The sequence below is a fragment of the Rhinolophus sinicus genome, chromosome 1 (assembly GCF_057876585.1).
Source record: "Rhinolophus sinicus isolate RSI-liver-muscle chromosome 1, RSI-T2T, whole genome shotgun sequence".
Lineage (NCBI taxonomy): Eukaryota > Metazoa > Chordata > Mammalia > Chiroptera > Rhinolophidae > Rhinolophus > Rhinolophus sinicus.
Genome location: NC_142501.1, coordinates 10,160,600 through 10,229,846, shown reverse-complemented (window position 1 = coordinate 10,229,846; position 69,247 = coordinate 10,160,600). Strand labels below are relative to the sequence as shown.

The 69,247-nt window shown below is 51.1% G+C and overlaps 3 protein-coding genes across 5 annotated transcripts; 1 reads left to right on the top strand and 2 right to left on the bottom strand.

The window, feature by feature from the left end:
• Nucleotides 1-5,804: 5,804 nt before the first annotated feature.
• CBX6 (chromobox 6) lies at nucleotides 5,805-14,251 on the bottom strand. The gene is made up of 5 exons (XM_074326408.2): nucleotides 14,071-14,251; nucleotides 13,848-13,891; nucleotides 13,640-13,705; nucleotides 13,432-13,498; nucleotides 5,805-8,906 (listed from the first exon to the last, which is right to left on the bottom strand). The coding sequence occupies exons 1-5, from the start codon at nucleotides 14,137-14,139 to the stop codon at nucleotides 7,905-7,907; spliced, it is 1,248 nt and encodes a 415-aa protein (XP_074182509.2). The 5' UTR covers nucleotides 14,140-14,251; the 3' UTR covers nucleotides 5,805-7,904.
• Nucleotides 14,252-46,272: 32,021 nt separating this feature from the next.
• On the bottom strand, nucleotides 46,273-50,347 carry LOC109448788 (DNA dC->dU-editing enzyme APOBEC-3G-like). Of its 2 annotated transcripts, none has more exons than XM_088796401.1 (5): nucleotides 50,038-50,347; nucleotides 49,053-49,197; nucleotides 47,415-47,694; nucleotides 46,895-47,010; nucleotides 46,273-46,670 (listed from the first exon to the last, which is right to left on the bottom strand). In XM_088796401.1, exons 1-5 carry the CDS (start codon nucleotides 50,055-50,057, stop codon nucleotides 46,602-46,604), a joined length of 630 nt encoding a protein of 209 aa, XP_088652527.1. In that variant the 5' UTR covers nucleotides 50,058-50,347; the 3' UTR covers nucleotides 46,273-46,601. The 2 variants fall into 2 exon arrangements, with proteins under 2 accessions (XP_088652527.1, XP_074182510.2); XM_074326409.2 differs by having other exon boundaries at nucleotides 46,273-46,601; nucleotides 50,038-50,311.
• An 8,876-nt stretch (nucleotides 50,348-59,223) lies between these two features.
• LOC141570177 (DNA dC->dU-editing enzyme APOBEC-3G-like) lies at nucleotides 59,224-63,258 on the top strand. 2 transcript variants are annotated; one of them, XM_074326410.2, is made up of 5 exons: nucleotides 59,224-59,493; nucleotides 60,334-60,478; nucleotides 61,836-62,115; nucleotides 62,520-62,635; nucleotides 62,860-63,258. In XM_074326410.2, the coding sequence occupies exons 1-5, from the start codon at nucleotides 59,474-59,476 to the stop codon at nucleotides 62,926-62,928; spliced, it is 630 nt and encodes a 209-aa protein (XP_074182511.2). In that variant the 5' UTR covers nucleotides 59,224-59,473; the 3' UTR covers nucleotides 62,929-63,258. The 2 variants fall into 2 exon arrangements, with proteins under 2 accessions (XP_074182511.2, XP_074182513.2); XM_074326412.2 differs by having other exon boundaries at nucleotides 59,289-59,493; nucleotides 62,929-63,258.
• The last annotated feature ends 5,989 nt before the right edge of the window (nucleotides 63,259-69,247 follow it).

The following is a 69,247-nucleotide window of genomic DNA, read 5'->3' as shown; positions in this document are numbered from 1 at the left end:
GTCCAGCTTTATTCAGGTGTCTTGGTTCCAAATCTCCTTTGGCAAGAGCCCAAGGCCTGTCTCCCATTCCTACATACATGTAAAATCTAAGCTCCTTGGTTCTCAAGATCAGCAAAGACCAACACCCCCCCCACCTCTGTCCCCACACCACCCACAGACCTCCAGCCCCCCAGCCAAAAGGTCAGCACTCCCATTTTTGGTTTCCTCTTTGTTTGTGGTCCCTGGGGATTTCTTTACTGTTTTGGAAGCTCAGTTGGGTATTTAAAAGAATGTCTGTTATATTTTACCCAGTGTCTCTAAGTATTGTATAGCCACAGGCTCTTCAGAAGGTTCTACCCACCATGCTCGAAACTTGGGTTGTACTCCTTCTGCCTCTGAGTGACCATGGGAAGCCCCCTGCCTCCACCCTGCCCTGGCTTCTCAGCTGTCTGATGGGGTACATTGTCCCCCAGACACCTGTGTCACAACCTCACCCAGAAAATGATATGAGATTGGAAATGTGGGGGTGGTGGGCAGGGGCTGGATATCCCCGTGGCCCCTGGAGCTGAGCACCTGTCACTAGTGGTCCTTCCAGGATGTCTGGTGACCAGTCATCTCAGAGATGAGGTATATCTGGGGACAAAGACTCTTCAACAAAGGGACAGATTTCTCTAGCAGTTCCTGGGTAGGCAGGAACTCGCTCCAAGCCTCAAATCTATGGGTGAAAATCCCTCCTGTACCCTCTGTCCAATTCACGCCCAAGGTGTCCCAAACTGCACTCATCCTCCTCCCAAGCTGACTCCTCCGCCAGGTGCCCCCACCCATGGGTATTGTCAATACCTATTCCTTTGCCTCCACCAGACCCCCAAGGGGGTTTTAGAGGACCCCTCTCACAAGCACTCAGAGCCAACCAACAAATCCTCAATATTCTAAACATCTCTTGGCTCTGGACACTTCCTGCCATCCCATGCCTCAGCCTAGGCGTCACTGCTCACCACGGTTATTTCAAGTCAGTGCCCTTTGTACCTCCTGACTCTCAGATGCTCAGAAAGTGTGGATGCCTGGAGGCCAGGGTGGGTCACCTGCCACTTCCTTTCAATCCCCACTGCTGTGATCAGGTGTCCTTTCCAGGCCAGATGTCTTTTGAAAGTGTGAACTCATCCTGAACAAAGAGGGTATGGAATGAGCTTGTCAGCTTGTGATCTGGCTTGAGGGGGGTTTGGCATTTGGATGCAACCACTGTGGCCCCCCTCTTCACTCTAAGCACAGCTTGACAAGGAAAGAATTTTCAGCTTCTGAAAAGTGACTGAGTAGTTTTGCAAAATTGTCATTCTCGTCTCATCCCAACCCCCGTTTCTTACCTGCTCCCATTCTGAGCTTCACCCCAGAGCTGACACGTGGGATGTCACCCTGGTGAGGCCCAGGAATGGGGTGAGGTAAGGAGTGGGGGCCAGCTCAGGTTCTGCATGGCAGACGACCCCGAGACAACAGCAGCAGCCGCTTGTACCCCCGCCCAGATGGGTGTTGGGCTCTCTGAGCCCGGCTGTGTGATCTTGGCCATCTCTCATCACAAACCCTCCGACCCTCCTTAAGAAGCTGCCATGGTCACACTCGTTCACCCGCAACTAATAAACAGATGTAGCTGCTTAGTAAGTAATGGCCTGATTTGTGAGAAGGTAGTGACCCTAATCTCAGAACGCACTCACCTCATAAGGGCAGTCCCTGTGTTCCAATCCCAGAGAGCATGTGACTTGCAGGGGCCGAGAGGGCAGACAGACGTGCCTGGAGGGCAGCCCCACCTGACTGCCAGAGCTGTGCCACCTCAGGCAGATGAACTGCCTACTCCGACTCTGACCCTCCCCCGTGACACTGGCTCATCACGCCAGGCCTGGGATGAGCGGGTAGAGGGGGTGGAGGGTTGAGGGGGCTGAGGGGAGATGACTCAAGTGCTCCCCAGTGCTTGGCATGTAGTAGGTGCGCTCACAACTCCTGTTGTTGTTGTTGATTTAATAAGTACTAAACAAGGATTTGTGGAGCACAGAGCTGGGCGAGATGACCAGGTGGAGGCAAGGTAGGGGTGACAAGGAGCAAAAGCCATGGAGGAGGGCCTGTCTCCACCCGCTTTGCCCACCTTCCCACTTACCTGCCCAGCTTCTGTGGTCCCTGTACCTAGGACCAGTCTCAGACAGGGACATGCTCCCATTTGTCCTGCTGGCAACTCAGGGATGGGGAGGGACCAAACCACGGTCAGTGTCACCAGGGAGGGCACTGCAGGCAGTGGGAGAGCACCTGGAGAGAATGTGTGTGTGTGTGTGTGTGGGGGGGCATGAGGGGCACCCCAGGCAGGCTGCCAGGCTGAGGACTTGGGACATGATCCTGAGGGCATGATTCTCGGGCTTAAGGCAGGGCTGCCAGACCCCTGTGGCACTGGTGTGGAAGAGGCGGGATGGTGCAGGCAAGATGGAGGCTGGCAGACCAGGGAGGCTTTGCCAAAGGAGAACGGGTCAAACTGGCAGGGGTGGGGGTGGGAGAGACATCTGAGAGGGATGTCAGGATACCTGGGCGGGGAGGATTGCAGGGCAATACCCAGTTGAGGCCTGGCAAAGGGGCCGTGGATAAACGGAGGTGCAGCTCTCGGAGGGGAGCGCAGGTCCTGGGGGAAGGGATGGGAGTTTGCCGGGAAGCCCCGAGACCATCTCGCCGGGGAGAGGGCTCCTTAAGGTTGCATGACTAACCAGAGAAGAGGCACAAGCACCCAGAAAGCATTTCTCCAAACGTGAAGCAGCTCCTTGTTACCAGCGAAAACATTGTGCCAAATTGTGGAAACCCCGGCAAGGGCAGCCCATGTCTCCCGCCCTGGGCTGCTCTCTCCCAAGCTCTGGGGCAACAAGCTTGTTGGAATCCAGCCTTATAGACCCTCCCTTTCTGTGGGTGCTGTGATTCCAACTGGGGAGCAGACAGTGGCGGAACCTTACCCCGCCATGTGCCCGGCCTAGTATTCTCCAGATTTCAGGAAGTGGCAGGCACCTGTTTCACCTGTGCTGGGCCACCAGCTCAGCTCACTTCCAGGTTGAGGTGGAGAGATTAGGGCCCCAGCTAAGGAGCAGGGGTCCTCCCCTCACCTGCTTTCTACAGACCAGTCACAGCCAGAAGAAATGAGACAGACACACCCCCACCATAGGGGCTAGACCTGAGCTTCGGAATGTGACAATTTATTTGGGGGTGCAAAAGAAGCTTTTCACTCCCCCTTCCTGGCATTGATACAATATTGAAGAGCAGCAGAACAAAACATACAAGACAAGAGTAATCGGCACAAACCCCCCTCCCCCGGCCCAGAAACCAAATCCAGAACAACAGAACCGAAACCCACACCCAAAACAAGCCGTTTTCTCTACCCGCAGCCTCTGGGACAGGGGCAGGTGGACGGGGACGCCCCTCACACTGGGGCAACATGTCCACTTCCGGTCTCCTGCCCACCCCACTATTTTTCTCTCTTTAACCACTGGAGGCAAAGTTTAGCCAGCTGGGAGCTGGATGGTTGAACCACAGACAAAGGCAACAACACTTCATTTTTAAAATGAGAAAGAGAAAAAAGAGACAGTGCCCTCCCCAAATATAGAGCTATATATGTATATTTTATATATATAGAATTCATTCGTGCACAATTCATTAAATGAGCTTTTCAAAAATTAAAAAAATTATAAGATACATTTCTTTAGGCCTTTGTGTTTTTAAATTAAAACCAACAAAAAGAAATCTCCATCCCCACTCCTGCCAAGAGCAGGGGCGGGCGCCAGAACCTGTTCTTTCCACCATGGCCTCTAGCGCAGGGGCCCCAGTTAGACCATAATCAGCCCCCTTTGCTTAGTGGAAGCACTGCACACAGTAGGTGCTCACTCACTGTTGGAGTGGGGTGCTGACTCCTTCAAGGTGGGGTTGGGGGGGACCCTGCAGGCCTGGGGGGTGGGGTCCTCAGTCCCAACCCAGCCTGTTCCATTTTGGCGTCTTGGTGACTATCAGTAAGATGGGGTCAGGCTGAGGAGACCTTCTCCTGGAGTTTTAGCCCCTAATTCTGGGCTTTCTGAATCTGAGAGGAGATGCAGAGAAAAAACAAAAACCTTTAAACACTTTCCTTTTTTTTTTTTCCTTTTTAAAAGTGATTCCTTAAACCATACAAGCCCCCAAGAGGCTGCCTTGGGCTAGTGCATGGGAGCCCGAAAGTGGAACCAACGAGGCAGGGCTCCACTGTCCGGCGTGGGCCAAGTGAAAAAAAAAAAAAAAAACAGATACAAAAATTAAAAAATAAACCCACAACCTTCCCCCCCGCCCCCCAACCCCAAAAGGTGGGAAAGGCAGTGCGTCCACTTGGGTCCCCACAGAGGCTAGAAAGGCTGATGGTAACCTCCCTCATCCACGCCCCCCCCCCCCAGCTAAGTTTCCTACTCTGGTTGACCCCTCACCCTCGACTGCCTGGCTCAGGGGTAGCCTGCCAGCTTTGTGGTGGCCCCAGGCCAGAGCAGCTGGGCTCTTCACCCCAGTGAAGCAGCTTTGCCTCTTGGGGCCCGTTTCCTTGTCTTTAAAATGGGGTGATCCCTCCCACTCTGCCCACCTCACACTGAGGCTGGAGATTTTCCAGAGCAGCAAAGATGGAGCTCGTTTGACCTTTTGCAGGGTGAGAACAAATGGGGGCTGTGGGAGGCTGGGGGCCCAGTGCCAGCCTCAACCACCACCTACCTAATCCTTGGCAGCTGCCCGGACACCAGCAGTGCTTTACGAAGAGGCCTTGCTGCCCAATACACCCATTTCTGAGGGGAAAACTGAGGGTGAGAGAGGGGAACAAGACAGGGATGGGTCCCAACTTCCCATCTCAAACCAGAGACACCAGACGTCACCTGCTTCCTATGACATGTGGGTGGCGGCGTGGCACTAAGGGGAAATGAACAATGCCCCAACCAATAGTGAACATGGGAGATTGGGCTGTGGGGGTATTTCACATATAAAAATAAAGCAAACCAGACTGCAACTTCTGCTTGGTAATTAGGCAAACGGAAAAGCAGCAAGGGAAGGGCCCACGGGAGGCTGATCCGTGCAAGAGTGTGTGTGGGGGGCTTCTGGGCCCCACTCCAAGCCACCCTGGGAGAGAGGTAAGGAGGGCTGTTTGCTCTTGACCCTATGCCCACTCAAGCCCCAGGGGAGCTGCCTGACTCAAGCACTGTGCATGCGTGCCTCTGCATGCGCGAGGCAGGGAGGGGTTGCATGTCTGGGGTCTCCCCACGGTTACCCCCAATCCCTTAGGGTCACCACCTAAGGTTCTCCCAGAGTCCACAGCTCCTGTCTTCCTGAAGCCTGCATCCCCTACCTGGCCAGAGAAGCTCAGGGGTGTCACGGTCTTTGGGGTGGTGGGGAGGGAGAAGCCCCCCCCACACGGGGTAGTGGTGGTAGGAACCAGATGGCCCAACAAGCTGGCAAAGGAACAGAGGAGAGCAAGAAACCCAACTGCACTTGTTCACCAGCTTTCCTGGAATCACCAACAGTAGGTCCCAGGGATGATGGGACCCCCACTGACCCCCACCACCCCAAATCCCAGCTCCATTTGCTTGGCCCCTGCAGCTTCTGGCTAGGTCCCTTAGGAACAGCTGTCATCCTTTCCTTTGAGCAAGGATAGGTGTGGAGAGTAGGCCCAGGACAGGAGGGAGGGCTCACTCTGCCTCATACCAAGGCAGGCAGGCAGTTGGCCATGACCCCAGGGACCCGCCAGCCGTGCCTGGGCCTCCATTCCTGTTCCTAACATTGCCACCTCACCTGTGCAATCACTGCGTTACTAGTTTTTCTTTAAATATCTCTTTCTCCCCCCTCCCAACCCCATAGGAATCCCACAATATTTTTTTCTATTTCTTTTTTTTTCCTCTTTTTTTGCTTTTTTTGTTTTCTGCAAAACTAATTCTTTCACTTTCCTGTCATAAAATCACCTCTGAAAACACAACTTCTTTACAAAAAAAGTCACGAATGACACGGACTCTCAGGAAAACACATTTCTATGGTCTCTGGAAACACCTGTAACTGGTACCCAGGTGGTCGTCCACCTTGGGTAAGGGGGGTCAGGGGGGAAATCACCTCTAAGGACAGAGGAGAAACACCAGCCCTTATTTGGGGGGAAGCCAATTGGCACTTGGACGGCCATGGAGCCAACACAAAGGGCAGGTGGGGAGGGGTCTGGGAGTGCCAGCCCCCCAAACCCTGTGAGGGCCCTTGTACATCCTGGGGTGGGGAGGACCAGGGACCAAGCTACAGCCCCTGGTGGGGAGGTTTGGAAGAGAGCCCTCCCACACTTAGGACAAAGGCGTTTTCTCCCTAACTGGATCCCCTTCTGCCTCCTCCTACCTTCTGCCATCATGCTTCTGAGCTTAGACACCTGTTGCTGCATATACCAGGGAGCTAAGACGGGCCTTGCACAGGGACAAGCCACTCATGACAAATTGAGCTTGACAGTGGCCTAGGGCTGCCTCACGAGGCTGCCTCCCGGTGCACCAGACCCCTGGCCCTGCACACCCGCACCCTCCTCCCCTCTCCATTCCCTCTACTTTGGCCTGCTTACGCTCCCAGTGCCCGGCCGACAACGGGGGCTTTGGGCTCCGCCACTGGCATGGATGCCTCAGCTCCCTGGAAGCAGAGGGAAGGAGAAGCTGCCCAGGGCACCAGAGGCCTCCCGCTGCTTCGAGCAGGCTGGGCTGTGAGAAAGCCTCAGGGGTCAGAAGCAAAAGAGAGGGATCGAGAGAAGCTGGACAACCCCGGGAACAGTTTCCAGCCTTCCTCCTTCCCCCAAAACACCCAGGAGGAAAGGGAAGCTGGGGGTAAGCATCTCCCTTCCCTATCTCAGTCTCCACCTTGCCATGTGTGCAGCTACTGAAGGCCCAGCTGGTTGGGCTGACTACCCCAAAGGAGAAGGGTGTGGGGGCGCATGCCCCCATACCTGGGCTGGGAGCATAGACGTGGTGGCCTCCACAGTGTAACCCTTAGATCCTCAGGTGGGGCACTGGCCTGGTGTCCTCCACAGGCCCAGCTGACCGCAAGGGACGGTCCAGGCCTCTGACGACCCTATTCTGAGGAACCCTAAATGGTGCCGCCTGGAAAGCCTGGACCAAGTGCCCAATGCACATATGGATTCACATACAAACATGCCAAGGGGCGGCAGACGCACACGCACAGCTGGAAGTTTCCACAGCAGGTTCTTCTAGCACCTTTGGTCGAGAACTGAAGGGGTCTTTAGATGCTGGGAGGCTGTGGCAGGTTGAGGTCCCTGCTAGTTCCTTCCACCTTCCAGACAGGGATTAGTAAAGAGATGGGATGGGGTGGGGCCAAAGGGGGCCCAATTGGGTCTCTTCCAAAAGTGGGCAGTAAGACCCATGCCTCTGGGCCCTGCCGCCCCTCAGCCTGTCTGGGTTCTGCCATCCCTGCCCCTTCTGCCCAGGCAACTGGAGGAAAGAGACGGTGCCCACACTGGGAGGGGGGTCTCCTAAGGGGCCCTGCAGCTGCCGGGTTAGCACCGAGAAATCAGATGCTGTGCACGAGAGTTGGAAGCAAGCTGGGGAGAGACACGGTGGGATGTGGAGGGGGCAGCTGAACCCCAGGTTCTGGGGCTCCCCAGAAGCCACCCAGTGGGCCCCACCATGCATGGGCAGGGAGGGTGCCAAGAGACAAGAGGGAGGATTTCCCAGTGCCCTTGCCCCCCCTCGGCCCTAAACTGGTCCAGGACTGACCCCCACTGGGCTTCAGGGGACTCCAACTGCCCAAGCCCATCCCAGAGTCAACACCGAGCCATTTGAAACAAGCAAAGCACAGGCAGAAGTGTCGCAAGGAGGGGGAGGGAACAAGAGTATGACTTTCAGGAGGGCTCCCCCCAAAGCCCCCTCCTTGGTGGAGCCCCCTCACTTGCTCACCCCACCGATGCCACCCCCCCCTGCAGCACCTACTACACCCGCAGCCACCTTCTCGAAATCCTCAGGGTTGCAGAATTCCTTGATAGTGACTGTCAGCAGGTTGCTGGTGACATCAGTGACAACCACATTGGAGCAGGGTGACATCTCAGGGCGCCAGTCCCCAGCCTCGGGCTCTAAGGGGGTGCTGGCAGGCTCAGGGGCCGTGGGAAGTGCCTGGCTGGCAGCAGCAGTGACGTCGGTGGGTGCCCACTTGCTGGTGGCTGCTGTCTCAGGAGAGATGGACAGGTCGAGCACCTCGGGCTCCCGCCAGTCGGGAGCCGATGGACTCATGGTCTCCGGGAGCAGCTTGGGGGGTGCATCGTCCGGGTCGGAGGAGGACTGCGGCGCCGGCGAGGGGCAGCCAGACGAGCTGGAGCTTCGGGCGTCGTAGGGCGGAGTGGGGGCCGCCAGGAGCAGCCCCGGGGCCGTGGAGGCAGCAATGTCGGCCTTGCCAGCGGGTGGGGGGGACGCAGGGCCCGGCGGCGGCTTATTGTACAGCGCGAATGCGCCGAACTTCATGTGGCGGATCTGCGTGCGCAGGACGCTCTCGCTGAACTTCTTGCTCTTGCCGATGACACGGTTCCTCGAAGGGACTTTGGGGCGGGCGAGGTTCCCAGTCCCCTGCCCAGTGCCACCTCCACCCGTGCCCTTGTCGATGACCTTCAGGTTTAGGATAATGCGGTTCCGCTTGGGCTCCCGAGGCTTCACCTTGCGGTTGATGATGCGCACGGTCTCCGAAAAAGGCGAGATGGGCGGGCGCAGGCCGGGGCTGCCCCCCTGCGGGTCTGGGCGGGGCAGCGGGCGGCGGGACATGCGGTGGCAGCGGCGGATATCCTTCTTGAGCCGGTGCACGGCTGCGCTGGAGTGCAGCTTGGGTGAGGAGGCGCTGGCACTCGGCTTGACAGAGAAATGTACATCACTGATGCGGAGGGCCTCGGCCTGGGCCCGCGCCTGCGGGGCAGAAGAGGGCGGGTGGGGGCTCGAGTTCCTGCTGCCCTTCTCTGGACACCCGTGTGATAGCCACCCACAAGGATGGTCTCATTATACCATCCTGAGAGCACTGAGGAGAATCACTGCCACTCACGACCCATCTTAGAGATAAAAGGCAGCAGACAGAGACGGGCAAAGCAAGTGCATATGGTGACAGGGCAAGTCAGACCCTCCTCCAAGCCTGACTCCAAGACCCACACTACTTGTGCAAGGCTGGCTGTGGGCCCTGGGGACAGACGCGTCAGTGGCTGCCCTTGCTGACATAGGCGAGCCAGCATTGGGACAATGAATGTAGAGAACAACCCTTTGTTTAGAAGCCTGAGCAGCCCTGCTCTGTGAGGGAGCCCAGCCCAGCCTGGCATCCTCCACAGACCGATTCTCGGGGCAGAATGGAGAGGGCGGCCCCTGCCTGCTCTACCCTAAACCCCAGCCCGACCTACTGGCAGGGTCCCAAATTCCCTGTGCTCTCTCTGCCTTTGAACAGGCTGCACCTCCAGCTTGGACTTGCCTCCCAGTTAAGCACTGCCTTTGGGGTAGGACAGCTGAGCAGAGTTCTGTGCGCAGCCAGAGACTGTCCCCGGCGCCTCCGTCCAGCTGTACCCCCACATGTGAAATCTATCAAGCTTGAGGGCTCTGTAGCTGCTCATCTGCTACATCGTGGAACACTCTGGGTTTGGTAGGGCCCTCAAGGACCCCAGGTTCAGGACAAGGGACTCGCAAGGCCAGATAAGCCATCCTCCATGGCCTACCTATCCTTCCTTCACTAGGAAAGTGCTAATAGGGATGTGTCAGCTGCCTAGGGCTACAGCTCTGAATATGCAGCCTCGGAGGGGGGTGGGGGCTGCGCTCCTCAGGGAAGACCAGTACCAGGTAGTTAGGACGCAGGGTGAAGGGCCCAAAGGAGCACAGATAGGGGCCCAGGCCTGGGACCTGGAGGATGAAGCCTGAGTAGGAGAGAGCCCTGGTCCTTCCTGAGCCCGACCAGGCCCCAGGTAGCCTGCTGAAGGGGCATTGCCAAGATAAACGGTGGAGGCAGGGAGAGACCGACAGAGAGGGGATGCAGAGTGGCCAAGGGACCGAAGGCAATGGCTGGACAGAGGGCAGCGGTGGATGACTGATTTGTGTTCTATAGACGCCCCGGCTCCTGGAGGGCAGGGGACTCATTAGGGGTGACTGCATCCATCCAGGTGGGAGGTGGTGGCCAAGGAAGGGACACATTCCCGGAGTCTGAGAGTGGGATCTGTGGTTTGGGGCCTTTTCTCCTCCCTGCCCCAAATAGAACTGTATGCTTACCTAGTACCTGGGAGGTACCGTTTCCCTGAAAATAAGACCTAGCTGGACCATCAGCTCTAATGCGTCTTTTGGAGCAAAAAATGAATATAAGACCCGGTCTTATTTTAATGACCGGGTCTTATATAATAATATAACATAATGTAACATTAATATAATATAATACCGGGTCTTATATTCATTTTTGCTCCAAAAGACTCATTAGAGCTGATGGCCTGGCTAGGTCTTATTTTCGGGGGAACACGGTAGTCTCTATGCCCCTCAGACAAAACTAGATTATATCTGACCACAACCCCCAGAAGTGTTTGCTGACTTACTTGCTAAATAAGCAAGGATAGCTTCCTTCAGAATGTGGGAGAAGTACCCTTTAATGCCACATGGCCCTTCCACACACTTAAGGCCTTCAGAGGCTGCTTGGTCAACAACCTGGCACTAGGTGGCAGCATACAGTCAGCCCCCCCAACCCTCGCCCCTGGGTTGGGGGTGCGGGGGTGCTGCCAGCTCCTCCAGCTCCTAGCCAGCAGAGCCAGGGACTGCTTCCCTTCTTATAGCCCTTCCCAAACAAAGGCAGGGGAAAGCCGCCAGCCTTTCCTTGGCATGGCAAGCAGGGCCTTTTGCAGGTTCATCCCTATGGGAGCTTAGGGGATCCCCTCTTTTTGATCCCCATAGGGGGTTAGCGTTCACTCCCTCTGCATATTGCCTGAGGCCCTGGCCCTCTGTAATTATGGTTCTGCCAGAGTTCAGTGGTGATGGACAGTCCTTGGAGAGTGGCTAAGAGTGTGGGCAAACATCAGATCCAGGATGAGACCCTGGCTCAGTGGGTCTCCTGTGCATCTTTCCCTTCTGTGCAATCATAGCAGGACCCACCACAGGGGCTCCTATGACCATGTGTACATGTCACCTGCTTAGCATAGCGCCCTGCACGCAGCAAGTACTCAATAAATACTAGATTTATCCTTGGGGGGGGGCGTGGGGGGGGGTTTATGAGCAATAAGTTTATTCTAATGTATGGTTTCCAAACTTTCTATGGGAACTATTTCTTACTTTATAATTTTTCAATATAATTTTATAAAAAAGGGACTGGCTTAAACTTCCTCCTTCTTTCCCCTCTCCAGATTGAGTTTTTTGAAGGTGAGACCTAGGTCGGCCTGTGAATTAAAAACGGTCAACCACTGCTAATCACTGCTGCGGTCTACTGAACTGACTGGGTGACAGGCATGCCTCTGAGAGGTTGGCATGGAAGGTGACATGTGGACTCTACCACTGGCGCTCTGTGACCGTGGGCAAGTTATTTAACCTATCTGGCCTCAGTTTTCCTATGTGTAAAATGGGGGTAATGCGACCTTCCTCATGGGCTCCTGTTCCCTTTAGACTCGTTCCTGGCAGAAGTGCGATCTGAATGTAATTGGTTTACTAAACACACTGCCTCTCACTGACTAACAGAGCAATAGGTTCAGACCACACTGATCTCCATTACCCCTTGCAAAGATCCATACCATTTTCATGCTACCTGTTTTTAAGGTCCAGAGCAAGGTTCTTTCATCTGCTTCTCCATCCCCTACCCCTTCGTGGTTTCCTGTGTGTGCTTGTACACCTTGCACACTTAACCTGATGTGTACTCTGAGGGACGGGGTGTAGAGGAGACAGGATGAAGTCATGAAGTTGGGTGGTGGGACCTTGGGTAAGTCACTTCCCCTTTCTAGGCCTTGATTTTATCATATGCAAAATGGATAATACTCCCTACTTCATAGGGTTGTTGAGAGGATTAAAGGAGATAATCCGTGTCGGGGCTCACGGGGCTCAGTACTCTGTTAGGCACACAGCCAGCTCAGGAACTAGAGCTCTCCAAAAAAAAAAGGCACTTTGTGAATCAGTGCTCATGGTCATTACTCGCTTCACCGCTAGAGGGTGCTACAGCGGCGCTGAGAAGCTGTCACAGCCCACAAGCCCTCCAGCTGCTCTACCCCATCCCTCGTGTAAGAAGCATCAGGGTTAAGGCTGCTTCATGGATCCCCTAAGATGCGTGTGGGTCAGGGCCAGGGGGTCACAGAAGTATGCAATTCTGGAAACATTTCTTTCACTTCTGCTTTAAGTCCAAAGCAAACCCTTACACATGCACAGTCCTTTGGAGAGGGGAGGCGGGGCTGGAGACATCTACCACACTCTCACTGGGCTTTGAGCCTTTTGGACAAATTGGTGGTGGTGAATCTGAGCTTTTGCATTCTGCACAGTCTCTTCTCTGCAGAGTCCTCGCTGCCCTTCCTGTGCCACTTGCCACAAAGTCACAGACTGTTGGGTGGGAAGGGGCCCTGAGACAATCTTAGCACTAACAGGGAGACTGTGGTTGCCCAGGGAGGCCCACGAGCCACCTCGTCATCTTGCCCTCCCTTTCCTACACTGTTCTTTCTCACTAAAAAATAAAATAAAATGAAACCCAAAAAACTCTATAAAATGGCTTTCTCTGGAGCTAGGTCTCCCTCCCTTGCCAAGACTAATTTGCTATGCTTTCACTCTCCCACTTTCCATCCTCATGAGAACCTCTAGAAACAGCCAGGGATGGGGGGAAATTGAGGCTCAGAGTCCTGAAGCTAGTGGCCCAGCCTGGATGATAAATTCATAGTGAAGTGATTTAAGGTCAAATTCAAGTTGGATCCCCCAGTGAGGAGGGGAGGCAGGCAGAACAAATTCTAAGAAAGAGAAGGAAGCTGGGGGCGGGGAGGCAAGTGGCCCCCAAATGCTTCTCCCTGTTCCCTGCCATGAGGGAGACCACATTCACTTTCCCGTCGGGTTCTAATTCCAGGCAGAGCCCACGGGTAGATTGCTTAAAGCTGGAGGAGATGAGGCCTCTCACGTGCAGAAGGGACCTCCCTGCCACCCACTCAGGTGGGCAGCCCCCACCTGCTTCATCCACCCCATTCCTGGAGCCCTGCTGACCTCCGTAGATCCTCGTTTGGCTAGCAAGGATTATCCCGCTCCTCACCCCCGACTCCCAAGGACCCTCATGCTGAAGCTGGAGCCGGGCGGGGCCTGCTGCCAGGGGCTCGTTGGGGGCTCATAACCACCCCCTGCCCAGCTGGGGCCCCTCTGTAAAGGCCCGCCCAAGCGGGCGGCCGCCGATCTGTCCCTCCCTTGCAGGCCCCGCGCTGTGCTGGGGCTAGGGGCCCGAGAGGGGGCTGCTGGGGCTGGGCCAGATTACCTTCAGGAGGAAAGTTTTGGGTTTGGGTCCCCTCTTCTTGGGCCCATACAGCTCACGCTCCCTCTCCCTGCGGCCGAGAAACGCCAAAGGTTAAAAAGAAACCCTTCCCGGGCCCCGCTCCGCGCTGCCCTCCCCAGCTCCCCGGTTTCCCAGCGAGGCGCCCCAGCCGAGCCTTGGCCCCGCCGCCCTGCCAGCTTCCGAAACTCACTTCTGCTCGAAGGCTGCAATGAGCCGCGAGTCCAGGATGTTCTCCTCGGGCTCCCAAGTGCTGTACCTGGCGAGTCACACATGCACAAAATAACCAGAGAGACAGAGGCACATGCGAGGGCGCAAACGTGCGCACCCCTCAAGGAAAAAAAAGGCCCAGTGTCCGCTGCCTCCCCTCCCCCCTCGTCCCTGGACCCCGCGACACTCACTTAATGGCCCACCCCTTCCATTTCACCAGGTACTCGATACGTCCCTGAAAAACAGGAAAAAAAAGGGGGGGATGTGGGGGTGGGGAGGATGTAGGGACGCGAGGAGACGGCGGCGCGGGGGTGGGCAAGAGAGCCCGGGTTAGCGGGACCGCTTCGCCCCGAAGGCCCGCGGACCCGGCCACCGGCTGCGGGGCGAGGCGTCCCGCCCCGGGAGGCGGCTCACCTTTCGGATCCGCCGTTTGATGATGGATTCGGCCGCAAAGACCCGCTCGCCCACTGCAGACAGCTCCATCTTGCTCAGCGGCACCCACAGCCCATAATACTCCCTGCTCCCGCGGCCGGTGCTGCACCGCTCGCGCACGCGCCGCAGCGCACAGGCCCCGGCCGGCGGGCGCGCGGCGGGGCGCGCGCTCGCGCTCCAGCTGCGGGACGTCACGTGACCCTCCGGGCCGGCACGCCGTTGCCAGGACCTCCCCCTCCCCCGGGGCCGTTGCTAGGGAAAGTGAGCGCACGCGGGGCGGGGGCGCGCGTTGGCTCTTAAAGCGGCCTCGCCTGGCGGCGGGAGCCGGGGCCTAGAGCGGGGTGGATGCTTGGCTTGTGCGGAACTGGTCCGGCATAGTGCAGTCCTACGTTTTCCACTCCCCTCTCCATCTTTGCGGCCCTTGCTAGCTGACAACCTTTCACCCCACCCCTCATGCAAGTCCCGCCAGGCCTCAAGCGGGGAAGGGCGATGGAGTCTGCAGCCGCTGCGCATCTTCCCAGCAGAAGTTTGCAAACAGTTAAATATGATACAGCAGAAATGCATTTGCTGTTGCCTTGCCAGGCCCTGCGGGAATTTCTTTAAAACATTGTCCACCCCCACCCCCCCACATCCATTATTTATGTATTCGTGCGAGTATGGTTTTGTAACCAGTTCAGATGAATTAAAACAAAAACGCCACCGCAGGAAAGGATGCGGTGAAGGGGCCGAGGAAGGCCGGGGTGATCCTGTGCATCTATTCCTCGGCCAAGGTCTTGGGCGGCACCTGCCTTCACTCAGGAGGCCGGCTGAAGACGGCAGGGAGGATTTGTGGAGATGGGGGGGCGGGAAGAGGGTGCCACGTTGGGCCGGAAACAGATCATCCTTGGGTCGTTAGGCAGAAACCCCCCTCAGGGTCATGTCTATAAGTTTTCTGATTCCCAGGCTCCCAGGCGGCATCACTCTCCTGCCACCTGCAGTTCCTCCAATGGTTCCGCCATTGCTAACGTGGAGACTGGGAGACCGGACCACAGCTTTCTATTTGGGGAGGGGCTGAGAGACCTGGGCTGTCCCGGAATGGGCACAAAGTAGCCCTGCCACCCAAAACGCTCTATTTCTTTTATTTTGGATTATTTAAACTTTATTTTTATTACATCAACATTTTGTGTTTTGTAAACTAAAAAAGTAAGAAAAAAGCAACTGTCTATATTCTCTATCAAACCATTGTTTAACACCTTCACGAATCTTCCAGCCTCTGTTCTATGCCTATATAAACACACGTAAATATGCATATATATACGTATATACATTTAACTTCTTTTTAACAGAATGGGATCATGTGATTCACACTGGAATCTGCTTTTCTCCTTTAATGATATAAAGTCGACCTCTTTTGGTGTCATTACGTACAGATTTCATCTTGTTTCAGTGGCTGTGGTGGGGCTGAGATGGAGGTGGAGAGGAACGGGGAAGTGGTAAGGATCAGGGCTGTCTCCTGCTCTCAGTACTTGTTTATTAGAAAGGATGATTACTACATTTCTGTGATGCAACACCAGTATCTTGCGGTTTCAAACCAACCATATCAAAATTTCCGCTTCTCATTCCTGCACCTCTGCAGATTTATCCAATTGTTACCTTCGGAGAAATTCCCCTCCCTGCTTGAAAATCAACATACTCTTGAGAAATAGCTGTCTGCTGGCCCGCCCCCAAGTGGGCTTGGTGTGAGAACAGAGCTGCCCTCCTGGGGATGGTGGGGGTGAATGGGCAGGTGAGCTGTGTGGATGAGAGAGAGAGACAGAGACAGAGACAGAGACAGAGACAGAGACAGAGACAGAGACAGAGACAGAGACAGAGACAGAGACAGAGAGAGAGATTTCAGGCTGAGGGAGACAGGCAAGCAGCCGGAGGAAGCTGATAAGCATTAATCCAGTTGTTAGTTCGTTTAGCAGCTTTTGTGGGCCCTTTTTAAAAGGTGTTTGTTAAACAAGTCAGGTGAGAAAGGCACCTGCCATATAGTGACTAGTGCTAGAATAAGAATGTATTAATTTCCTACGACTGCTGTAACAAACTCAGTGGCTTAAAACAATACAAATTTGTTATCTTAGAGTTCTGGAGGCCAAAAGTCCCAAATTAGTGTCACTGGGCTAAAGTCCAGATATCCTCAGGACTGGTTCCTTCTGGAGGTTCTAGAAGAAAGTACATTTCTTGCCTCATCCATCTTCTAGAAGCTGCTGGCATTCCTTGGCTCATGGCTCTATCACTCCAATCTTTACTTTTGCCTTCTCCTGACTGACCTCCTGTTATGTGTGTCACATGCTGTTTAGTGGGCTCCAACTCCTGGCGACCCAATGAATGAGTGATGTCCATGATGACCTGTCCTCAGCAGCCCTGCTCAGCTCCTATGGACTCACACCTATGGCTTCTTTTATGGAGTCAATCCATCTCATATTTGGTCTTCCTCTTTTCCCGCTGCCTTCTCTCTTCCCCAGCATTACTGTCTTTCCCAAAGAACCCCCCCTTCTCATGATGTGCTCAAAGTAGGACAGCTTCAGTTTTGTAATTTTTGCCTCCAGCGATGTTTCAGGCTTAATTTGTTTAGGACCCACTTGTTCATCTTTCTGGTGGTCCAGGGTATTCATAGAGCTCTCCTCCAACATCACATTTCAAATGAATAACTTTGTTTTTCTATCAGCCTTCTTCACTGTCCAACTTTCACATCTGTACATAGTAATTGGGAATATGAGGGTGTGGATAATTTTAGCCTTGGTCTCTAATGACACATCTTTGCTTTTGGTGATCTTTTCTTTTCTTTTTTTTTTAAATTAAATTTATTGAGGTGACAATTGTTAATAAAATTACATAGATTTCAGGTGTACAATTTGGTGATCTTTTCTAATTCTTCCAGTACAGTCCTTCCAAGTCTCAGCCTTCTCTTGATTTCTTAACTGCAGTCTCCATTTGAATTGATGCCTGAATCAAGGACTGACTTCTGCCTCCTTCTAATAAGGACCCTGGTGATTACCCTGGGCTCACCCAAATAATCAAGGGTTATCTCCCCATCCCCACATTCTTACCTTAATCATATCTGCCAAATCCCTTTTACCATGGAGTATCACTTATACAGGGTATATAAGGTATCATATTCATAGGTTCCGGGGACTGGAATGTGGACATCTTGGGAGTGGGGGCATTATTCAGCCTACCACAAAAGGTATGCACAGGGTGCCTTGGGAGTCTACATGTATTAGTCAGAGTTCTCCAGAAAAACAGAGCCAAAAGCATGTATATAGGGACATAGAAGAGGAGATTTATTATAGGAACTGGTTCGTGTGGTTATGGAGGCCGAGAAGTCAGCCATCTGTAAACTGGAGACCAAGAAAGTTGTTCTGGACTTTTGAACTACAGAAACAGAAATGGTACATGAGTGTTGTTTTAAGCCACTACATTTGTGGTAATTTGTTACAGAACAATAGAAAACTAATATATAAGGCTATTCCAGATTGAGGGATGGGGAAATAGACTCCACCCCTGGATAGAAGGAGTGACAAGGTCCCATTGAAAAGGGACCTCAGGGCCATTATTATAATAATTTGCCACAAGTGGGGCCCCAGGTGGGACAGAGCTCATACTCACAGCTGATGGGGTCCTTGGGGCCAGATGCTTGTTCTATCTGGGCATCTGTAGGCGTCTAGGCACCTGCCTCCGTGCCTTCCACTAGCTGGCTCATGTGGGTGCTTAATAAATATTTGCTGGACAAAGGAAGGAATAAATGCACTGAAACCCGGGCTATGCAGAGGCTGAGAAGTAAGGCCTTGGCTAAAAAGGATTTGTCTGTGCTTGGGGCAGGGAAGGGCTAAGGGATGTAGGGGAAATAATTTGTCATAGTCTTAGATGTCAGGCCAGTGTAGTTGACACACTCAGACTGTCTCTTGAGGCTTTGAGCAATGCTAGAATTATAAAAGAACATCTTTGCTTCCTTCCCCCCTGAAGATCTGTCCAAGTTCACTTTCCAGACTGGACCATCCCCTGCCTGATGACAAAAGGCAGTACCTTGAGCTTGGAACCAGAGGCCACAGGCCTTCATTCTGTCCCCAGTCTGGGGTCCTGAAGGCCTGGAGTGTGGATTATAATCCAGTGGGGGTAGCCTCCTACGAGTGTTTAACCCAACAGTCAAGTCTGTGCATTTGTTGCCATCATTTAAACAATGTAAAATGATATTCTGCAGATGTATTCACTACTATGTACTGTGACATTACCCATTATGTTTGTCTTAGGTTGTCAAGTGACTTAGTAAGGACCTGCTCCCACTAGAATGCTAAGGGAGTGAGTGAGCAGGATGGGAAAGGCGAGAAGCCAAACGGAGATCAGGGTCATCTCTGGTGCAGTCCTGAGGTAGCGGTGGGGGTTGGGCAGCCTGATCCTGCCGGTATTTCTGGAGTGTAAGTTACTCCTCTGTATTTGTTCCCACCCATAAGCACTGGTTAAAAGCTACAGGGGGAGGGTGTTAGGTGGGCCGATGTCAACTCCCAGCCACTGCCTGCTTTCTGCCTCAGTGTGCAAAGTGGCTTCAATGCCCAGAGCCACAGGTACTGGCTATTGGAGGGAAAAGCACATGGTGGGATGGGGGTGGGGACATGACAAAGTTACCCCAAGGCATCTGGGCAGAGAGCAGATATTACTGTATAGGGTTGAGCCATAACACCATGTATATGGCACTTTATGGGTCTGCAAACTCCAAGCTCGTTCCCACCCCAGGTCCTTGGCACTGGCTGTCCCCTCTGCCTGGAACACTCACGTTTTCTCCAGATGGTCACATGACTTGTTTCCACATTTCTTTCGATCTGCTCAAATCTTGCTTCTTCAGAAAGGTGTGCTCTGACCTCCTTAACTAAAATGGTGCCCCACTTCTACCCATCATCCTATTCTCTAACTATCTTGTTTCTTCCTAGCTCTTTACACTACCTGCCATTACAATAACCATGGAGTTAATGCCTCACCAGGCTCCAGGCTCCACAGGGGTAAGGATTTTGCCCATCTGGTGCACTTTATTGCCAGTGCTAGCTCAGAACCCTGCACATAGTAGGTGTTCTGGAGATATTTGTTGGATACATGAGTTAGCCATTGACGGGATTTTCAAGAGTAATTTTGACCATGTAACATATGTAGGAATTCAGACCCAGCAAACACTCCCTGGGTATCCCCTTCCCTTCCTGTGTTGGGCTCTGTGAATGCAAACATGGGATTTCCCTCCGTTCCGGAGGGAACGGAGATGCACAAAGAGATGAAGGTATAAACAGATGCAATTTAAGCTGTGCAACTTTTAGTTGTCAACCTCTCTGAGCCTCAGGTTTCTTCATCTGTAAAATGAAATAACCATGCCTATTTCGTAGGTTTATTGTGAGGATAGCAAGATAACTATGTATGGCACCTAGAGCTCTGTCAGGCACATAGTAGGTCTGTGAGAATGGAAATGTATATGCCACAGGCTAACTCATAGCTAGAGAGATGGACACACACACACATACACACACAAAATATACTCACATGTTTTAGAAGCTGAAACTGAGTTTTGTTGGTGAAAAATAACACCAAACACTCTATATAGCATTCATATTTCAAGGAGTCTTTCAAGTGCTTTACATACCGTATTAGCTCATTGATTCCTTAAAAGAATCCTACAAAGTAGCTACTATTATTATTATTCCACGCCACTGCTGAAGATACTGGGTTTCTACCCAAACGTGGAAGATGCCAAGATGAACAAAACATAAGTCCTATGTCCATTAGATGCCCTTCATTTCCTCCCGCTACCCCCTGGCATCTGCCATGTGATGTAATTTGACTTACGAAACTAAGGACAAAAACACTGAAGATGCAGTTGGGTGACAATAGGAGTTCTGAAGAATTGAACCATGTATCATTCCTTCTGAAATATCATGCAGTGAAACTATGTGCCCCCAAGGAGAGGCTGACTATTTTTAGAAAGAGGGCAGTAGAGTCTTTTGGAAATATGCCTGAATGCAGTCATAATTGGGCAAGGGACACGGGGAACTCCAATTTTGGCAGAGGGATCTTTTGGAAATGCATTTCTGACCAACTCATTCCTCCGTTTAAGACTCTTCAACATTGGAAGGAGCCAGAATATCAACAGGGGAAAATCACCGTCTCTAGGAGGAAGCCCAAGCTCTTTCTTCCCTGCAAGAGGCCTTCCTGATAGTCTCATTCCTGCTCCCCATTCTGCACAACCCCTTCCTTTGCTCTCCTCGAACCACCTGCTATTTCCTGAATGGTCCCTGCTTTTTCTCATCTTTGCACCTTTGGTTCACCTGGCAAGTACCTACATGCATTTCAAAAGTCAGTACAAGGGTGTCCTCCTGTATGAAGCTACAACTGGCTCCCCAGATAGAACTGGCCAGCCTTCTTTTGCCCCGTTTGGGTGTTTGCAGAGTTCCAGGAAGACAGGAGCGTTCTGTTTGGTCACTGTAGCATGAGCTCCCTGAAGGCAGGCACCCCGTACCCCTTAGTTCCCTGACACTGGGTAGCCAAGCAACTAATATTTACTGGATGCCAGCCATGTGCCCAGCAGTGATTCTAGGCACTGGGGACATAGAAGAGCAAAGATGACAGACCCCTGTCCTCACAAAGCTTAGATTCTTGTGAGGGTAGCAGACAGACAATGAACCCATAAAACAAAGAGATGATTTTCAGGCAGATATGTGTTATAAAAAGACGAAATAGGGTCTCGTCGTATTGAGGAACAGGGTGTGTGGATGGGGTGCTCAGCTAGGGTGGTCAGGACAGGTCTGAGGAGCCACATCTGCGATGAGAGCTGCACGAGGAAAGGGAGGCAGCTGCGTAGATCTGGGAGAAGAGTTTTCCAAGCAGAAGAAGCAGCAAGTGCAAAGGCCCTGAGGCAGGGACATGCTTGGCATATTTGAGGGACACCAGTGGGGCTGGAATGGAGTGGTGGGGAGACTGAAGTGTGCGAGGAAGGTGGGGGCCCCACATGCAGGGTCTCACAGGTCAATGAAGGGAGCTTGGGCTTTGTTCTGAGTGCAGTCAGGAAGCTCCAGGAGAGAACTCACTGCAAGAGAAGGGCTTGGCACAGTGAGCTTGACGCAGAGAAAAAGCCTGGGGTTGTTGGAGAGGTCCTGAGTGTCCAGTGGTGGCTGCTTCTCAAATTGGTCATGGCCCAACCTCCTCGATGTAAACCCAGGGAAGCAGAAGGCTGTAAATAAAAATGGAAAGAGCTGTGTCTAGAATCTCCAAACTTGGACACCCTCTAACAGAGAGATGAACAAAGGGGAAGGAAGCCGTTCCCCTGATCTGCTAGTTCCTTTGGGCAAATGTTAAGCTTCTGTACAAAGACACCCTGGAATACAATGATTTGTTTCTCTCTTCAGTACAGTCTGGCTTGTGTTGGCTGGGAGCCCCCACTGAGGCTGGCAGGACTGATGGCTGGTGGTCAAGGCCACGGTTCGGAGAACTGACCTGAGTAATTACAGATAAAATCTAGGCATGATTCCGGCTCATGTGGGCCCCCTTGTCCCAATGATCCCTCCCTCTTCTAGTGAATGTAAAACACATGAGAAGAAATGCAAAGTTCCCGGCTGTTTGCTTTCATATCCCAGCAGAGTGGAGCCAGCTCTGTGCAAACTTGTCCTCTTCCTGCTCTTCCTGTTTTGCTTGGAAACTTTTTTTCCCCCAAATACTTTTCAGTTGTTTGTGGTGGTGGTGGGGTGTTAATTTCTCCAGATTCTTTTTTCACTGCAAGGAAAACTTGGGCAACTCGATAGGTGGGTGCTGGTTCCATTCTGCCAGTCCTGTCAAGCAGTGTGGCCCCTGACCTGCAGCGGTGGGCCACCAGGAGGGCCAGAGAGGGCTGGCTGCTGGCTGCCTTCTCTCCCCAGCAGCCTGGCCTTGGTCCCCTGCTCCTGCTGACAGTGGTGACCCGTGTTACTCCGGGGCCAGCCCTCCTGGCTGGAGAAGAAGAACCTCTCACAGTGTCAAATCACCTTCACCTTTTCCTCCTTATCTTCTTCCATGGGGTCTTGAGGGAGCCCCTGGGGTGCGTGATAATAAAGATCATAATCTTACTGTGACACAGTCCTGGCACTGTTTTAAAAGAAAAACTTCTAGGGGTTAAATTAGAAAGAGTCCTTCTAATGGATCCATGGAGCTCTGTCTCCAAAATGCATGTCCAGCAGAGAAAGCGCCAAGAAAGTGCTGTGCCCAGCTAAGCAGCCTAGTGGGCGCCAGAACTGGAGACAGACTTGGGCCTCCCAGGCATTACTGGGAGGGGTTTCCCAGAGGTGAGGAGTTCTCAGGTGAGCAAGAAGGCCACAGTGAGAGGACAAAAGAATATGTGGGGACAGAGTCCCAGAGAGCAGTTTCTAGGCTCTCGGGCTCACGTGGAAAGGTTCTGGCTCCAGTAGTTGATGGCCATCACCTGTAACCACTTAGCCATTGGCCACTGATATAACTGCCATGGCTGAGCTAGCAGGCGCGGATTGCAGTTAGCAAGGGGTTGATTGGTTGGCAGAGAGGCAGATGGTGGATTGCGGATCATGTGGATCCTACTTCCTGTGTCTCACACGGCTGCCAGCGAGACTGGGGTGCAGGAAGACCCTTGTTGAGGTACTTGCAGATGTTTGCTTTTGTGTCTCGACCAGCCGCCGTCGAGAATATAGTGGTATGACTCTCCTATTTGTGGCTCTGTGGGTGTTCCTTTTTGGCCTCACCTTATCCTGCGTTCTTATGTGGGGAGCAGGACCAGAGATACTGCATTACAGAATGTGTAGGCCTGATAATGTAGTGAGTTTGGAAGCAACCACCCTGGTGGCTGGCCCTTGCTGGGAAGGCTGCCCCTGACCTTGGTCACCAGCAAAGTTCATCACAGTTCCTCTAGGGCTGTCAGAGAGCATTTCTAGTATCATGTGTATGACCCCGATGTATCCCCCACTGCTGCCAACTGGGCCTTCCTTGAGGTGGACTGGGGCAGCCCTGCTGTCCCGCTCAGGGCTTTCCCCGGAGGAGGTACCCAGGAGGACTTTCTAGAGAGCGTTGCAGCCTCATCTTCATGTTGTAAGCCGTGGAGGGAGCAGGAGTCCTGGGGTCCCTGACCCTGGGACCCGTCTGCACGTGTGAGCCACAACTTTAGTCCCATGCAGGTGGAGAACACTCTCTCCTGTCCTGTGTGACCTGTAGCCAGTGACGGTGTTTGGAGCAGGAGAGTCATACGTCACACACGCCCAGTTCTCGTGTGAATTTAAGGGGGCCGGGCAATTAGCCCAGGGCCCTGCTGGGGACTGGTCCTATTCTTGGCCCCATACAAGGAGAAATGAGAGGTGACAAGACTGTCTCAGAGAACCTCAAATCCATATACACATATACACATTAACGTGCATGTTTATTGATGCCCTTGAAAGTCACTTTTGTGTGCAGAAAAGATTATTCATGAGTTTGCTTAGGTTTTAATAATTCATATTTGATGCATTAAAGTTATACACAAAAGGAAAAAGCCTAGTATACCCTAAAGCTCTTAATTTCACCTTAAATAACTTATTTTAATTCTAGGACTAGCAAATTTTAGCAATCACTCTAAGGAGGCTTTGGTACATTTTGGTCTCATTTATCAACTTAAACGCCTTTAAACCTTTCATATCGCATTATCCATCATATATAATAGATTTGCTTAACTTCCTAAGTATAACTGGCTGACAAGCTTTCTCAGGTACTTAAGCAATTCTTATTAACCTGACACATTTAGTTTACAAACACAGTAACTTGGAAGTTCGGTGAGCTGTCCTAGTACTGTGTATAAAAGAGTTAAAATCTTAAGTTTAGATCAATTACTCAATTATATATTTAAAATTGGAATCACAAGGCAATCCATCATTCTAATAAACCAAGTTCTCTTAAGTAGTATAAGGATATAAAATAGCAAAAATGCTTTAATATAGAAATACTAACACTTCAGTTTTTGTTCTTTTTGCATTTCTGTACTTAATCCAAATCTTCCTGAGGATGAGAAGTACTTACTCTCACCCTCCTTTGGTCATTTGAAGCAATTTTTGAGACTACCCACTCAGCTGTTTGATGTCACATAATGATCCAAGAGCTACAGGCTGGGATCCTCGGTGTGACCCTGATGGGCCATTCAGAGGCCTATTTGTAAACACTTATCTCAAGACCTTCCATATGGGGTCGTCTCAAAGCCCTCGAGATTGCCTCTGTCCACATAATTGAGTTCAAGTCAAATCATTACTTAATTCTTCCCTCTAATTATGGAAACCTGCACATCCCACCTTAGTTTCTACATCATTGATTGGATTTCGTATTTTTTTGCTTCTTTTTTTTTTACACTAATTACCATTTTCAATTGTTTCTATTTTCTTTTTAAAGTTTTTTTTTTTTTTTTTTTTAATTGGGGAAGGGGAACAGGACTTTATTGGGGAACAGTGTGTGCTTCTGGGACTTTTCCAAGTCAAGTTGTTGTCCTTTCAATTTTAGTTGTGGGCACAACTCAGCTCCAGGTCCAGTTGCCTGTTGTTAGTTGCAGAGGGCGCAGCCCACCATCCCTTGCTGAAGTCGAGGAGTTCAACCAGCAACCTTTTGGTCGAGAGCCTGCGCTCCAACCAACTGAGCCATCCGGGAGCTGAGCGGCATTCTAGTTCTAGTTGTGGAGGGCACAGCTCGCTGGCCCATGTGGGAATCGAACCGGCAGCCCCGTTGCCCAGAACTCATGCTCTAACCAACTGAGCCACCCGTCCGCCCTTCTTTGCTTAAGATAGAAAAATGTCTATGAATCTTTGAACTTTATGATCTTAACAGCTAATGTTTATTGAAGGCCTGCTCTGTGCCAGGAGTAGTTCTACATGCTTTTCATTTATTAATTGATTCAATTCTAGCAACTCTGGAAGTAGGGACTATTATTTTTTCCCATTTTACAGATAAAGGAACTGAAGAGCAGAGAGATGAAGTAATTTGTCTAGGGTCCCATGGGCAGTTGAAGGGTGACCTGGGATTCAGAGCCCGTGCTCTTACCTGGGACCTTGGTTTTAGAAACACACCTTGGTAGGACCACCTAACTCATAACTATTCACAGAACCCTGGCTCTCTGTCAGGACTTGGCCTACCCAGTCATGACACACAGACACACACACACGTTCACATGGGCCTTATGTCTGCTGTTCAGATGTGTGCATGGGCGGCAAACCCATCTGGGTCAGCTCTACTAAGTTAATCTTTGTGTTTTAGGAAGTGGCCCTTGTTTCTCAGTCCGAAGAGATGTTGGAGGAATGTTCTAACAAAACATAAACAATGGAGATGTATCAATAAGCTTTTGCGGTGGAGCAATACCCCAAAACTCGGCGTTTTAAAACAACACTCAAAATTTTTTAAAAACCAGCTTGAGATATGGACTATATATTCTTTTCTAAAAATGATGAAACTTTAGTACACTTTTTGCTCTTTCCCACCCACCTCACCACATAGGTTTCATTAAATTCAGCTGGAATTGAAGTTTGAGATTTTTTTGTTTTCTAAGTATGTAGTTTCCATTTTTGGAAACTCTTTCTTAGAAATTGCATTACACTGTGAGAATTAAGAGCCAGGCACTGGAGTCAGACCGCCTGTGTTCGATCTGGGTCGTGTCCTTCACTTGCTCTGTGATCCTGGGTAGGTCACTTAACCACACTTTGACTCATATTTAAATTGGCGATGATAAAACTATATACCTCATAGGGCTACTGTGAAGATTAAAGGAGTTTACTGTTTTATACACAGTACTGGGGCAGCTCATTGAACTTCAAAGTCACAATATTTATAAGCTAAATGTGTTAGGTTAATAAGAATTGCTTAAGTACTTGAAAAGGTTTGTCAGCCAATTGTACAAGCACTTAGGAAGTTAAACAAATATATCATATGTGATATATATATATATATATATATATATATATATATATATATACACACACAGATGTCTATGTCTGTATATACGTGTGTATGTATGTATGTATCTATCCATCTATCTATCATCAATCACCTCTTTCCATATCAATAAATATAGATCTCTGTTATCCCTTTAACAGCTGCACAGTAAACTGCTGTGTGGATGTGTAATTATTCATGTATGCAATCCTAAATTGATAGATCTTTATGTTGTTTCCAGTTATTTTTGAAATTAAAAACAAGCTGTGATGAAGATCCGTAAGCAATGTCTTCCTGCACTTGCCCAATTATTTTCTTAGACAAGATCTAGTGGGCAGAGTTTAGAGAAAAACTGTAAGCATTAGTGGAGGGTGTACTGCTGCTTTTATCCCATCAAATCCAGCTACAGATTCTCTTTTGTCTGCAAATCCAGGGGCTCCCCAACTTCCCTGAACAGCGGTTTCATTCTGCTGGGTCCTCATGGGGGTGTAGCATAGCCTCAAACCCCCAAATGAAGCTGTCCTCAGTGGTCGCTGGCTCAGATAAGTGGCCAGGATGGAGCCTTTGACTGTCCCCAAACTCTGAAATTGCCGTTTGGACAGACATCGTAATAGTTTGACCACAAGAATGGAATCCTCTGCTTCTGCCCTCCTTCCCATCCATCGGGCTATGGTTGCACATAACGTATTTTTCACTCTGTGACAGACTAGAGTATCTCTTTTTGAAAGGAGATGAAGGAGGTGAAGAGAGTTGGACCGAGAAAGTTGCACATAGACCCCATGGAGGCCGTGCCAAGATGGAGGCCCAGATTCCACGGTCCGCTAATTCTTAGGTTATCGAGCCCCAGCCAGGCTAGATGCTGGGAACCTCATGGGAATTAGACACAGTCCCTGCCCATGAGGAGCTAGCTGTGCAGGAGAGGAGACAGAGCCATAAACAGATCACCGAGAGAGCTACAAGGGTGATAAGCCTGCTCTGGGTTTTGTGGGACCCCGCAGGGAGTTGGGAGGAGGGGAGAGGCCACTCTGTCATCAGATACTCTAGAGAGCGTTTCCAACAAGACCAGCCACACAGTCTGTTCCTAAAGTCCACTGGTATATCACTTAAAACAATGTTTTCTTTTTTTTTCTTTTTTTCTTTTTAACATTTTCTTTTTTTTTTTTAACTGAGGAAGGGGAACAGGACTTTATTGGGGAATAGTGTGTACTTCCAGGACTTTTTTCCAAGTCAAGTTGTTGTCCTTTCAATCTTAGCTGTGGAGGGTGCCATTCAGCTTCAGTTTGTTGTCTTTCAGCCTTAGTTGTAGAGGGCGCAACTCAGCTCCAGGTCCAGTTACTGTTGTTAGTTGCAGGGGGTGCAGCCCACCATCCCTTGCGGGACTCAAGGAGTTGAACCGGCAGCCTTGTGGTTGAGAGCCCACTGGCCCATGTGGGAATCACGCCGGCATCCTTCGGAGTTAGGAGCATGGAGCTCTAACTGCCTGGATCCACTGGCCGGCCCTCAAAACAGTATTTTAGTGTCTACCATTTATCAGACACTCTTCTTGGTGCTAGAGACCAACTTGTGTTATCCTAGTAACTGGAGCTTTTATTATCATTGGAATAAGTTGATGATGACGTCAGCCTTCCTCCGGCCATCTGGAAAGACACGACACCAGCATCTCCTTGGAACTGGGCAAGAGGGGCCCCAGGCTTTAGAGAGCCCCAAAGCAATTATCCCAAAAATATCTTTGATAGCTGGTTTTGCCTAAATTAGGATCCAGGGCCCTATTTGCTTACATCCGTACATCTTTTTTTAAAATTTAGAACTGTTCTTATTTTCCTAATGTGAATTGAAGGGAGTAAGCCATTGTCCTGTAGAATGTTTTCTGGATGTGTCTGATTGGTTCCTTGTCGTGAGTTCAGCTGGGCCTCTTGTCTCCTGTTCTTCCAGTGTCTCACATACTTCACTCAGCGACTCAAGTGCAGCAAGCAGCCAAATAAAAAAAATCTGTGAGGATAAAGGAATTATGGGATCACAAGCTTCACAAAATGGGAATTTCCAGGACATTTCACCAAGTAGCTAGCTGGAGGCATCACCTTCTTTTCACAAGTACCTGGAACATTTATGAAAACTGACCATTTATAGCGCCAAAAAGCAATCTTTAGTTAATGTCAAAATGTTGGATTGAACAAATAACACTTTCTGACCACCACATAATTAAAGAAGAATTCAATAACAACAACAACAACAAAATAGAAATGAAAAAACCGTTTAAATAATTCATGGATTTAAAATAGAAAGCACAATGGATTTTAGAATATGCTTAGAAATGAACAATAATGAAAATCCCACATATCAGAACATATGAGAGGCTTATATGAGATAAAAGTCTAAAAAAATCAATAAACCAAACATGCAGCACAAGAGGTTAGTAAGAGAACAGCTGAATAAACTCAAAGAAAGTAGGAAAAAGGAAACGTAAAAGATAAGAGCAGAAGTACATGAAATAGAAAACCACAAAATAAAAGTGACTAATAAAGCTGACTCTGGTTCTCTGAAAAGACTAATAAAACCGGCAAACCTCTGGCAAGACTGTTAGGAAACAGAGAGATGGAACCGTAAACTATTGAAAGGAATTGAAAGGAAACATGACTTTAGATGAAAAATGAATTTAAATATAATAAGGGCATGTTATGAGCAGCTTTTTGCCAATAATACAAGTAAGCAGTTCTATTATACAGGGTATATTAATTCTCTATGGCTACTATAACAAATTACCACAGATTTAGTGGATTAAAACAACATGAATCTATTATCTGGATTCTGGAGGTCAGAAGTCCCAAATCAGTTTCACTGGGCTAAACGCAAGGTGGCATCGAGGCTGGAGGCTCTGAGGGGAGACGCCACTTCCTTCTCCAGGCCACCTGCGTTCCTTGGCGCATGGCCCCTTCTTCCCTCTTCAGAGCACATCAGTCTAACCTCTGGTGCTGTTGTCACATGTCCTTTCTCTGACTCTGACCCTTTTTCTCCCTCTTCTATGGACGCTTGTGATTACATGGGATCATGCAGGAGAATCTCATCTTAAAAATCCTTAGTTTCCTCACATCTGCAAAGTCCGTTTTGCTTTATAAGGCAACATATGCACAGGTTCTGGGATGAGGGAATGCACCTGTGGGGGCAGAGCCCCAGAAAGCAGTTTCCAGGCTCTCGGCCTCACATAGACAGGTGCTGGCTCAGGTAGTAAATGGCCATCAACTGTGATTACATGGCCATCAGCTGTGGCTAGTTGGCCGTCAGCTGTAACCAGTGAGCCCTTGGCCACTAATATAACTGCTGTGGCTATGCTAGCAGAGAGAGGAAGAATGGGGGCTAGCAAGAAGATGGCGGCTGGGCTGGCAAGCGTGGATGGCGGTTTGCGGACAGTGTGGATCCAGCCTCCAGTGAGAGTATAGTGCTGCCAGAGAGAATATAGTGGTATGACTCCCCTACCTATGGCTCCGCGGGTGTTCCTTTTTGGCCTCACCATATCCTGCGTTCTTGTATGGGGAGCGGGAACAGAGACCCCGCAGGCTACCCCGCATGACAAATGGCGCAGCAAGCAGTGTCCCCTGCACGACAAATGGCGCAGCGAGCAGGGTCTCCCGCATTACAGCACCTCTATGGGGTGGATCGTTTTTCAGCCTACCACGCTAGGCACGCGTTCTAATTGTTCACCTTAATCGTCCTCCCTTCCATGGCAGGAATGCCTCAGTTATCTTCCTCAGGCAGCCTGCTGGGACTCAGGTCTGACTGTTGGAATATTCTCAAGGGCAGGGGTCTGGCAAATGGTGAAAGGCAGAGGAGTCTTACACGGTGTGTACCAGTAGTTCAAGAGGGGGACCTCTCTGACACCCCACCTCTGAGCAACCCCAGGAGGAAGGCTCTCTGCAAGTGCCTCCCAGCAGGCATTCAGATCTATGAGTATTCTACGAATATTCTCAATATCCTGCTTTGAAGTCGTTGTTATATTGTTTTATAAGATTACTTAATCTGGAGTGACTTCATGTGTTGATTTTGTTGGCTTCCTTTCTTGGCATTAGATTTCTTTGTAGGTTTTGGAAAGTTGGGTTTGCACACTCATTTTGAGAGGAAACTTTTGATTTCTCTGTTTTTGCCCCCTCTTTCCCTCTCTATCACCCTCCCCGGTCCGCATGTTTCAGTTGCTGGGTCTTTTTTTTTTTTTTTTACTTTTTATTGGGGAACAGTGTGTTTTTCCAGGACCCATCAGCTCCAAGTCAAGTCATTGTTTTTCAGTCTAGTTGTGGAGGGCGCAGCTCCCTGGCCCATGTGGGAATCGAACTGGCGACCTTGGTGTTATGAGCACTGCGCTCTAACCACCTGAGCCACCCGGCCGCCCCAGTTGCTGGGTCTTTCAAGTCCCCAGCCTTGATCCCATTCCACAGCAGTAGCTTAGGTGGTTCCTGTTCTGTGGTTACACTGGGCGGTGACTGATCGATTATATAGCAGTGGGAGCGCGGCATTGACCCTGGTCACAAGGTTGGTGTTCTCCCCCCCTCCTAGGCTTCCAGATCTTTTCATAAGCAGGAGACTTCAAATAGTGAGCCTGGGCCTTGTCCTCCATTTTGTGAGTCATCTTGGGGGCAAATCAGCTAATTTCTTGGTGGGACTTACTTCTGTGCATACTCTAAGGCATCATTAGTTTTCTCTTCTCCATCACTTTTCAGTCTTTCAGATTATTTTCTTCTCTATGATTTTCTTTCCTTTTTCTTGTTAATTATGGGTCTATCCCCTTGTTATTCTTTACTACCCTCTTGGAGGGGTCTCCAGAAGGGAATGGGTTGAATGCATGTGGTCACCTCATCAGCGCCCACTGGAAGTCTGTACTATAGTTTAAAACTATTCTTGCAACAACATGGATGGACTTAGATAGATGGTGTTAAGCTAAGTGAAATAAATAAGACAAAGAAAGACCAAAAAATGTATGATTTCACTTATTTGTGGAATCTAGAAAAAAACAAAACAAATGAATAAACAAAATAAAGCAGAAACAGACCCAAGAACAAACTGACAGTTGCCCGAGAGGAGGGGGATGGGGGGAACGGGTGAAAAAGGTGAAGGGGGGACAAAAAGAAAAACAGTCAAACAAACAAACAAACAAACAAACCCACCTTAGAGTTTGGGAAGAATATTTAAGGGGAGCAATATAAGTTGGTGGGGTTTTCTCCTCTACTTATGCTTTAGTAGCAAAAATTTAAAAAAAAAATACAGATTTAAAAAAAAAGAAATGAGTGAAATACAACTATACACAATAATATGGAAGTTTTAGTTATATGGAAAAAACACAAGACCCCATTCTTCCGTCTACACATATTTTGGTTCAGAAAATATTAGATGACTAATTGATTTAGAGACTTTTCTAATGAAAGGATAGCAGTTCTCATTAGTAGATTTAGCAGGGGAGCAGGGACAGGAAGAAGGAAAGGTGATTCCATGTTGCTAGCCTAAGAAACTGGAGTTTAAGAATCCAGGATGGTGAAGTAGATTTGGAGGCAAAGACAGGCGGCCAAACCTCTGACACAGATGGAAAGGAGGACAGAGAGAGAGAACCAGCAAAGTGGTCCAGACTTTGTGTTGTTCAAGGTCCTCAGTGAGGGGTAAGAGGAAGGAGGAATATAGTTGAGGAGTTTGTTATGAGACGCATTGCTTTAAAAGTGGAGTCTCAAGGAGGGGAGGGTCGACCCTTCCAGGTGCCAAAGACAGGCCACAGAAAAGGGTCAGCCATACTTTGGGCTCAGTTCTGGTCCTCCATTGCTAGAGCACTTTTCCGTGAACTCTGTGCTTCAAAGACATGCACTGACTTGAGTAGGGGTCTTCAAGCAGAAAAGCATTGTGACTTGGCTTAGAAATTGCTCTTAGGCAAATCCACATATGCCCAGTCCCTTTATATCTGCTTAACCCAGAAGATAACAGTCGGCTCTCCCCTTTCTCCATGCATGGGTCCAAATGAAAAGTGTTCCTGGGTAGTTTTTGGTTTTCAGACCTATCTTCCAGCCCCTAGGGGAGGGTTGTAATAGTTCACAGTACAAGCTCTGGTGTAAACCCAGTTACTCCAGCAGCAGGAGTGAAACCTATGAGAGGCAGGGAGGCTCTGCTGTCAGACTGACTCATACAGGGCAATAAGGCCAAGGGCTAACAGGACTCACCTGTGTGGGACAGGAGGCGCCCATCTGGCGCTGTCCATGGTTCTGAACCATAGCTGCTGGCCTCCATTGCACTGTTATTCCACTTCTCATTGGAGCAGTGGTGATTCCTGTTCAACCCCTCCCAGAAATTGGAAATCAAAGGAGCAAGGATGTGAGAGAGAGAGAGAGACTGAAGAGAGGAAAACAGACTGAGGTCTTCAATTTAGTCCTCATGGGAGATTTATCACAAAGTACCCACTTAGTAATCAGGCTCATATAGACAAGCCCCCTGAGTGAGGTCCCATTACTCTTATGTGGTGAGTCTAGGCTCAAACCCAGGTCCTGCCAACCCCAAAGGCCATATTCCCCCTCCCACCACTGGATACTTTCTTCTTATACAAAGAGAGGGACACACAAATTCCATTAGGGAAAAATGATTTTGTAGTCCATACAAGCATCTTGTTTAATGTCTGGAGATCACGTTAAAAGGTTAAAACGCTGATTTTGTTATGGCGACTATTGCTGATCAGGGTTTGGAGCCAGGAACTTATGTCTGGGATTGGGGAGGGCAAGAGGATGGACTCAAACCTCGGCGGGGCGCAGGGTTTTTCCTTGCCTCAGTACCTCATACGCGTTCCAGTTTGGGAGAGCAAAAGTAATGAGTAACTTCCAATGAAAGATGAAGTCATTAGGGCCACCAAGCAAGACACACCAGCTCTGGCAGGGGAACAAGCAACTCAGGTGATGTGGTATGAGGCTAGAGCCAGGGGTTTTTCTCCAGCTCCTGGATGAATCAGCTTGGCAGCCACCCAGACTTCAGTCAGATCCAGAGGTACAACCAGCTCTGGATCCAGGTCAGGCCAGCTCTCTTCCCATGCCACCAGGGAATGGAGGTGTTTCTAACCTACTGGGGGCTTATGCTGATTCTACTTAGCCTACTGAGTGCTGCTGTCCACTCATTGGGCAGCAGAGTCCATCTGCTTATGAACTGTCGTCTTTGAAAGGTCCACTTAGAGGAGGATGTCAGGGTGTCTTCCAAAGGATTTGTAGACACACGTTGAAGTGCTTACTGAGCCAATGTCCCCTTGGCTGCCATCTTCCCTCCTCCCCTACATTGGTGGGCCCTTCAGGCTTCTATGGCTAATTGGATCGGGCATATATACCTGATGCAAGATGCACCAATCAGATTCTCTCTTCTGGAGATTTAGACTTGCGAGGCAGTAGTTCTCCTAGGTTAGCTTTGGCTACTGGACCTGGAAGTCAGGGAGACCTGGGGCTGAGGGGCCCTTTTTGGGACAGGCATGATAGTCCTTGTGCAAACAGAGAAACCTGACAGATGAGGGGATGGAATGAAGGAACTGAAGAAGGAGAAGCAGAAATAGAGAGGACGAGGTGGACAGAAACACCGCCTTGGTGAGGCCAGCTTGCTGGGAACACTGATATTTTGGGGCTGGTGCCTGGGCAGCACAGAGTTCAGAACATGGAACAGCAGAACGTCTGGCCTGATGCTTCCAGCTCTCTCCCTGCTACTTAGCGACTCCATACCCTATGAGGAGAAGGGATGAAGGAGAGTTTTATTAGGGGGTATGAATTTGTAATAACTGTTTAAGCATTTGCTACTTAGGAGAACGGGGATTTGCAAAGGGTATTCATTGGGTGTTAGAGCCTTGAAGAGTCCTCTTAAAGCACAGGTCCTCAAAGTTTTCACACCACAGATCACCACTTTGTAGCACAAAAAGCAGAGTTTCATCAATGATTTAAAATTACAAGATAGTATTTTAAATGTTAAGAATAGTTTCATATGGGAGCGATCTCCCTCCCACCCATTGGTCTTGCCGCTGCTTTACAGGCTTTTTGCCATTATGGTTGGGGAGGAGCCATCCGTGCATTCCACCCCCAGCTACACTGTGATTGTTTTAGAATTGCATGTGTGACCTGAGCCTTTCCAATCATGTGAATCTCAGGACTTTTTCTGGGAATTCCGGGACACAGCTATTCTTGGTTGGTCTGGATAGTGTGGGCTGAACATGTGGGGCTTCGTGCTGTGGTAACCATTTTTCTGCCTCAAGGAAAGCTGGTCTGAAAAGAAGCCAACACAGGGAGGACAGAGCCAAGGCACCTGCAGCGAAATGGGGCCAGAGCCCTGACGTCACAAACGGTCTAATTAGTTCCATTTCTGGTTTTATTAATCCACTTAGAATTGGGTTTCTGTCACCCTTGACTGACAGCACCCTGACCTGTAATTTACCTGTGTTTTCTCAGAGCACGCTGAAAAGATGGGCATTGAACTCTGCCAGGATTAGATGATATTCAGGTTTTTTGTTTGTTTGTTTGTTCTACTTCCTTTAACCTGGAACCAAGAACTGAGGTCTAGATGCATTTTGTTGACCATTAACTCATCTGTGAATAAAGCAGCGTGTGGAGCCAACTCTCTTTTTTCACAGAGCAGAGTCCTTCCTTATGGCAGTCACGGCTCCTTCTATTCTGGCACTGATCCCAAAGTATCATTTCCAACACATGACTCACAAAGTACATAATCTGTAAGTGAAAGCCTCTTATCATACTTTGGAACGACAAACAAAATGATAAGCCAGACAGCATTTTTCCTTCATGGTAGAACCCCATATGTGCCAAAGGCTTGGCTTCATACCCCATCCATGTACATGCAAAGTAGCTCTTAGCATGTGTCTCGCTAATTGCTTTTCTACTGTGTATATTCTTGCTGTTGCGCAACGTCCAACAGTGCTATCCGACCACGGGTTTTGTCCAGTCCTTCTGCTCTTCCCCAAGCATAGTCTTTATCATTATTTCTGCAGCTGGTTTACAGGCTTCTTGGTGATTGTATGACTGGCTTTTATGTGCACTTAAGAGGGCAGCAACTTAGAATGATCCTTCTATAGCTTTGGTCTCTTCTGCCCCTTTAGAAACAAGAATAATGAATCTTACATTAGAAAGCATTATTTTGTGTGTGTTCTGGAAAAACTGGATTGGTTGCTTTCTTGGAAGATAATGGAAAACATTTTTTTATGGCTTCAGACTGCTATTTAGCAAAGTTTTAATTTTAATGGCAACATATTGAGGACTAGGGGCAAATGGAATGCTGGTGCCATAAATGAAAACACTGAACTTATATACACAATTTGCGTTTATGGCTACATGCGTAAATCATTACCCGAGAATTTGTGTGCCCTAGAATATGCAGTTTCATATTTCATAGTTACACTGGAGAACTATTTATTCATTATGTTTACTGTGTTCTGAGGATGTATGTTGTCATTTTTGTCATTACTTTACATTTCAAAGAACCTGTTTGGGGCCATTGATACATTTTTGTGAACTGGAGATATAATGCAACATAATAGTAACCACAAAAATTCAAAAATAGCAAACATAAACAACTTGCAAGTGAGAAAGCCCTGTGTCAGTCTGATTCTTGTTGCTTTCTAGGCAATCTATCTCCTCGAACTGGTAGCTTTTAAAGTGGTATTTTTACTCCTGATGTTCTGAAGACTTACAAAGGCATTTATGTGCTTGCGTGCGCGCGCGCGAGAGAGAGAGAGAGAGAGAGAGAGAGAGAGAGAGAGAGAGAGAGAGAGAGAGAGAAGGGCAGAGGTGGAAGCAGATGGGTAAGAGCAGGAAAGTCTTTGAAAAAAATGTATCAAATGTATCGGGATTGCGAGACCTTGTTACTTTGTCTTGTCTCTGTCACTCAGTTCTCACCTTTCTACAGAAGCCTTTTGCTTTTTCACAGGCCAGGCGGTGCCTGGTAGGTAAGGTGTGCAAGGAACCTGCTGGGCAAGTGCATACTCTGTGCCCAGGCCAACTCATACCTGTGCTCTGAGCTGGGACACTGATGTCACCTTCCTCGGGGTTGTGACCCTGTCTTCTTGTGGAGACAGGCTAGAAAAATAACCTAGAAATAATGACACATGTGGCTTCTTTCCAATGATCATACCTCTTTCCTTTTCCTTTCCATAACTAAGCTTTTTCCTTTTGGCTTAGTTATCGTCCCAGACCTTCACAAAGCTGGCTAAGCACAGTGATGGGATGATGAGATGGGCATCAGGGCTGAGCCCGGACATTCCAGCCCTTCTTCCTGCTACCCATGGTGGCGTTCCACTTGCCGACACCTTTGAGATTAGCTTTGGCCAATGAAATGTGAGCAAAAGAGACACATCCCTTCCAGGCAGAGGGTTTGAAAGCTGGAGAGTAAAGTGCCGCGTCCCTGTCAAGCGGCTGAGCGTCCTTCCAGGGGGCGGCTCCGGGTTAGTCCCCACCCCTCATGGAGGATTAGGGGGTAGAACTCCTCCCCCAACCCCCACCGTGGACGGTTAACATAACCACGAATAAGGCTCCCTTGATTTAAGCCACTGAGATCTTCGGGATCGTTCTGACCAGAACGGGTGGGTGCACATATAAAGAACATGGATCCCTCTGACAGTTTCATTTCCTTGAAAACTTGCACTGACCAGCGCCCAACAGAATCCCAGGAGCGTGCCTGTCCCCCACTCCCGAGACCCTCTTTTACATAGAAGGACACGTATATTTTCCAGCTTTCATTATTCTAGTCACCATTCTTTTATCTTTTGTTTGTCAATCATACACCAAAAATCCGGAATATTCTCAGTAGACCCTATATCAATACGGATTTTCAACAAAAATAATCCCAACAGCACTAAAACAAAAAAACAAAAACAAAACAACCCCCAAACCTGAAGCTAACGTTGGGCCTAAAGTCTCCGTGGTAATCCCAATACAAGGAATCTGTGTAATAGTCAAAGATTTCCAGTGCACGGCGCTGCTGCGCAGTCGCTTAGTTCTCAGCGGCGCCTAGCGCAGCGCGAGCCTCGTTCTACCCGGGTGGCGGTGGGGGTGTGGCGAGGGAGGGGGAGGGTTGCGAGGGGGAGGGTCCGGCGGGGATGGGGGACAGATGCGGGGGCGGGGGTGCCTCTGGAGAGCAGCGCACAGCACCCTGCCACCCGCGCCCCCGGCTCGCCACCGCCCCCTTCAGGAGCAGCAGCGAGCTGAGGACACGCACCGCATCCCGGCCAGGAGCGCACGGTGCGGCGGAGGGAGGATGGAGCCGCGGCAGAACCTGGCTGTACTGTGGGCGGCAAGTTTACCAAGAGGCTGGAGTCTAAGGAAAATGAGAAAGACCCCTGGGCAGGTTTGAGCAGAACCGAGACTGCAAGCTGTTCACCTTTTAAACATAGGCTTGCTAGTAAAAATCGAGGGCTGTGAACACTTCAGGAAAATTGGTGCCACTGTTTTGGGAAAAGGAGATCTTGTACCAGAAATGAAGCGCAGGACATACATTGATGCTCTTACTGTCACTGACGTATTAGACGATGGAGGAGAGTCTGTGAACATGGCGAGGAAGAGAAGGATTCCACTAGAAGATACTCTCAACAGTTTTCCAATGTCATAAATCTGAACTTGCAGAGAATCTAGACAGCGAAAGCTGGGTTGTTCCCCAAGAAATGCAACCTCCACGGTCCCTTTCCCCCAGACCAATTGTGACTGCAGATTTCTTTCTGGGTGACACCGAGCACAAGAGACAGAGTTCAGCTGACACCATGAACCACAAGCCAAGAGAAGCGGCTAAACCTTGGTAGGGCTCGTTGTGGACTGAAGGGGCCGCTCACAGTGGTGGGGAGGCCTTGTCAGACCGTGCCTGCCTAGTCCCGGCCCTGAGAGGGCCTGCGGAGAAATGATGGCTTCACGAGGCTTTTGTTTCTTTAATAGCTTCTGTGATTATAAAATCAACACTCACTCACTGTAAGCAATTGGAAAAGCAAAGCTAACTGGGACAGCCGATGGTCCATATTACTTCCTGGAGTTAGTGAACATTTTCGTTTTATTTTTCATTTGTTTAAACATCTTAATTCAAACTGACAAAAAGTTGCACATAAAGAGTATCCATACACCCTTCTCCCAAATTCACCTGCTGTGAACATTTTCCCGTTTGCTTTACCATTGGCGTGCTCTTTCCCCATCGATCTGCCTATCTGTCATCAATCTATCATCTATAAACCTCTCTGTCACCAGTTTCGTCTGCTTCCCTGTGTTATTGCCTTAGCCTTTTCACCTTATAGAATAAGGGCACCAGGCTGTGAAAGTTCAGATAGCGATGAGAGGCGACGTGGGAGACATGAATGAAATGCAGTTTAGACAGACCTGGGGAGCAGGAAGCAGGAAGAAAGGCCCAACTCTGCCCTCCTCAGAGGTTGGGAAGGCGTGTTTTCACTGACGAAGGAAACAGTGTTTTACAATATGTATTAAACGCTGAAACCAAATGGTCAACAATTGTGCCTAAAAGTGCAGCTATAATTAGAGATTTTGAGAAATATTTAAGTTCTCCAGGAATGGAATCCTCCTGCTGACACAGAAGTGTTTAGTTCCTTTTCAGTTTCTTTAGTGACTTCTTGAGTATGATTTTACTTTCAGACTCTTGGCTCATTTTCTATATTATCACATATTCATTGAACGTGTCAGTTTAATGACAAAGTTATATTAAACGTTGCTAACATAGGTTGTAGTTGTAATAGAAATAATCAGTTAGTGGGAATTAAGGGTTAAGAGAAGGTTTCTCTCACAGTTGGCAGTGTTCTCGTAGGAAACAGTTTAACCTTGTCTAGGGTACCTGTCTTTTTGGTCATAAGGTCTGAAATAAGGATATTCACTCTGTATGTTTCGTGACCCTTTAAACCCATTTTGATACAGTTGCATTCTAACATTCTGAAAGGTTAGCACACTCAAGGGTTGCCCTACTAACTGCTTACAGAATTAGAAAGTGAGCACACTTCCTGCTAGACTGGAAATACTGAAGACCCAGGAGCCTTTGCAAAGGCAGGAATAACAGGTTTTGGCAACACGTGCAGAAAAGAACCCAGCGTGACACACAAAGCCCAGGCCAGAAGCCTGGAGGGCTCAGCAGAGCGGGCAGGGCAGGCTGGGGAAGAGAGCCAGTGCCTGGGGCGACAGAGCCCAGAGAGAGGGCAGTTGGTCATGGCTGTGCTGAAGACCCAGGGAGAGAGCGGGTGGAGAGGAGGCGCCCTGGGGAAAGGAAGTCACTCCACCACCCAGAAGCAGAGAGAGGATGACACTGCCAGGTGGCTGCAGAGGGTGCGGGGCCTGGTCTGCGATGGGCTCCATCATCCATGGTCTCTGGCTCAGATTCTGGGCTTCTTGCCTTCCTGTTTCCACCCCACTCCCCTTTCATTTGCATTCTCTGTTCCCAGGCAGCGCTCTTTGCTCTCTGAATCCCCATATATCTGCAGACAACGGTCCACCCTGACTTGGTCACATGCCTTGAGTGCACACACACACACACACACACACACAGGGTCAGAAAAAGGACCTGCCTGTAGTGCCCAGGACTCACCTCGTGCCTTGTCTCCACATGACCTGAAGTCGCGGGTCCCAGCGCTCGCTCTCCTGGAGGGCCCAGGTGCCTATACATTCTCATTCCCAAAAGGCAGGGGCCTAGCATTTGACAAGAACCCTTAGGCCCAGATATGGTTAATTTGGGTGGTAAGAACCAAAGCCAGAGGAAAAGGGACAGGTCAGTTAGTGGGTGAGCAGCCAGGTATCTCTTCCTGGGCACTTCAGGAGGTCAGGGGCAGGCTGGACTGATTTCCTGCAGGGCCCCAGCCCAAGACTTCCCACAAAATGGGGTACACTGAGTGGGTTCACTTCATAAGAGTGAAGTGAGAAAAGACCCTGGTCTGGGAATCCGGCCACCCAGCTTTCATCCCTGGCTCTAAGGACGGAAAGGAAGGAATATTGGCTGAGCTCCCCCACACCCAGGTCAGGCCGTGCACAATTCCATTATCTAATCACGAGAGCAATCGTAACTGGAAGTAGTTTTATTGTCACTGAAGAGCTAAAGAAACAAAAGCTCTAAGGTGAAGCAATATCCCCAAGGTCACCCAGAAGGTGAATGCCAGAGAGGGCATTGACAGACAGACCCAGAAGGCTGGAAACTTACGCTAGGTCCTCACGCCACGGAGCCTCTCAAATCTTCACAGGACTCACGTTCTTATTGCAGGCCTCTTTCTGGCTTTGCCCAGGGTCCCCCGTGAGCCCACAGCCAGACCTGCATTTGCGCTAAGACCCTCTCCCAGGACCTGGCTACAGGGCAGTTCCCTGTCTCATTACCAACGCTCACCCGCCTTACCTTGCGTTTGCCATCCCTCTACATAACCCCTATTTCCTCTTCTTTGGTAATATCCTGCTCCTTGCCTGTCCTCTCACAGGGGACCAGGCCATTTGAGGGGTCCAGCATGGATGTGCTAATGTGGAAATGCCCTCCAGAGGCCAGACTGAAATTTGGGTTTTACTGAAGACCTTTGGCTGCAACGACTAACAAACCCTGACTTATCATTTTGGGTTTGGTTTGCAGGGGCTCATCTCCCACCACATGGCAGGTTCCTTTCGTTGTGTGGTTTTGTTTTTACATCACCCTGGGTGCCGGAGTGAGGTTTGAATGAAGCAATGCTTTGGTGAGCACTCCTGACCTAGGGCTCTAACCATTGGCTGGATCGGAATTCCTTTTTCTGGTGATGTCATCACAGGTGGTGTTTGATGCCCTCGTGGACTTTGGCCCTGGCTCTCCCTGTCTCGTCTGCTGGGAAACCTCTCCTTCTGCAGTGGCTTTATTATCATTTAATAATTTAAGAAGTATTTGCTTAATGAAACAAGTCAAATAATAGAGAGATCTCATGCAAAAGTTTATGGTCTCTCTCTTTCCACCAACCCTGCCCCATCCTCTCTAAGTTCCCTCTTCTGCAGAGGAAAAAATAATTTGTGTTTCTTTTCCCCATCGCTTTATTTATTTACTTCTTTGTTTGTTTTTTTTTGGTTCATTCTTTGACTAATTTTAATTGAACACCTGCTGTGTGATAGGCTTGCCCTATGGCACCTTTGAGTGAAGGGGTTCCAGACCTCAAGGGGATTGTGTCATGGTGGAAGGAGACAGAAAGGATATAAGAAACTATGGGGATGGGTGAGGTAGTTTCAAATCAAGGTGATTGCTGGACGGGAATAAACAGGATACTCTCATGGAGACTGGCTGGTGGTGGGGAGCTGTTTTAAATAGGGGGTATTCAGAACAGGTGACTTCTTCACTGAGGTAGGACGGATGAGAAAGTGGCAGCTGGGAGAACCTTGGGACAGAGATAACCCAAGTGCAAAGACCCTGAGGCAGGAGGGAAGCAGAAAAGACGAGTGTGCCTGGAAAGCAAAGTATGGGGCGGGGGGCTGTGGGGGTTAGATCACAGGCAAGTGTTTCGATTTTATACTAAGTACAAGATGTGTGTGTGTGTGTGTGTGTGTGTGTGTGCGTGTGTGTGTGCGTGTGTGTGTGTGCGTATGTGTGTGTGCGGGTGTGTGTTGAGGGGGTAAACGCTGAATCCAGCTGGTGATGTGCCCTGCCTTCTGTTTAAAGCCTTCCTCCAGCACCTCTGTGGATTGAACGAGGAAGAAGAGTGGATGCTGGAAGGTTCTTCCATCATACCAGTGAGAAGTGACGGTGGAGGCCATGGGAATGGAGACTGAGGGACGGATGAGTGGGTTTGGAGGTAACATCGATCAGGAGGATTTGCTGATGGATTGGATATTAGGAAAAAGAGGAATCAAGGTAAGTCCTGGGCTTTGGGCTCAAGCTCACTGCTCATGGATGCCCATAGGAGTGTCCTTTATGGAGCTGGGGAAATCTGAGAAAAATAAGTTTTGTGGGAAAATACCCCCCAAGGAGTTCTATTCGGGAAAGGTAAGTGGGCAGTGCTCAACAGACATCGAGGGCACATGTCTAATTGGAAGCTGGTATCACAGAGTTGAGCTCAGGAGAGCACCAGGGCTGGAAATACGGGGCTGTGTGCCCGGGGGAGGGGGAGGCGGAGGCTGAGTCTCCTAGGGAGAGCGTGGGAAACACAAGGGGAGGACCCAGGTCCGGGAGAAGGGGAGGAGCTAGCCAGAGAGCAGAAGAAGGACGAGGGTGTCACCCACCACGGGAGAGGAGAGCGTCTCCAGAAGGAGGCTGTGTTCAGCATGTCACGCGCTGCTGGGTGGACGGGCGAAATGAGGACGGAAACCATCCCTTTCTTCTGGCAACGTGGGGATCACTGATGAGCAGTTTCTTTGGAGTGGGGGTGACAGGAGCCAGATGGGCATGGGATGAAAGCAAACAGGAGGCAGCAAGCTAGGGACGACCATGTAGACAACTTTTTGAGATCTATCTATCTATCTATCTATCTATCTATCTATCTATCTATCTATCTATCTATCTATCTCAAAGCATACATATATATATTTATATATATATATGGATGCTTTACTTTTCTAGGAAGAGAATGGAGGGAGATGTGACTCAGGGAGAGATTTTGGTTTTAAAAGTGACAGATACGTCCCTGAGCCTGTGGTTTGTTGATGGCAATGATGAGGCAGAGACCCAGACAGTGTGGGAAATGACAGAAAAGAAACCCATGAAAAGAGAGTGGGCCTGAGCCCCAGAGGAAAGATGGAAAGTTGGACTCTGAATGGGCAGACAGACCACGGGAGACCATGGAGTGAGGAATTTGGCCTCTTTTGTTCAATGTATATCCAGCTCCTAGGACAGCACCTGGCACCCAGGCGCTCAATAAAATGCGTGTTGAATGAATGAATGCAGGTTTCTAGAAGGTAGAGGTGAAAGTGAGGGGGTTCCTCTCTGCTTCTACTGGCTCTTGGAAGGCTGAGATGGGGTCATTAGCTGAGGGCTGGGGACAGGATGTGAGGGGGGTTGAGAGAGAGCCAAGGGGAGCAGTGGTGTAGGAGAGGGGTCCGTGTCTCTTCCCCATGCAGATGCTGACAACATCTCGTCCAGCTGACAACACCAACACGGTAATGCCCACCTTGCCCCCATCGAATTGCAGCTCGACCTTTGTCATTGACTAAGTTCCCAAATATACTTCTATGTGTTTTTTAGTTCCTGGCTCATAGCAGACTCTTTTGATCACAGCAGCTGAATAGCTTTTCTAGTTTCTAGTGTGTTGCAAAGAGCGCTTCACTCCCGCGTTTCTTCTTCATGACTTCACTTTCAACCACGTTTAGTCTGTCCTTTGGACTTAAATAGCCTTTCTTTCCCATTAAAAAAAAAAAATCTAAGAACAATGATGATTCTGTTTGTATCTGACTCTCATTTCCATCTATGAATTCATTTGGGATATTATACTTTATGTCCTTCAGTAAAACTTTTTCCTCATTGAAAATACAGGCTCTGTAACTTTCTTTTTTCTTTAATGTTTTTATTGGGAGATAATTTGCAATTAATGGCAAAGTCTTAGGTTTCCAGGTAGTGTAACCACCACACAGACTGAGGTGGGGCTATTTCCAGAATCCCAGATGGATAGTTCCTCCTGTCCCCTCCCAGCTGTTCCCCTTCCAGAAGGAACTTATGTTTATGTTAGCTCTTCTACTGTCATAGATTGATTTGGCCTGGTTTTGAACTTCGTATTAATGGAACCAGACAGCATGAATTCTTTGACTTCTTTTTTTTTTTAAGATTTTTTTTTTTTTAATTGGGGAAGGGGAACAGGACTTTATTGAGGAACAGTATGTACTTCCAGGACTGTTTTTTTTCCCCAAGTCAAGTTGTTGTCCTTTCAGTCTTAGTTGTGGAGGGCGCAGCTCAGCTTCAGGTCCAGTTGCCACTGCTAGTTGCAGGGGGCGCAGCCCACCATCCCTTGCGGGAGTCGAGGAATCGAACTGGCAACCTTGTGGTTGAGAGCCCACTGGCCCATATAGGAATTGAACCGGCAGCCTTAGGAATTAGGAGCATGGAGCTCTAACCGCCTGAGCCACTGGGCCGGCCCCTTTTGACTTCTTTCATTCAATATTACATTTGTGGAGTTCATCTGATGCTCACTGGAGGCTAAGGCTGCTGTGAAAAGGGAGAAAAACGCCTCCAATAAACTGTCCATTCTCAGTCAGTCATCCCACCACGAGGACAGTTGTCACAAGCTAGCACACTGCCCTCCTCAGATCTGCACACGGCTGACACATCCTCAACAAATCCTTGTTTCAGGTTTCAATTGAGGGTCACCTACATGCTTCTCCAAATGTTACTGTGAAATTCCAATTGTCTTTGAACTCTAAAATTAGCGTTTGCATCGAGTATATAAAACAGGGGGAAATGCCAAGGCTTACTGTCACATTCCATATATTTTATATTTATTATGACTATAGTTTTTGCAGAACCGTTATAAATATGAACAGTGTTAAGGTCCATGGGTTGGCTACTTACCTGATCTGGCACATTTCCTGCAATGATGAGGGAGTATGTTTGAAATCAGTTTTATTAGCTGCATTTCCTAGGAGGAAATTTGTGATGCTAGTCTTGTCCCACTGCCCATGACACCAGGTCTCAGAACTCACGCTGGCTGCATGGCCTACAATGTTCTCAGTCAAAGAAACAGAGCATGGCAATGCCACCAATTAAATTACACCCAGCATGTACTATTTCGGATGACCAGAAATCTCAAGCTAGGGGGAGGGTGAATGAAGGAATGAATGCAGGTGATTGTCAGTGTTTGCCCCAGCTGTGCACGGCTGGCCAGCGCTCTGCAGGCTTCCATCCCTCCTCTGTTCAATTCTTTTGCAGCCCTCTTTCCTGCCCCTGCCACATGGACCTGCGTCATTCCTTCTCCCTTGGAGAGGTAAGAAAATGACCTTGAAGTCCATGTCTAAATGCTTTGCCTTTATGTCCTTCCAGTTGAGGACAGTCAGTCCAGTGCTGTCCCCAGTGCAGCTCAGTAGGGTCAACAATGAAACATTAGTAGCAGCAGAATTAGTGGGTTTCCCACCAGTCATCCTACACAGAAGTTATCCATGAAGTTATACAATTATCCATGGAAAGGATGTATAGGCTCAGAGATGGGGTTGGTCCTGTCCTCTTTCTCATTCTCTCCATGAAGGAGGCTTGATGTCTGGATGGGCAGCTGCCCGGGAGTCCTGAGGAGACCAGCAGGAAAAGTTAAGCATTGAGAGCTGAGCTGGGGAACCAGGGGCAGCAGACAGTGTCCTCACACTGGGGCTGTAATACTGAGCAGAAGAGGGAAGCCTGTACCATCTCGCCCAGTTCCCCACGTTCTTCTAGAAACAGCCTGGTTCAGCCCTCCCGGCAGCTTTCCGTCACTGGCAGCCACAGTCCCTGCCAGGCTCCCTCGATCCCAGTGTCCTGTCCTTAGGCTCCTTCTTGCCCCTTGGCCTTTCACCTTTGGCCCTCAGCCCTGCTTTGCCCCTCCTCTCACTGCCCCCCCCTCTCCTTTGCTTCCATCTCTCCAGGTGACTGCCTATCAGTTCTCCCCTTCGGGCGGCAGGCCCTCCCTGACTTAGTCCCTCCTCCCTCCTTGGCCATGGTCATGGGTCATCGTCTGTCCTTACTCTCCATCCCTCCAATGTCTCAAACTCAATGACTCCTCCCGCAGTCCCTGCAGTCACGGTGTGAGGTTGTGACCAGGTTGGGCCCTGGCACGTGAGCAGAAGTCTGTGAGGTGAGACCTGGGAGCCTTCACTGCCCGGAACAGCCTGTGCAGGACACCCAGCTGCCAGGGGCTCACTCAGCATGACGCAGGCTCCACAGAGACATGGCAGGAGAGACATCTAGTGCCTGTGGTGGGTCCTGCTTGGGCCCAGGACCGTAAAGGGCAGAGGTCATACTCTGGCAGGAAAGCCCCTCCCTCTAGCTTCCTCACCAGGGCACGGGAAGTAGAAATGGCCTGAGGCCTGGAGTAATTCCCAGCCCCCGTCTAACTGACAATTTGAATGTTTGTTCCCAATATTTACACTTTTTTTTTTGTACATTTTTCTCTCTTGTCTTATTGCTTGGGCTGTCATTTCAAATACTTGCTGCTATCAGTATAATAATTTGTCAATGAGAGTAGATATTTAAATTAAGTTTCCCCTTATATACTTGACCAGTAGGAATTACTGTGATCACTACCTGACTCCCCAAAAAGTGCCTATAAAAGAGAAAGTCATTTGCACATTTGCAAGTGTTTATTGAACTATTTGGACTTCATTATACATTTATAGAGCAAAAAAATTTGTGGGAGATTCTTAATTTTTCATTTTATTGCTTTGGATTTAAAATCAATTAAAATCATCAAAAACTGTCCTGATACTATTGACAATAATCTTACTAGTGTATATTTGGAACACAACAAGGATTTTACATGACAGTAAATCTATTAGATTTAAAAACAAACAAAGAAACAATTTCTTATGAGCTCATTGCCTTTCGCCGGTTTCTTTGCATCAATCTGGAGATGGTGGCCAATAGGGTGGTTCCATTTCTTGAAGAAAGAGTATTATTCTGCTGTTCAACGCAGGTCTCTTGCCTTCTTTAGAGAGATTGCAGTCCACCTGTCAGTTTTCCTGATTCTAGATCCAGAAGGCAGAGTTGAAGAAAGCAGGGAGTGAGGCAGTTGGAAAGATGAAGAGAGAAGAGGTCTGGGGCAGTTACAAAATGGGGAGAGAAGGAGGGACACAGGGAGGTGAGAAAGCAGAGGCACCGTATGAGAAGGGATGGGAGGGATAGACCTGGTGCCCCGGCAGAGAGCAGGTAACCCAGAGGAGGCCCTGAGCAGAGGGAAACAAAGGTCCAGGGAGAGATGGTGAGGGGGAGAAGGGGCGTGGAGGTGGGAGGACGGGGAGCAGGGAGGGAAGAACCTCACCTGGAGAATGTCCTTCAGAGCCTTAGATAGGTCTTTGCTATGTTTATCCAGGTCATCCCAGGGTAAGAAGGCTGCTCCCTGGTGGTCCACGAAGGTTTCCCAGCAGTACTCAAACTCTGAAAGGCGACAGGGGAAACAGAAGTGAGCTCCAGTTCTAGGGGTGGGTGAGGGGCCACAGGTGTCTGACTCTTAGGGACACACTCTCCCCATCATAATTTCACTGCCTCCTCTTTCTTCCCTCAAATTCTTTCTTCCAACAGGAATCTGAGGCTGCCCAATTCTCCCCCTTTCTGGAAGCCCCTTCTTGCATGTGTATCCACCCTCCCTCCCTTGAACTCAGGACACCTCTCCCCCCTGAACTCTCTTTTCCAATGGACACCCAGTCTTCCCCAGGGCCCAGCTCCACCTCTGCAGGCAGCAAACAGGCTTCCTCACCAGGGTTTCTCATCCTCTCCTCTTTCTAGCAACTTCCCACAGGTCTCTCCCAGCCCACCGGCACCCCCATGAGTCCCACGCTGACCCTTGGAGGCCATGATGGCGACTTGTGCCCCAGCCGCCTGCAGCTGGCGCAGCCCAGTCTTATATCCACCAAGCGTATAGATGCGGGAGGCGAAGACGCGCAGGCTCAAGTGGCTGTTCTTGCCCAGGAACGCAGCCAGTTCCCTGGCACAGTCATGGCAGGGGCTCCAGGAGATGAAACAGGTGACCCTGTAGTGCTGCTCCGTGTTCAGCTCCCAGGACCGGATCAGCCGCAAGAGGCACAGCTCTGCATGGCAGCGGGGCTCCATTGTGTCAGTGCCCTGAGAACAGAAGAAAGAGGAAGTGTTGTGTCATTGGCTGTGAATAAGGATGAGGGTAGGACCAGGGTGACACAGGTTAGGCGCTGGCCTCCAGCACAAAATTGAAGAGGGGAGGCCACAGCTCAGCATCGGCATGAATGAAATGTCAATGCAGAATTTACATGATCAAACGTGAGGCAAAACTCATGATGAAAACAAAGTCAGCGTGTTACAAGGGCCAGCAGTGATGACGTTTCCATTTCCATCTGCAAACTATGGCTCCTCGTGGCACTGTAACTGATCAGTCTTTACTCAAATTATTGATACTTCACTCGTCATAGAATTTGCATTAATTTTGATTTTAACTATTGCATTAAATACGACTCATCTTCATTCCTGAGAGTGTGGGGCTTGAGGTCTAAGTTGTGCTCGACATCCAGGCCATCAGGAGTATCACCTAGTCGGCCCTACAGGGAGGAGCAGAGGAGCTGAGGACGGAGGGAGGAGGCAGGTGAGCTCCAAGGTCATGGGCCTGATGCCAGGCAAGTGGGGCTTCCTCCAGGGAGGGTTAACCCCGCTCTCCCACCCCACCACCCCCACCACCGCACCTAAGCACAAAAGCTCTGCAAGCTTGGACTCGGGGCCTTGCCCTGTGCTGAGCACCAGGGTGATACAGCTCAGCAAAGGGCTCACAGTGCTGGAGGATGGGGGGAGGCGTGCCAAGGGAGTGGTGTCTGGGAAGTGGATGAATGCCCTCGTTGGGGCTCATAGGATTAGAGCAATTTGCCCAACATGCAGAGGGAAAGATTTGCAACCAGGGACCCAGGAGAGAGGAACAAGTCAGGCTGAGTGACTGCACCAGTGCAGAGCCCTTGGTGGGAGTGGAGGCAGAGCTGGGGCCCAGGGGGCGGACCTGGGCTAAGTGCAGCTGGCAGTGCCCTTGTGGGGACCAGCTCCCTCGCCAGGATCTCCCAGTAGTGACTGGAGGGAGCAGGAGGGAGAACTTGGGCTCTGTGACCAGAGGCTGAACCAGGCAGGGGCCAGGGAAGAACCTGCCCCTTTGTCCAGACGCCTTTCCCTCTATCCTAACCCCTCCTCAGAGCACAGCAGGAGGGGCCAGGCTGAGCCCTGAACCTGGATTGGCACTGGGCTGTTGGTGCCCTTTCCTGTGACACTGTGAACAGTTTCTGAAATGTGGTACAAAGCTACGAATCACAGCAGAAACTGTCCTCCTCCCTTCCCCCACCCGGACTCCAGGAAGAGCCACAGCAGCTGCAGGGACCAATTAGAGAGAGCTTTCTGGGACACCCCGAGTGCACGGAGAAGCTTCTCCCTGAATACCCCCGGTTTGGGAGGTCCTGCCTGCTGTGTTCAGTCACCTGGTTGCGCAGGAAGCCCTTGTACTCCTCGACTGGGACCCAGGCGTCATCCTCCTGGAGCTCTACCTCGTAGCACAGGTAGGTCTTGTGCGGCTTAACCTCATGAGTGAAGTTCTCAAGGAAGGTGTCTTTATCCATGAGGGGTCTGTACACAGGCAGAGGGAAACCAAAGACATAGGCTCCTCCTGGGAACACCCTGTGCTCCTGCCCTGCACCCCACACTGCTTCCCCTCCACGCTGAGCTCACCCGTGCACCCCAACTCCCGGCTACACACATAAAGGATAAGCGCCCCCTCACCTTGCTGGAGCCACCTAGCCCCCCTCTCTGACCCCTGCCGGATTCTGGGGAAGGCAGCGTGGTCCTTTTTCAGTGTGTACCCACAAGGCCAGTGCAGGCTGCCCACACCTCTGACGAGGGCCTCTCTCTCTGCCCGGAGTAGGCTGGGTCACCTCTCTTGGCGTCACCACCTGCGCTTGCCCCGCTGACCCACAGCCCTGCTGGGCGTGGACCCATTGGCACATGGCCTCTGGGTTTCAGGCCTAACCCCAGCCACACGGGGCATCGGGCAAAACACATTCCTGAGTGGGACCATCAGGGAAAGAGAATGCCACACTGTCCTCCTCACATCACTTACGATTATCTCTTTTTTTCTAATTATGAAAACAGTATACGACCTTTACAAAAACGTAAATCTGGAAGTGACCTCCTAGCCAACAGTTCAGAGGAGAGTCCAAGCAGAAATCATAGATTTCAAGGGGATGGGAGGAAGAGGAGGAACGGGGACCATCAAGGGCGACTCCCCAGGGTCTAGTCCCAGAGCCTAGGGAGGTGGTAGGACAGGAAACCTGGGCATCAGCTGAGGGGCCCTGTTGGACATACAAGGACCATCAGGAAGGAGGCGGGGAAGCAGAGGAGCCCCAGGGGACAAGATGAGGTCCCAGCAGGGAACCCAGGAGCAGGGGTGCTACAGGGGGTGGGCGGTACCTGGCCTCGAGTGCTGGCATGGCCTCCAGGTCTCAGTCCCTTCACCGTCCCTGGCTCTGTGTCCCCTGCTTCTCTGCTAGGTCACAGTGTGTCCTCCTCCTGGGATGCTCTACAAGGAACTAGGTACCTTATATACATACATCAGAACCAGGAAACTGCTGAGTTGGCGATGCTGCTCCCAAGTCCTTCATGACTCAGGCTACTCTTGCCACATGGATGTCATAGAAAAAGGAACTTCTCCACCCAAGTATGACATCCCTATGCCCTTGAAGGCATTTTAGGTTTTGATTTCTGTTTTCACAAAGGCCCGACCGGGGCTCCATGAGGGCTGACCACAGGTAAAGGAAGTCTCGGGAGGGAGGGTCACTCTGGGCCACGTGGTACAGAGGAAGGAAGCGGGAGGTCATAGCGAACAGGTGCTCATACCCTGGGAAAGCCGGGGCACAGGACGCACAGCCCCCAGACGACAGGCCCCGGGCATCCATCCCTGAGTCTCCCTCAGCAGCCAGGGCAGAGCAGGGCCTCCTCCAGGCTCCCTGGGGCTGCTGGATGGAGGCAAAGTGGGCTGTAAGTGAGGGGGGAGAACCTGCCCTGAGAGGCAGCAGACGGCCTCCACCTGGTCTAGGAAGGGGGGGAAGGGGACAAACATGTGCCGAGCTGTCCTTGGGAGCCCACCATAAGGATAATAAACTGGACATGAAGCGTGGTCACCCCATTACACAGAGGAGAAAAGAAAGGCTGCCAGAGGGAGCAGGGCTTGGCCAGGACGGCACAGGGAGCAGAAGGATGCAGGGCTGTGCTCTTTCTCTCCACCTCCAGGCCGTGAGGAATGTGGGGGACTTTGTATTCCAAGCTGAAGTGTGATCCTGAGCTCCAGCTGGCCGTGTTTGGCCCCAAGGGCTGCCCCTCTGTCCCACTGACTCTCTCTCCTGGCTCCTCTTAGACAATCCAGTGCTGACCCAGCGCTCCCTCCCAGGAGATGTCCCCAACTCAGGGCCAGCTGGGCCAGCCCCCTGAGTCCCCCCATGGCTTCCCACACTGTGAACCAGGCTGCTCACCCGCCCAGGCTGGCCCGTCACATGTTTCGGAGAAAGCTCAGCACAGCATCCCCCTCTTTCTGGGGTGGGTGCCCCTCCACACACAGAGACAGGGGCCCTCCACCCACTCTGCGCCGAGGCCCCTCCCATCTCCTCTGTCCTCTCCACCTTGGCTCCCCCTAGACCAGACAAGGTGTTCCCTGGGCTGGTGGCTCGATGGTTTCAGGGTGAGACCCTATCCAGGGTGTGTTGTGTGGGTCCTGCTACTGCCCATATTTCCCAGGTCACAGTCTCCACACACACACTCCCACACCCTCCACACCCAGGAGTCACCAGCGCTCCTGAGCTGGAGACAGTGTCTTTACAAGGACCAGGGTTGAGGAGACCAGGCCTAGGGTCGCTGAGGATTTCCCCGATACTGTCCCTAGGTCTTGCCTTCCAGGGACGATGGCATTCTGATCCAGGCCAAGCCTCCTCCTGCACCCCCAAAATTCCTCCAGTCAGTCACCCATTAAGGGCTTCTGAGTCCTCCCCCCAACCCCTCCCGCTCCCCATACCTTCAGAAGGAGGGACTCCTGTGCATGAGCTCTGTGCTGGGGGCAGAGGGTGACCATATAGTGTGGGGTCCTGCCACGCCAGGTGCTGTGCCCTGGGGGACCCTCGGGAGGTGGAGTTACACACCTGCTCCACCCCTTCCCAGGTGGCCTTTGAAGCCAGAGGGTCAACACCTCACAGGGCTCAGCCCTGCATCACTTGCCCTCCACGAATTGTGTCCTTTTCAGATCTCCTGGAGAGTCTTGTGGGGTGACAAGAAGGGGACATCACTGCAGGGAGAATGCTTTGCTCCCTCATCCCCGAGGGACAGCTCTCCAGCAGTCTAGCTCCTCAGCCAGCAGCTCTGAGGTCTCCTCTTCTAGAATGTTCCCCAGAACCTCCTCCCTCCCCACTCTCCTTACTCCAGCCTGGCCAGTCACCTGCTCCCTGCTGACTCCTGGCTGCCCCTGTGTAATGAAAACAAGCCTGGCCTAGCTTGTCTCTACATCTGGGAAGTCAGTTGTGCAGTGAGTGACCAGTACATAGCAGCTAAGAGAATCCAGGTCCTGTGAAGACTAGAGGGGATGCCACATGTAACAATGTTTTGACCTTCTCCAAATATTCCGTGTCTTGTGTCTCCTGAGCCACAACAAGAAGGGGCAGGGGGATGGTGAGATGCCGACTCAGACCTGAGTGGGCCTCACCTCTCTGTCTCCAGCCTCCTGCCCTTCCTGAGGCCTCCACCCACCCTGGCATCCTCCCCTAGGCTCTCCCTGCAGCCTGGCTCCCTGGGGGCAGCAGAGGTCCAGGGATAAGTGCCCCTCTCTCGGTCTCCCTCAGGGGAGGATATGGTTCTGTAAAGGCCTCAGTAGAGTCTAGTGATGAACTCTGGTCCACAAGTAGCACTGGACACCACTGACGTGACGGGCTGAACGCATGCAGCTCACCTCTGTCCCTGAGGTGGGAAGAAGCAAAGAAACCCTGTGCTTTCTGGGGAATGGCAGCCCCTCCCCCATGTGTGCCTCTGGAACACTGAGTGAAAATGAAAAAATTCCTACATCTTGCTGGAGTTTTCCACCAAGTTGTGTAACCATCCAAGAGGAGAAGAAAAGACCCAGGTCCCCCCATTAGAGAGGGTGAGTGTGTGTGTAGAGCGGCTCTCTGAGCAGGTGCGGACTGTGCCGGGACTTATCCTGTTCCCCTTTCAGGGCATCTAGGAACAGGACTGCGTGCCCTGGGGAGCCAGATTGGGCTCAGAGAGGCAGACTGGGCCCAAGGACCCTAGGAAGTGTGCAGGGTCACTCTGCCCTCGTCCCTCTGGGACTGGAATGGATGACGTGTGAGAGTCTGGGGTCCAGGCCAGGCTGTCTGTATGATGTCCCAGCTCTGCCTTCTTGTAGGTGGCCTTCCCACCCTGGAGCCAGGACGGCGGACATGCTGTCCGTGCTCAGCCCAGGGTGTCAGCAATGTACCCAGGCTATCTCCCGTCCCCTCTCCGGGATCCCAGGTCCTATGTCATGGGCAAAGCTCTGAGACAGTGGGCCTGGAGAGATGGGGTCCTAGTGAGATGTGGGACCTGGGAAGATGGGGTCCTAGTGAGATGTGGGACCTGGGGAGATGGGTCCTAGTGAGATGTGGGACCTGGGGAGATGGGGTCCTAGTGAGATGTGGGACCTGGGGAGATGGGGTCCTAGTGAGATGTGGGACCTGGGGGGGTTGGGGTCCTTGTGAGATGTGGGACCTGGGGGGGTTGGGGTCCTTGTGAGATGTGAGACCTGGGGAGATGGGGTCCTAGTGAAATGTGGGACCTGGGGAGGTTGGGGTAGGGGACAGCATAGAGTGTGGAGAGCCTTCTCCCAAAGAAGCCCACCTGTCCTCTCCCCAAGTTGCCCCCTTTATCCAGTGGGACTGTACCTTGTGGGGTTTTTGGTAATTTGCTTCCAGAGATGGAGGTGGGGCTGCTGTCAGAGTCGAGAAATCAAAACCAAAGGAGCAGAGTTGATGACGAAACTCTTCCTGTAACACCACGTGGGACGTGTCAACATCTTCTGTTTTGGTAAAGAGAGGAGACAGGTCATGTGTGTGGGGAATCCTGACATGTTTCTTTTTTGTTATATTCTGGAGTGAGCCTGCAGGCACCACCGGTCCAAGGCCTGTTTTTTGTCCTACCTGTGGCTCCTAGTGTCCCGGGGAAGGAGCCGGCTGATGTAATCCCGGCCCAGGGGCCACAGCTTAGAGACGGATGTTCAGCATTAGCGCAGCCCAGGAGCAAAGGGTGTCGGCTGTGACGGGCGCTATCAGGTGTCCCTCTTTCTCTTTTCCCTACTACACACCCTCCCTGCTCAGAATCCTTCTGCTTCAGCCTCTGGCTACTAGCGCTGGCCCCCGCCTCCTCTGCTGGGTTCGAATCTTGACTCTGCTTTGTCCTAGCAAGGTGACCCTCGGCACAGAACACTGGACAACTGACTGATATTATTGGTATTGTTGAGTTTACCAATGTACACCTGCTCCAGAGAGACACAGAGGAAAACCTGTAGATCCATCCAACATACCGTTTCCTTCACTCCCAAAACAAGCCTGAACCCGCTCCGGCCCTCCCGTGCCCGCCTGAGTCCTCTGAGGAAAGTGGCAGGAGGCTGTTCCTGTTCCTCAGGCTCTGACAACCTGAAGTTCCGGAAAGGTGTGGCTGACACCTGTCACTGAGTTCGGGGCTCTCTTCTCAGCGGGTCCCTCCTCCTGGGGATGAGACGGATGCATTTCTGGTTCACCTCAGCTCCCTCTGCTGTGTATACAGTAGGTGCTCAGTGTGTGTGCAAATTCAACGACTTGCAAAGACTTTGGGGTGATGGAAAGTGTCGGGTTGGGAAGCAGGAGTCTGGCTTCTGTCCAGGTTCTCAGAAGGAGAGGCTATCAGCTCATCGTAATGGCTAAAGTGTCCTGGGCATTCATTCTGTGCTGGGCAAAAGCTCTTTCGAATGCTCCTTGTGTTTCTTTTATTATGGCGTCTCCTGCTGCATGGAAAGTTTCATTTTATAAAATCAGAGATGCTGTCAGGACTCGGGTCCCACCCCCACTTCCCCACTGCATCTCTCGCCACTTGTTTTGTCCCTCTGGTGTCCATGAGCTCCCAGATGGCCACCCACCTCCAGGCATTGGCTCTCATTCCAGATAGAAAAAAAGAGGATGGGGCAAACCCCGGACCTTGGAGTCTGTACGTCCTGCTGATGGTACGTGTGGTTCTTTACCGTGAGGGCGGTTGAAGAGAAACCCACACTGGTACTTTCTATCCGTGGTTTCCTTCCGAGACCCACATTTGTCCTCCTCCCACGCTGAGGCCCTCCTGCCCCTCCCTCTGGGCATCCCCCCACCCTCTCCTCTCTCCAGGCCCTTCTCTCTGGGTCTGGCCCTGCCCTACCCCCTCTCTGCTGAGGCTCGTCACCTGCAGCCCCGTCTGCACCGCTCTCCTGGGCGGATCCTCCTTCTCACGGTCCCTCCTGCCTCCCAGTGTCTGAGTAGGTACATTAGTCTTTCCTGCGACAAGTCTCTACAGGGATGCTTTAAAGTCAGAAGGACGTGGACTTGACTCTGGGCCCAGCCTCCTCCATGCTCAGGGACCTTGGACCTGACTTCACCTCCAGGTCTCAGGCACCTCCCCTGAAACACAGGACAATGACAGTGAACAATGACAGTGAGCAAGCATGGGGCTGTTGTGATAGTTAAATGACAATGTAAATGTCAAATGCTTAGGACAATGTTGGAGTCACTTATTCCTCAACAAATGATGACTTTTCTTTCTAAAAAAAGGGGAAATCCCTTGTTCAATAAATCACTTGATCCACAAATAATCCACCAGTGCTTCAAGTGTTCTGCTCACACTGGGCACCACGGGATGTGGACACAGGCAGCGTTGGGGCCCTCACCTGAGACCCAAGACAGGGCCAATTCCTGGGGGAGGAGAGTGTCCCCAGACAGAGGGGCAGGGGAAGAGGAGCAGCCACCAGGAGGCAGAGCCCCCCATCCCAGAGGAAGGGGAGCCCCGCCCTGGAGCAGAAGGCTCAGGAAGCAGACGACCACAGTGCCTGGGCTGCAGAGGGGTCAGAGCTGTGGCTTCAGCTCTCTGTCTGTCCTCAGGACCTTCTGCACTGCTTTCTGGCTCTGTGGCTGCGGCTAGTTTGCTTGATTACAGTTGGAGGTTCCACCTCAAGAACTCCTTTGGGACCCCAGGTGCCGCACATGTGACAAAGATCGGGATTGTCACACGGCTGTATCTGGGCAACAGGCCAAACCACTACCCTGACCCACCAGAAACACACACATACACACACACACACATGGGGTGACGTGACAAAAAGGGAACTCTTAGGATTCTCCAGACATACCCAGAAACCTACCTCAGCATGGCAGGAAAGCTGAGGATGTCATAACTTCCCAAAGCGGGTTTACGAGAAGAACCATCATCATTGACTCTGCTCCTTTGGTTTCAATTTCAGGGCTCTGGCAAGAGCCCCACCTCTATTCTTGGAAACAAGTGACGAAAAAGTCCATAAGATGCGGTCTCTCTGGGCAAAGCGGGCAACCTGAGAACAGGTGGAGTTACATTGGAAGAAGGGTCCCCAACTCTGTGCTGTCAGAGGGCAGGTTCCAGGCAGACCTGACCCCCACGCCCCCAGGTCCCACATCTCACTAGGACCCGATCTCCCCAGGACCCACATCTCACTAGGACCCCATCTCCCCAGGACCCACATCTCACTAGGACCCCATCTCCCCACTGTCTCAGAGCTTTGCCCATGACATAGGACCTGGGATCCCGGAGAGGGGACGGGAGATAGCCTGGGTACACTGCTGACACCCTGGGCTGAGCACGGACAGCATGTCCGCCGTCCTGGCTCCAGGGTGGGAAGGCCACCTACAAGAAGGCAGAGCTGGGACATCATACAGACAGCCTGGCCTGGACCCCAGACTCTCACACGTCATCCATTCCAGTCCCAGAGGGACGAGGGCAGAGTGACCCTGCACACTTCCTAGGGTCCTTGGGCCCAGTCTGCCTCTCTGAGCCCAATCTGGCTCCCCAGGGCACGCAGTCCTGTTCCTAGATGCCCTGAAAGGGGAACAGGATAAGTCCCGGCACAGTCCGCACCTGCTCAGAGAGCCGCTCTACACACACACTCACCCTCTCTAATGGGGGGACCTGGGTCTTTTCTTCTCCTCTTGGACATTTACACAGCTTGGTGGAAAACTCCAGCAAGATGTAGGAATTTTTTCGTTTTCACTCAGTGTTCCGAGGCACACATGGGGGAGGGGCTGCCATTCCCCAGAAAGCACAGGGTTTCTTTGCTTCTTACTTCCCACCTCAGGGACAGAGGTGAGCTGCATGCGTTCAGCCCGTCATGTCAGTGGTGTCCAGCGCTACTTGTGGAGCCAGAGTTCATCACTAGACTCTACTGAGGCCTTTACAGAACCATATCCTCCCCTGAGGGAGACCGAGAGAGGGGCACTTATCCCTGGACCTCTGCTGCCCCCAGGGAGCCAGGCTGCAGGGAGAGCCTAGGGGGGGATGCCAGGGTGGGTGGAGGCCTCAGGAAGGGCAGGAGGCTGGAGACAGAGAGGTGAGGCCCACTCAGGTCTGAGTCGGCATCTCACCATCCCCCTGCCCCTTCTTGTTGTGGCTCAGGAGACACAAGACACGGAATATTTGGAGAAGGTCAAAACATTGTTACATGTGGCATCCCCTCTAGTCTTCACAGGACATGGATTCTCTTAGCTGCTATGTACTGGTCACTCACTGCACAACTGACTTCCCAGATGTAGAGACAAGCTAGGCCAGGCTTGTTTTCATTACACAGGGGCAGCCAGGAGTCAGCAGGGAGCAGGGAACAGGTGACTGGCCAGGCTGGAGTAAGGAGAGTGGGGAGGGAGGAGGTTCTGGGGAACATTCTAGAAGAGGAGACCTCAGAGCTGCTGGCTGAGGAGCTAGACTGCTGGAGAGCTGTCCCTCGGGGATGAGGGAGCAAAGCATTCTCCCTGCAGTGATGTCCCCTTCTTGTCACCCCACAAGACTCTCCAGGAGATCTGAAAAGGACACAATTCGTGGAGGGCAAGTGATGCAGGGCTGAGCCCTGTGAGGTGTTGACCCTCTGGCTTCAAAGGCCACCTGGGAAGGGGTAGAGCTGGTGTGGAACTCCACCTCCCGAGGGTCCCCCAGGGCACAGCACCTAGTGTGGCAGGACCCCACACTATATGGTCACCCTCTGCCCCCAGCACAGAGCTCATGCACAGGAGTCCCTCCTTCTGAAGGTATGGGGAGCGGGAGGGGTTGGGGGGAGGACTCAGAAGCCCTTAATGGGTGACTGACTGGAGGAATTTTGGGGGTGCAGGAGGAGGCTTGGCCTGGATCAGAATGCCATCGTCCCTGGAAGGCAAGACCTGGGGACAGTATCGGGGAAATCCTCAGCGACCCTAGGCCTGGTCTCCTCAACCCTGGTCCTTGTAAAGACACTGTCTCCAGCTCAGGAGCGCTGGTGACTCCTGGGTGTGGAGGGTGTGGGAGTGTGTGTGTGGAGACTGTGACCTGGGAAATATGGGCAGTAGCAGGACCCACACAACACACCCTGGATAGGGTCTCACCCTGAAACCATCGAGCCACCAGCCCAGGGAACACCTTGTCTGGTCTAGGGGGAGCCAAGGTGGAGAGGACAGAGGAGATGGGAGGGGCCTCGGCGCAGAGTGGGTGGAGGGCCCCTGTCTCTGTGTGTGGAGGGGCACCCACCCCAGAAAGAGGGGGATGCTGTGCTGAGCTTTCTCCGAAACATGTGACGGGCCAGCCTGGGCGGGTGAGCAGCCTGGTTCTCAGTGCGGGAAGCCATGGGGGGACTCAGGGGGCTGGCCCAGCTGGCCCTGAGTTGGGGACATCTCCTGGGAGGGAGCGCTGGGTCAGCACTGGATTGTCTAAGAGGAGCCAGGAGGGAGAGTCAGTGGGACAGAGGGGCAGCCCTTGGGGCCAAACACGGCCAGCTGGAGCTCAGGATCACACTTGAGCTTGGAATACAAAGTCCCCCACATTCCTCACGGCCTGGAGGTGGAGAGAAAGAGCACAGCCCTGCATCCTTCTGCTCCCTGTGCCGTCCTGGCCAAGCCCTGCTCCCTCTGGCAGCCTTTCTTTTCTCCTCTGTGTAATGGGGTGACCACGCTTCATGTCCAGTTTATTATCCTTATGGTGGGCTCCCAAGGACAGCTCGGCACATGTTTGTCCCCTTCCCCCCCTTCCTAGACCAGGATGGAGGCCGTCTGCTGCCTCTCAGGGCAGGTTCTCCCCCCTCACTCACAGCCCACTTTGCCTCCATCCAGCAGCCCCAGGGAGCCTGGAGGAGGCCCTGCTCTGCACTGGCTGCTGAGGGAGACTCAGGGATGGATGCCCGGGGCCTGTCGTCTGGGGGCTGTGCGTCCTGTGCCCCGGCTTTCCCAGGGTATGAGCACCTGTTCGCTATGACCTCCCGCTTCCTTCCTCTGTACCACGCTGCCCAGATGACCCTCCCTCCCGAGACTTCCTTTACCTGTGGTCAGCCCTCATGGAGCCCCGGTCGGGCCTTTGTGAAAACAGAAATCAAAACCTAAAATGCCTTCAAGGGCATAGGGATGTCATACTTGGGTGGAGAAGTTCCTTTTTCTATGACATCCATGTGGCAAGAGTAGCCTGAGTCATGAAGGACTTGGGAGCAGCATCGCCAACTCAGCAGTTTCCTGGTTCTGATGTATGTATATAAGGTACCTAGTTCCTTGTAGAGCATCCCAGGAGGACACACTGTGACCAAGCAGAGAAGCAGGGGACACAGAGCCAGGGACGGTGAAGGGACTGAGACCTGGAGGCCATGCCAGCACTCGAGGCCAGGTACCGCCCACCCCCTGTAGCACCCCTGCTCCTGGGTTCCCTGCTGGGACCTCATCTTGTCCCCTGGGGCTCCTCTGCTTCCCCGCCTCCTTCCTGATGGTCCTTGTATGTCCAACAGGGCCCCTCAGCTGATGCCCAGGTTTCCTGTCCTACCACCTCCCTAGGCTCTGGGACTAGACCCTGGGGAGTCGCCCTTGATGGTCCCCGTTCCTCCTCTTCCTCCCATCCCCTTGAAATCTATGATTTCTGCTTGGACTCTCCTCTGAACTGTTGGCTAGGAGGTCACTTCCAGATTTACGTTTTTGTAAAGGTCGTATACTGTTTTCATAATTAGAAAAAAAGAGATAATCGTAAGTGATGTGAGGAGGACAGTGTGGCATTCTCTTTCCCTGATGGTCCCACTCAGGAATGTGTTTTGCCCGACGCCCCGTGTGGCTGGGGTTAGGCCTGAAACCCAGAGGACATGTGCCAATGGGTCCACACCCAGCAGGGCTGTGGGTCAGCAGGGCAAGCGCAGGTGGTGACGCCAAGAGAGGTGACCCAGCCTACTCCGGGCAGAGAGAGAGGCCCTCGTCAGAGGTGTGGGCAGCCTGCACTGGCCTTGTGGGTACACACTGAAAAAGGACCGCGCTGCCTTCCCCAGAATCCGGCAGGGGTCAGAGAGGGGGGCTAGGTGGCTCCAGCAAGGTGAGGGGGCGCTTATCCTTTATGTGTGTAGCCGGGAGTTGGGGTGCACGGGTGAGCTCAGCGTGGAGGGGAAGCAGTGTGGGGTGCAGGGCAGGAGCACAGGGTGTTCCCAGGAGGAGCCTATGTCTTTGGTTTCCCTCTGCCTGTGTACAGACCCCTCATGGATAAAGACACCTTCCTTGAGAACTTCACTCATGAGGTTAAGCCGCACAAGACCTACCTGTGCTACGAGGTAGAGCTCCAGGAGGATGACGCCTGGGTCCCAGTGGACGAGTACAAGGGCTTCCTGCGCAACCAGGTGACTGAACACAGCAGGCAGGACCTCCCAAACCGGGGGTATTCAGGGAGAAGCTTCTCCGTGCACTCGGGGTGTCCCAGAAAGCTCTCTCTAATTGGTCCCCGCAGCTGCTGTGCTCTTCCTGGAGTCCGGGTGGGGGAAGGGAGGAGGACAGTTTCTGCTGTGATTCGTAGCTTTGTACCACATTTCAGAAACTGTTCACAGTGTCACAGGAAAGGGCACCAACAGCCCAGTGCCAATCCAGGTTCAGGGCTCAGCCTGGCCCCTCCTGCTGTGCTCTAAGGAGGGGTTAGGATAGAGGGAAAGGCGTCTGGACAAAGGGGCAGGTTCTTCCCTGGCCCCTGCCTGGTTCAGCCTCTGGTCACAGAGCCCAAGTTCTCCCTCCTGGTCCCTCCAGTCACTACTGGGAGATCCTGGCGAGGGAGCTGGTCCCCACAAGGGCACTGCCAGCTGCACTTAGCCCAGGTCCGCCCCCTGGGCCCCAGCTCTGCCTCCACTCCCACCAAGGGCTCTGCACTGGTGCAGTCACTCAGCCTGACTTGTTCCTCTCTCCTGGGTCCCTGGTTGCAAATCTTTCCCTCTGCATGTTGGGCAAATCGCTCTAATCCTATGAGCCCCAACGAGGGCATTCATCCACTTCCCAGACACCACTCCCTTGGCACGCCTCCCCCCATCCTCCAGCACTGTGAGCCCTTTGCTGAGCTGGATCACCCTGGTGCTCAGCACAGGGTAAGGCCCCGAGTCCAAGCTTGCAGAGCTTTTGTGCTTAGGTGCGGTGGTGGGGGTGGTGGGGTGGGAGAGCGGGGTTAACCCTCCCTGGAGGAAGCCCCACTTGCCTGGCATCAGGCCCATGACCTTGGAGCTCACCTGCCTCCTCCCTCCGTCCTCAGCTCCTCTGCTCCTCCCTGTAGGGCCGACTAGGTGATACTCCTGATGGCCTGGATGTCGAGCACAACTTAGACCTCAAGCCCCACACTCTCAGGAATGAAGATGAGTCGTATTTAATGCAATAGTTAAAATCAAAATTAATGCAAATTCTATGACGAGTGAAGTATCAATAATTTGAGTAAAGACTGATCAGTTACAGTGCCACGAGGAGCCATAGTTTGCAGATGGAAATGGAAACGTCATCACTGCTGGCCCTTGTAACACGCTGACTTTGTTTTCATCATGAGTTTTGCCTCACGTTTGATCATGTAAATTCTGCATTGACATTTCATTCATGCCGATGCTGAGCTGTGGCCTCCCCTCTTCAATTTTGTGCTGGAGGCCAGCGCCTAACCTGTGTCACCCTGGTCCTACCCTCATCCTTATTCACAGCCAATGACACAACACTTCCTCTTTCTTCTGTTCTCAGGGCACTGACACAATGGAGCCCCGCTGCCATGCAGAGCTGTGCCTCCTGCGGCTGATCCGGTCCTGGGAGCTGAACACGGAGCAGCACTACAGGGTCACCTGTTTCATCTCCTGGAGCCCCTGCCATGACTGTGCCAGGGAACTGGCTGCGTTCCTGGGCAAGAACAGCCACTTGAGCCTGCGCGTCTTCGCCTCCCGCATCTATACGCTTGGTGGATATAAGACTGGGCTGCGCCAGCTGCAGGCGGCTGGGGCACAAGTCGCCATCATGGCCTCCAAGGGTCAGCGTGGGACTCATGGGGGTGCCGGTGGGCTGGGAGAGACCTGTGGGAAGTTGCTAGAAAGAGGAGAGGATGAGAAACCTTGGTGAGGAAGCCTGTTTGCTGCCTGCAGAGGTGGAGCTGGGCCCTGGGGAAGACTGGGTGTCCATTGGAAAAGAGAGTTCAGGGGGGAGAGGTGTCCTGAGTTCAAGGGAGGGAGGGTGGATACACATGCAAGAAGGGGCTTCCAGAAAGGGGGAGAATTGGGCAGCCTCAGATTCCTGTTGGAAGAAAGAATTTGAGGGAAGAAAGAGGAGGCAGTGAAATTATGATGGGGAGAGTGTGTCCCTAAGAGTCAGACACCTGTGGCCCCTCACCCACCCCTAGAACTGGAGCTCACTTCTGTTTCCCCTGTCGCCTTTCAGAGTTTGAGTACTGCTGGGAAACCTTCGTGGACCACCAGGGAGCAGCCTTCTTACCCTGGGATGACCTGGATAAACATAGCAAAGACCTATCTAAGGCTCTGAAGGACATTCTCCAGGTGAGGTTCTTCCCTCCCTGCTCCCCGTCCTCCCACCTCCACGCCCCTTCTCCCCCTCACCATCTCTCCCTGGACCTTTGTTTCCCTCTGCTCAGGGCCTCCTCTGGGTTACCTGCTCTCTGCCGGGGCACCAGGTCTATCCCTCCCATCCCTTCTCATACGGTGCCTCTGCTTTCTCACCTCCCTGTGTCCCTCCTTCTCTCCCCATTTTGTAACTGCCCCAGACCTCTTCTCTCTTCATCTTTCCAACTGCCTCACTCCCTGCTTTCTTCAACTCTGCCTTCTGGATCTAGAATCAGGAAAACTGACAGGTGGACTGCAATCTCTCTAAAGAAGGCAAGAGACCTGCGTTGAACAGCAGAATAATACTCTTTCTTCAAGAAATGGAACCACCCTATTGGCCACCATCTCCAGATTGATGCAAAGAAACCGGCGAAAGGCAATGAGCTCATAAGAAATTGTTTGTTTGTTTGTTTTTAAATCTAATAGATTTACTGTCATGTAAAATCCTTGTTGTGTTCCAAATATACACTAGTAAGATTATTGTCAATAGTATCAGGACAGTTTTTGATGATTTTAATTGATTTTAAATCCAAAGCAATAAAATGAAAAATTAAGAATCTCCCACAAATTTTTTTGCTCTATAAATGTATAATGAAGTCCAAATAGTTCAATAAACACTTGCAAATGTGCAAATGACTTTCTCTTTTATAGGCACTTTTTGGGGAGTCAGGTAGTGATCACAGTAATTCCTACTGGTCAAGTATATAAGGGGAAACTTAATTTAAATATCTACTCTCATTGACAAATTATTATACTGATAGCAGCAAGTATTTGAAATGACAGCCCAAGCAATAAGACAAGAGAGAAAAATGTACAAAAAAAAAAGTGTAAATATTGGGAACAAACATTCAAATTGTCAGTTAGACGGGGGCTGGGAATTACTCCAGTCCTCAGGCCATTTCTACTTCCCCTGCCCTGGTGAGGAAGCTAGAGGGAGGGGCTTTCCTGCCAGAGTATGACCTCTGCCCTTTACGGTCCTGGGCCCAAGCAGGACCCACCACAGGCACTAGATGTCTCTCCTGCCATGTCTCTGTGGAGCCTGCGTCATGCTGAGTGAGCCCCTGGCAGCTGGGTGTCCTGCACAGGCTGTTCCGGGCAGTGAAGGCTCCCAGGTCTCACCTCACAGACTTCTGCTCACGTGCCAGGGCCCAACCTGGTCACAACCTCACACCGTGACTGCAGGGACTGCGGGAGGAGTCATTGAGTTTGAGACATTGGAGGGATGGAGAGTAAGGACAGACGATGACCCATGACCATGGCCAAGGAGGGAGGAGGGACTAAGTCAGGGAGGGCCTGCCGCCCGAAGGGGAGAACTGATAGGCAGTCACCTGGAGAGATGGAAGCAAAGGAGAGGGGGGGGGCAGTGAGAGGAGGGGCAAAGCAGGACTGAGGGCCAAAGGTGAAAGGCCAAGGGGCAAGAAGGAGCCTAAGGACAGGACACTGGGATCGAGGGAGCCTGGCAGGGACTGTGGCTGCCAGTGACGGAAAGCTGCCGGGAGGGCTGAACCAGGCTGTTTCACAGAACAAGGCACGTGGGAAGGGTAGGGTGTGGGCCTGGCTCAGCTGCTCGGCAATGCTGTCAGGACATGCGACACAGCCCTTGTCCCCAGCTCAGCTCTAGGTGCTCGTCTGCTGCTGGTTTCCTCCAGGCTTCAGATGGCTGCCCACCTCCAGCCATCACGATGTCTCATTCCAAGGGGGCATGAGAAAGGGGACAGGACAAATCCCGGAACTTTCAAGCCTGTACATCCTTTCAATGGACAATCAGAGTGACCTACCATGAAGGGTGGCTGATAGGATACCCCATAAGTTCCAGTTTCCAGTGGTGTTGCCTTTGGAGACCCCGTTTGTTTGCAAAGGGAACAGGACTGGCTCTTGGGTTCCTCACCTGTAACGTGTAGAGAATAAGAGTGACTGACCAGGGGGCTGCCCTGACGGTTAAATGTTGAGTATTTACTTAAATGTCTGAGATAGGCAATCCTCAACAAAGGAAGAAGTTATTATAAAATAGAGGGGAAGTCTCTCATTCACTAAATCACTCAATCCACCAGTAATACCTCAGTCTTGCAGCAAGTTCTGCTCATACCACGTGCAGCCAGGTGCTGGGAAGAGGTGATGCCAGGAAGCGCCCAGGGCCTCAGCAGGGCGGTCACGGCTGAGACCCAGGACAGGGCCAGTTCCCGCTCCTGAGTCCCCTCCTCCTGGTCTTCGTGATGGGGACTCCCCTCCTTCCCTCCAGGGCTCCTTCTCTGATCCCTGGGAGCTCCTCCTGTCCCCTGACCCCAGCGTCTGGCCTGGCCTCTCTCTAGGGGTCCCGGCGTGTCCTCTAGGCTGATGCTTTCATTTCTGTGTCTCTTCCTGCTCCTGCTGCAGGTGTGCCAGGGAGCCTGAGTCCCATAGGTGATGGTGCCATGCCCAGGTGAGGGGGACGGATTAGAGGGGACGCCTTTCCCTTGTCTTTAAATTAGCCTCCACTTTTTGGTGCAGACTCACCTTGTCTCAGGCCTGGGCAAAGCCCTTTTCATCCCCAAGCTCACCCCAACTTCACCAATTTTCAGAGCAGGGACTGACTGCTTAGTACCATTTTGCTCTGAGGGAAAGTCCTTTTTCCCTTTTCCCAAGGTCACAGGTAGGGCAAGGTAGAACCCAGATTCACACCTAAGACCACGCAGATCTGTAGCCAACACTGGGAGGGTTTTTTGGGACTGAAGCCTGTGAGCTGTGTTCGAATATACAGAGAGGTCAGAGGAACCCACAAATGAAGCGGTTTTCTAGCCCAGGAGTCTGGAGGTGGCTCCATCCTTGTGGAGAGCACGTCTGGGAGACTTCAAGGCAGAGGGGGCGGGGCGACTGAGACAGGACCAGATTGCAGGGGAGATGTCTGCCAGGGCAGATGAGGGGCAGGGCTGAGGAGGCCCTGAGAGAGGCCTGTCACCTAAGGAGCTCTGTCACCTAAGGAGCGCTGTCACCTTTTCCTTGTCTTTAAATTAGAGGGGAGAAATCTTTGTCATCCTGGAACCCCTTGGAGCAGGGAGGTTGTGTGTCACCATGGCTGAGGTCCCAACACAAGTGCTTTAGCTGAAGACTGCCAGCGATCCAGCCTGCACGCCCAGGAACTTTGAATTTCAGGTAGAAACAAATGATTTGGAGCTTATTTAACTCCAAAAGCATTGACATTTAACTGGTGTCATATATATATAATTTTTTTTTTTTTTTTTTTACATTTTTTTAATTGCTAAATCTTTCTGCAGTACTTGTATGGGAGACACAGGAACTTCCATTCGGTTCCCAGAGGGACGCAGGCTGTGGGCCCCGCACCGCTACCTACATCCCACTCCAGCCTGTCTCTCTGACCCAGCGTGAGCACACCCAGACACCTGTCCTGGTCACAGGGTGGTTTCTGGCATGCCCCATGTAGGACTCGGGTGGCATGCTTGCTGCCTGGCTGCAAAATATCAAAATGGAAAGTCATTTGAACTTGACACTAAGAGACTTTTCTTCGAGATGTACAAGTGTCATTGCACAAGTGATATGGCACAAATGATGTGAACAGAAACATGAAGTGGAGTCACTAATGTCAAGGGGCCCTAAATTGGAGCCAGGAGACCCTGGGGGGAGCCGGCTTACACACGCGCACAGCAACGAAGATGGAGTCTTAGACTCCGCCCACCACGAAGGGCTACATCCTGCTGTACTTCTTGTGGCTTATTTCACTGAACTCCAGCCTAGCAACGAGCTAACCTACCCGATACAAACTGACGTCAGTTATTATTATCTACGGTCATAATTCTTTCCAAATAAGTATGTAAGCCTGCGCTTGTGCCTTTATAAACCCGATCTTTCTCCCCTCCAACCTGGAGCACAGTTCAAGCTCCTCCTGAATCCGTGGTGTTGGAATTTGAACTCCTAAGACCCACATCAACTTTCGTTTTGCTTTCCAGCCTCAGTTTTTTCTTCTTTCACAGTGACATTGCACAAGTGACATCACAACACTGTAAAAGGAGGGTACTCTGCTTGCTTGTGCAGGGACAAGTACGGGCAACCTTCGCTTGAACATGTGAAAAGTGATGGGAGTTTAACACAGCAGAATATTTATCGTTCTGAAATGTTAGATGAAAAGCTGAAGCTTCAGAGGAGAGAATTCGGGAGGTGGGACACGTTGCTGGAGAAGTGGAGTCTTTATTTTACAAAGATGGGAGCCTGGGGAGACTGGTCATGGTGGAAAGAAAGAGAAATAGAATTTAAGCTGAAGAGGGGATGGGTTGAGGATCTGAAAACACTGATATCACCTCGAAGGCCGGTCATAAGTGAGGTCAAAGGTGACGTATCAAGACACAGACGTACAAGCACATGATGTCACCACATGGAAATAGCCATGGAGGTTACAGGAGAAGTGGTTGAAAGTGTCAGTGTTTGGGAGGCCTGAAGGTGGTAGTTTTGTATTTGTTTTTTGTCATTTTGATTTTGGTAATGGGGTATGCCTTTTGTTAATACCTTCTAATTCCGTTCACAATAGAGACAGAAGCCCTACAAAATGCTTTGGAATACATTTAATAAGAAATGAACAAAACTAAAATAATACATAAATTTGATAGAAATGCATTGAAAAACACAATGATTGCTTTTGCCTCTTTTTTTTACCTTGAAAAAATACTACTGATGTTGAAATGGTAAAAAGAAGGATTTTGATACCGTGTGATGGAGGGTGATGCCACCAAATATCTCCTGGGCTTGTGGGTCTAAGAGCTCTGCCTGGGCCCCACAGTGAGACTGCTGGGAGGACAGGTGGAGTGTGGACATTGCCCTGTGACTGGGAAGCTTGCTTCTCCCATGGTCTGGGCGAAATAAGCCTTAAGGAACCCTGGCTCACCGAATCCAGTAGGCTACGGGAAGCTCAGGTAGAATTCATGCATCTGGGGGGTGGCCGATTGGCTCAGTTGGTGAGAGCACGAGCTCTGAACAGCAGGGTTGCCAGTTCAATTCCCACACAGGCCAGTGAGCTGCGCCCTCCACAACTAGATTGAAGACAACGAGCTGCTGCTGAGCTTCTGGAGGGGCAGCCGGATGGCTCAGCTGGTTAGAACGTGAGCTCTCAACAAAGAGGTTGCCAGTTCAATTCCCACATGGGATGGTGGGCTGTGCCCCCTCAACAAAAGATTGAAAAAGAATGGCGACTGGACTTGGAGCTGAGCTGCGGCCTCCACAACTAGATTGAAGGACAACAACTTGGAGCTGATGGGCCCTAGAGAAACACAGTGTTCCCCAATATTCCCCAATAAAAATTGAAAAAAAACCCTCATGCATTTGTAGAGCACACCTTGGGTTGTTGGTGTAAAAGAAGGTGAAATCACTTGGTATGAATCCCACATTAGCTTCACTAACACTAAGCATTCAATTGGATACTGATGGGAAATGTGTACTGAATCTAATGACAAGTTGGGAACGTCCAGTTTTTAGAGGGGTTTAGCTCTCACTCTCTTGTAGCCGAAATGTTTTTCTTCTGTATTATCAGATGTCCCCCCCGACACACTCTCCTTATGCTGTCTGGACATATATTCAACTAGCACTAGACACACTGAACAGCATTTAAAGAACTCACGTTGCTTTTTTTTTTTTATTGTGGTAAATGCACATACCTAAAATTTACCCAAGGAATGCACTGTCATTTTTCGTCTTTGCATGATGTTCCTTGGAAGTCTCATTTGTTCAATTTTGATGGCTGTCCTATATTTTTTTAACTGGATGTGTCACTTTTCCAATGTGCCTGGATATCTCGAGCCCCAGAACTCTGGGTGAGTGTCTCAGATCCCCAGTAGCTGTGCTTCCCTTAGCTCACCAGGGCTCTGTGTGCAGGCACCAGGTGTGACCTACTATGTATCAGATGTCACTGAGTCTGTGAACACACCAGGCTGTTGTGAGATTTTACATTGCCATTTTAATTAATATAACGATATATATTTTTATCTGTACAATTAAAATTAAACATCAACACATAAACATTTTAAAAAGAGAGAAAGGAAGGTGCCAGACCAGCCAGACCTGAGAGGCAGCACCCCGTTTTAGGCTTTGCGCCCTCCTCCTGGATGATGACCTCAGATCAGCGGGATGCCTGCAGTCCCCTGGGCCGGACCCTGCCCAGTCACGCTTGACACTGGTCCCCTCTTCCGCGTTCCTGTTGTTTCTGCCTTTGGTGTTTGCTCGTGGTGCTGTTGTCCTTGAGTGTGTGCAGCCCTATGACCTGGGAGCTGACACGGGGCCACCATGACACTCCCGCATTGTAAACTGAAGGAGTCAAACTGAAGCAGACAGAAGCGAAAATCAGCAACAGTTACTGAGCGCTGATCCTCCGTCAGGGTCTCTTCCTCCTGCCTGAATAGGAGTTACGAGCAGTTAAACGCCCCCAGCCCAGCAGGGAGCATCAGTCGCGTTCTCACCCCCACTGAGCAGGGAGGCTTTGGGGTTAGAGTCACAAAACAGAGCTGGGATCTGAACCAGCCAGGCAGTCGTGCTCTGACACTGCGCCTGGGGTGACTGAAGAAAGTCTGAACT

What these genes read in the sequence shown, in the direction of transcription:
- CBX6 (XM_074326408.2), bottom strand. Translation starts at nt 14,139, where the DNA reads ATGGAGCTGTCTGCAGTGGGCGAGCGGGTCTTTGCGGCCGAATCCATC. An exon ending in TGGAAGGGGTGGGCCATTAA is followed by an intron (nt 13,706 to 13,847) that starts GTGAGTGTCGCG and finishes GTGACTCGCCAG; the next exon opens with GTACAGCACTTGGGAGCCCG. An exon ending in CCAAAACTTTCCTCCTGAAG is followed by an intron (nt 8,907 to 13,431) that starts GTAATCTGGCCC and finishes TCTGCCCCGCAG; the next exon opens with GCGCGGGCCCAGGCCGAGGC.
- LOC109448788 (XM_088796401.1), bottom strand. Translation starts at nt 50,057, where the DNA reads ATGCCAGCACTCGAGGCCAG. An exon ending in ATGCCAGCACTCGAGGCCAG is followed by an intron (nt 49,198 to 50,037) that starts GTACCGCCCACC and finishes GCCTGTGTACAG; the next exon opens with ACCCCTCATGGATAAAGACA. An exon ending in AGGGCTTCCTGCGCAACCAG is followed by an intron (nt 47,695 to 49,052) that starts GTGACTGAACAC and finishes TTCTGTTCTCAG; the next exon opens with GGCACTGACACAATGGAGCC.
- LOC141570177 (XM_074326410.2), top strand. Translation starts at nt 59,474, where the DNA reads ATGCCAGCACTCGAGGCCAG. An exon ending in ATGCCAGCACTCGAGGCCAG is followed by an intron (nt 59,494 to 60,333) that starts GTACCGCCCACC and finishes GCCTGTGTACAG; the next exon opens with ACCCCTCATGGATAAAGACA. An exon ending in AGGGCTTCCTGCGCAACCAG is followed by an intron (nt 60,479 to 61,835) that starts GTGACTGAACAC and finishes TTCTGTTCTCAG; the next exon opens with GGCACTGACACAATGGAGCC.